At 34.7% G+C, this 72,089-nt stretch overlaps 1 long non-coding RNA gene across 1 annotated transcript; it reads left to right on the top strand.

The window, feature by feature from the left end:
* Window positions 1–26,924: 26,924 nt before the first annotated feature.
* On the top strand, window positions 26,925–27,750 carry LOC131032651 (uncharacterized). The gene is made up of 2 exons (XR_009103491.2): window positions 26,925–27,450; window positions 27,530–27,750. It is a non-coding gene; the product is annotated as an uncharacterized LOC131032651 (long non-coding RNA).
* The last annotated feature ends 44,339 nt before the right edge of the window (window positions 27,751–72,089 follow it).

The following is a 72,089-nucleotide window of genomic DNA, read 5'->3' as shown; positions in this document are numbered from 1 at the left end:
AGGGATGTGTAGCTATTTGCACGGGAGTCAGAGCTAGCGGTGGTGCTGCGGGAGAGGGATAGTGCAGTGGAGAGATTGACAGAGCTACAGGAGAGAGTCTGGGTCAGAGTAGGAGCACGAGGGCCTACAGGGGAGGTGATGAGGGAGATGCAACGAGAACAGATAGAGATAGACTACTGGCGGGGTTTATATGAGTAGGTGGTGCCAGTTAGTCAGTGAGCTCATAGCTATTCTTAGATGCGGCAGGCCAGATCAGAGCGATCGCAGAGGGTGCAGAGCAGTGGGGGTGTGATGGTTCCTCTACGGAGGGAGAGATTAGGGGATGCAGGAGTGAGTGGGGGTTCGATGAGGCCTCCATGGAGAGATGGATCAAGTGGTGCAGGCACCAGTGGTGGAGCAGGTGGCGATGGTGGTGGTGGTACAGCATCTGGCCAAAGTGGCATTTGCGAGAGCATTTTTGCATATATGTATTGTATCATTGTTTATTTGTTGGACTGTATCTTGGATGGCTCTTAGTAGCCGATTTTTGTAGACTTCATTGTACTTTGATATATGAGATGATATATATGAGGAGATCCCATATTTTGATGATATGCAGTTGATATGTATGGATGTTTATGCAGGATGATGAGTTATTGCTTAGATGGATATGTGTATATGTATGCATTTGATGAGATGTTTCTTATATGCATGTTTTTATGATGATTTATGATGTGGGATACTGACATATGAATGCAGGCTTATATATGTATGTTTTGTTTGATTTTTGATGTAATGCTTTATGTATGTAATGCCATGATGATGATGTATGCTTATGATGATGTATGCTTATGATGATTTATGAACAGGATTTTGGTGTTTCCTATGCAATGATAATTTATGGGATGATTTAATGCAATGGTTGAATGAATGATGTTATGTATGGATATGCATCTAGATGTTTTTAGATGAATGTAATATGGATAAACAAAATGTAAAGTACAAATGTTTATATGATAATGTCAAAATAAATGCCTATGTATAATGGATATTTATAAAATGGTATGAACCAATGTTTGGAAACAAAGGGATTTATGATTCGAAATGCTTAAATATGATTTAAGTAAAAAATGATAATGTGATGATACTACAACTCCCGGTTTTAATAACTGCACCTTAATGCAATTAAAAAGAGGATAATGAATGTAATGTGAAATGAATCCTAAAATGAGCCTAATAAGATACTTTAATAAATGGATGAATGAATGCATTTTTTTCACTAATGAATGGATGCAATAATAAATGATAAAGGATGATGAAATGATGATGGATAGTTTGACACTAAATGAATGTCTAAATAAATGATTTAAAACAATCAAAGATGATTTTATCCTATGAATGAATCTAATTATTTATGATTGATGCAATGATGCAAATGATTTAATGAAAACTAATGTAAAAAAAAAATGAACAATATGCAATTCTAAGTTAAAAATGACATGAATGGACTTAATGCAAGATGCAACTAAATGCGATGATGATATGACCATGAGGAATGCAAGGTTTTTTAAGACTTTGCATGATGCATTGATGATGTATCAGAGTACTCGGTCATGATTGTATCCAAGACTAGCTTAAATGGTCACTTTTGCATATAAAGCCTACATATGAATGAATGAATGGATGGGTGATATGCAACAGAATGCAATATATAAATAGATGAGATGAAATGATGATCCATAGTGCTCTATTTTCATCATTGAGCTTTAAAATGTTGGAAGAGTATATAAGCATCTTGACATAATGATTCAAGATGACCTGAGTATTCCTTACATGGATTTTATATAGCAAGTTAATACAAATGACTTGATATAAGGGTCAAGTCGACCAGAGTATTGCTTGCGGAACAGACAAGGATTATCTCTGTTCATGCATGACTTGGATCATCCTCCTTGATCTTAGGCAGATCATATCCTGAGACAAGTGCATACCGTACTAAGAAATAAAATCTTTATCCAATTTGGATGAGGAGGAACCAAAGAATGAACATTGTACCTACAAACAAACAGTATATACATAAAGAATAAAGAATAAGGATCCTTGGTAATGGTTCATGCCCATATGGTCGAGGTATACACTGTAGTCAGCAAGCCGTAATGATCTATGACTGCATTTGGCATAAGATCACGTAGCTTGGTGAACTTCCCACTTAGACACCATTAGTACATGCCCCAGAACTTCATCGAAATAATGCACCGAAGATACACAAACAATGTTGTAGGAACCTAATATAAATAACTAGCCCATAAATCAACCAAGTATTTGATAGCTTAACATAATTTTCTTGTCAAAGAAAACGTCACTTTTGTCTTTGTTTTGATAAGGAAGGATGCATCCTTGTTGAAGACAGTTTGATTGTTGATGTCGATTGTTTTGGTCAATTTTAAGTGGTCATTTTGTGGAGTATATCACAATGTTTGTTTGGTATTTGCATGGATGAGCATGTACAAGGTGTTGCCATGTTTTTGTGTGTTTTTTGATGGTTTTCAATGTTTTTGGATTTTGTGGAATAGTTTTGAATGTTTTTGGATTTTTGTGAGACGTTTTTTAATGTTTTTGGATTTTTGTGAGACATTTTTTAATGTTTTTGCCAATGAATCACCAGTAATGTAGAATCCACTTCCATCAACTAGATTTAAAGGGTACTGCCCCCAAGTGTAGACATGATTATGATAGAGTGGGATGCAAGACATATGAAGTACTATCTCTTTATTGCAGATCAAATAACAAGCCATGGTTTGGATGGAGGGATGTGTGTATGTATGAATGTGATCACAACAAGCCTAAAAGATACCGGAGCCATTGTTTTTATGAGTGGCACCTGTTTGCCAGGTTTTCATCATCGCACTTACCCAAGGTGCCATCGGAGTGGTTGTTCACCATTTGGATGCATGATTTTTCTTTACTTTTTTGAATGTTTTTGTATTTCTTCAGGACATTTTTCTGAATGATTTTGGTATTTTCTGGTATGTAGGGGAGCCTGATGCTCTATATAGTTTAGGTATAAAACCATTTGAGGTGCATGCTATTGATTGGATCTGCAAGCGGTTCTCCTTCTGATGTAGCCAACTGATATGCCCCAAACCCGAATACAGCAGTGACAACATATGGGCCCAGCTAGTTTGATTCAAACTTGCCCTGATGTTCTTTGTTTGGTTGGTTGCAAGGATTCTCTCAGAGAACAAGATCATCTACCTCAAATGTATGAGGTCTAACTCGGTGATTGTAGCTTCTGCTCATGCACCGCTGATAGGCTTTGAGGTGATTGTATGCAGCTTGTCGCTTCTCATCTAGTAACTCTAAGTCTTGAAGATGGGATACTCTGTAGGCTTCATCATCTATTAGATTATGCAAGGAAACCCATAGTGATGGTATCTCCACCTCAATAGGTAAGATAGCTTCGGCACCATAGACCAATGAATAAGGAGTTGCACCTGTAGGGGTTCGAATGCTAGTTCGATATGCCCATACCGCTGGATTTAGTTGAACATGCCAATCACGACCGGCATCATTGACTATCTTCTTTAGGATCCTCAATATGTTTTTATTGGATGCTTCAACCTGACCATTTCCTTGTGGGTAATAGGGAGTGGAAAAGCGGTGTTGGATATGAAATTTCTCACAAAGTTCACGGACATCCTGATTTTTGGAAGGAAGACTATTATCTGTGATGATGGACATGGGCACACCATACCGGTAGATGATGTAGTTGAGGATGAATGAGGCGATCTGCTTGCCGGTGACTTGGGTAAGTGGAACAGCTTCGATCCACTTTGTGAAATATTCGGTGGTGGTAATAATGAATTTATGGCCATTGGATAAAGATGGATGGATTTTACCCACAAGGTCAAGGCCCCATTGACAAAAAGGCCATGGTGTTGTGATTGGTTGTAGCTCCCATGCTGGTGCATGTATCAGGTCGCTGTGAACTTGACATTTCTTGCATTTTCTGACAAAGTAGTAGGAATCCTTTTCCATAGATGGCCAATAGTATCTGTTGTGCAGGAGTTTCTTGGCTAGTGACAGACCACTTGAGTGAGTCCCGCAAATTCCTTCATGTATCTCTTCCAAAGCCTTTGTTATCTCACCTTGTTCTAGACATCCAAGGAGAGTACCATCAAGACCACGTCGGTATAGGGTTTTGGCAATAATGGTATATCGAGCAGTTTGGCGAATAAAGGTTTTACGTTGGTTATTCGATTGGTTGGGAGGAAGGGTGTGATCGCGGAGATAGGTGTAGAACTCACCATACCATGGGGATTCAGAACCGACAAGGTGACATATCATTTCAGATTTGGGGATATCATAAGCGAGAATCCAAAGCTGTTCTACCAAGAACTCGTAGCGTGTTGAATTTTGTGGAAGATCTAGGAGAGATGCGATGGTAGCCATAGCCTCAGTAGCTTGTTTCTGATCTCTTGGTATCTTCTCAAAAGTGATAGTAGTAAATGATGTCTTTAGAGTGTCCACCATTTGCTTATATGGCATGAGTTTATCATCCTTGGTCTGATATTCATCTATTGCTTGTCGAATGACCAGTTAGGAGTCGCCATATACTTGTAGTTCTTGTAATTTCCATTGTACGGCTAACCTAAGTCCTGTGATCAAGGCCTCATACTCTGCTATGTTGTTAGTGCATGGAAATGTGAGCCTGTAAGACTTCGGGATGCTGTCACCTTGAGGTGTGATAAACAGAATGCCTACTCTCGAGCCATGCCTAGTGTATGAACCATCAAAGTATAGTTTCCATGGTTGTGTTGTTGTGATCATGAATAGCTCTTCATCTGGAAAATTGGAAATGAGAGGATGATTGCCTATGAGGGGTGCATCGGCCAATATATCTACAATAACTTGACCTTTGATAGCTTTACGATCCACATACTCGATGTCAAATTCACTTAGAATCATCACCCATTTGGCCAAGCGACCTGTCAATGCTGCTTTGCTAAGTAAATACTTGAGTGGATCAATCTTTGCAATGAGTTGTACCTTATGTGTTAATAGATAGTGCCTCAGTTTAGTGGTTGCTAAGATTACTACTAAGCAAGCTTGCTCAATAGGTGTGTAATTGAGTTCATAGCCCACCAGTGTGCGAGAGATGTAATAAACAACACACTCTTTTCCTTCTGCATTATGTTACGCCAGTAGTACACCCAATGTTGTACTTGTTGCTGAGATATAGAGTAACAATGGTCTACTTGGATCTGGTGGCATTAGCAAGGGCGGATTCATGAGATAGTCTTTAAGCATCTGAAATGCTTGCTGGCATCGAGCATCCCACTGAAAGCGGATGTTCTTGTGTAGCAGGTGTGTGAATGGATGACACTTATCAGCCAGTTGTGCAATGAATCTTCAGATGGATTGAAGCCAGCCTTGTAATGTCCTTAGCTGACTGATATTCTTTGGTGGTGGCATATCCATGATTGCTTTTACCTTTGCTAGATCGACCTCAATACCTTTGCTTGAGACAATGTATCCTAGAAGTTTCCCAGAGGTCACTCCAAAGACACATTTCTTTGGGTTGAGTCGAACATGGTATTGTTACAATCTATCAAAGATTTTATCTAAGACGTGGAGATGCCCTTCTCTGGTGAGTGATTTTGCTAGTAAGTCATCCACATAATCTTCCATCATAGTATGCATCATGTCATGGAAGATGGTGGTCATTGCTCATTGATAGGTCGCTCCTGCATTCTTTAGACTGAAAGGCATTACATTCCAGCAATATGTGCCCCATGGACATGTGAAGGTTGTCTTATGTTGATCTTCTGGTGCGATCTTTATCTGATTGTATCCTGAAAAGCCATCCATGAGTGAAAGCATGGCATGTCTTGCTGTCAGATCCACTATGATGTTGATATTTGGAAGGGGGAAGTCATCCTTAGGACATGCTTTGTTTAGATCTCTAAAGTCAGTACAAATGCGGATGCCCCCTTTTGGTTTGCCGACAGGCACAATATTGGAGATCCATTCTGCATAATCAATGGGTCTAATGAAACCAACATCTAGGAGTTTCTTGAGTTCTGTTTTGACTAGTACTGCAATTTGAGGATGCATCTTACGAAGCTTCTGCTTGACAGGTTTGGCTCCTTCTGCTATGGTGAGGTGATGCTTGACTAAATCGGGATCAAGCCCAGGCATGTCTACATATGACCATGCAAAGTTGATCTGACACTTTTGGAAGAACTCTATAAGCTTAGGCTATTCTTCTAGAGTGAGAAGAGATGTCAGATGTATGAGATGAGGATTTTCAGGAGTTCCCACATTGTATTCTTTGGTTTCCTTGATGAGAATCGTTGATCATTCCTGTTATGTACTAGTAGGGAGAATGTCAAACCCTTCATCCTCAGGAACCTTAGAGAGGTTTTCACCGTTGGATACGCTCTTTCTTTTTACTTTTGTTGGATCAAACAGTGCCACAGTGTGGTTTTTACTGGAAGATCCATGTTTTATAGTTGTATTTTTGCAGCTGAAAGGTTTGGCATCCACCCCGAAGTATGCTGCGCTATTAAGTTCGATGGTGAATCCAGCTTTGTGATCCCCGCTTGGTAGGTTATCCCTTAATTCCAAAAAGTCAATGATGACCTCATCATTTTGGAAGAGGTCAAGACATGGGGGATTGGGTTGGTTCCATTCGATGAGTTCAGGGTGGATAATGGGCATTACTTCATCGATTAGGTTAAGTGTTGTAGATGTATCAGTGAGGGTTAAGACGTTATGGTGAAGGTCATTGATGGTACTCTCCCTATCAGAATCAGGCGTAGGATGAGATGTAGGGTCTGTGGAAGATGTTTCCAGTTCAGGAACCCAAGTGGTCTTTATCTGTGCTTCTCCGTAAATAGGAATGTCTTTGCGAGGTGGAGGTAGTGATGCATCTTCCTCATCTGAAGTGTTAAGCTGTATAGAATCAAATTCCCACTCATGCGAGTCGGTGTCTGAGTCACTTTCCAGCATCCAATTACTATACCATACTGGGACGTCCTTTGAGTTAAATACTACAGGTGTGATTGGTTGATGTACCTTTGTAGTGATTGGTGCTGTAGGAAGGTTGATGGGGATCAAGGAATCTGATACGGGGAGTATCAATAATATTGACTCAGTGGCTTCTACTGGAACTGCTAGTGCCATAGATGCTACTATGGGTTCTGATACAGTTGTTGCTGCTAATGGTACTATTGATGTGATGGCTGCTGCGGATGGGATTACTGGTTCGATTGGTGGGATGATTAGCATTGGTGATGGTTGTGTTGGGGTTTTGAGCCTTGATGGGGCAGTTGGGATGGTGTTTGATGCTGCTTTGATAATAAAAGGTGGCCTTTTGGTAGTAGGCCGACAAAATGGTTTGCTAGGTTTTCCTTTAAATTTGAGTTTAGGAAAGTTCTCTTTCTCAAAGCCTAGGCCTGTATTACCTTTGGGTTTTAATTCTGGCAGCAGAGGTTCATATCGTCCTTGTTTGCAATATCCCAAAGCACTCTGACCATCATACCCCATTCTTTGCATAATGAGGAGACCTTTACCATACTGATCCGTAGGAAGTTTAACTTGCGGTATATCAGTGGTGATGGGATCTTTATAGATCCATTCCACTAAGTCCTCATCTTGGGTTTCTTCTTCTTGACTTTTTCCAAGGATGAAAGGCGTCAAAGCACATGCTGGTGTGATTAGTGGTTGCTGGAGTAACTATTGTGGTTTACCATGTGTCTGAGGAGAAATGGGCATTTGTCCCACACAAAAGAGTTGACTCAAGTTGTATTCCCCAGGACCTTCCTCTGCTACTTTCATTTTAAGCTTTTCTTGCTTTGGTATAGTGGTGTTCGAACTGGCAAGAGAGGCGGGACTTATATATGATGTGGAGGAAATGGCTTCTCTATTATTAGGAATGGTAATCTCTGGTTGATGGCTGATATTATGGAAATACACAAAGGGATTTGCATCACCCAGGATTGTGATCTCTACACCATTATGTGGGAACTTGATACATTGATGGTAGGTAGATGGAACGACTTGCATGGCACGTATCCAAGGTCTTCCTAACAGTAGATTGTATGGCAGAGGAAGGTCCAGAACCTGATAGATGATGTGTTTTACCACAGGGCCCACTCGAATTGGGAGTACCACAGCTCCTTTGGATGACCGCTCTACATTATCATAGGCTTTGATTGTGATCTTCTTACGAGGATCCACTGATTCTATCGCATATCCCAATGCTGTGACCAACTATAGTGTACAAATGTTCAAGCCTGCTCCATTATCTATCAAGACTCGCTTGATCCTATGCTGGTTAATAAATCCTTCGATGTGGAGTGAGGCGTTATGAGATTGCTGGAAGGAAGAGTTGTCACTTTCAGAAAAAGTGAGACAAGGTGATGACTTTAGACTTCCAACCATGACTTGAAATTGGTTTGTATTCAGATTTGTAGGGACTGACACCTCTTGGAGTACTTGATCCAAGATAGTTTTATGAGATGGCGATAGGCGCAATAGTTCTAGAATGGATATAAGCACAGGCGTTTTGTTTAATTGTTCCACAAGATTGTACTGCTTTGGGATGGAGGTGGTGCCTTGTGGAGCTGCCTTTATGGTGACCTTGCCACGACATGTAACAACATTGCAATTTGTGTTGGGATTTTTGAAGGTTATAGTTGCAACTTGTTCTCTGGCATCATACAGATGATTTACAGTGTAATTATACACAGCCTGTGTATAATTAGTAGTATCAGTGCCTCGCATGGAAGTGGAAGGACCCCTTTGATCTTGTGATGGAAGTGGATTTTTGAACATCAGATGATCATTATTTGTTGTTTTTGGGTCATGTCCTTCAATTTCAATTTCTCCTTGGTCAATAAGATCCTGAATAAGATCTTTCAATTGATGACAATTTTTTGTCTTGTGTCCTCTTCCTTGGTGGAAATCACAGTGTTCAGTATCTCTCCACCATGCAAGTTTGACCTGAGGTTCATAGTTTGATGTTTTAGGGAGAGTGACCAAATTTTGAGAAATGAGTTGTCACAATACTATTTCAATGGGTTCCCGTAAGGGAGTGTATGTGCGTTTCTGTTTTTGCTGACGAGCTCTTGGTTCATCGTGAGATGTGATGCGACCTTGATTCAAAGGAACATTTGTGTTGTTTTGAGGTGGAGGATTTTGTCCTGCAAATCGAACCACAGGTTGTGCATTTTGGATAGTCTGGGCATCCACAACCCCATCATTGACGATATTCTTGTTTTTGTTCCAGAAGCTTGGTTTATCACTATTGAAGTGTGGACGAGGACCATCCTTTGGTTCATTATAGATTTTGATGAGTCCTTTCTTGATGAGTGCCCGTTCACATTTCAAACCCTTGGTGATCATATCATTAAAAGTGTCTGTGTCTTTGACATCCAAGTGAAATTCCATTTCTTCGTTTAAGTTGGAAATGAATATTTCCACTAGTTCTCATTCAGGTAACTAAAGAGAACATCTGCTAGACATTTGGCACCATTGTTGCAGGAATACTGAGAATAGTTCACCTGGTTTTTGTTTGGTGTTGCACAGATCAGCCATAGTGATGTCGCGTTCAATGTTATGAGAGTAATGAGCTAGGAACTTCTAGATGAGTTCTTCAAATGTTCTAATGCCACCTGATAGTCGGGAAAACCATGATGTGGTTGTCCCTCCCAAGCTTTGGGGAAAAAGGTACATTAGGTAGGTGTCTTCATATGCCACTTCAAGACAAGCGGAATGAAATTCTCGGACATGATCACAGGGGTCTCCCTTTCCTCTATATTTTTCAAATTTGGGTGTTTTGAATCCTCATGGAAAGGGTGGCATATAAATATTTCTATCAAAAGGATAGGGACAAATGTCATTGAGTGAGAATTGGTTAGTCTTGACACCACTATGAAGTTGTTGGGCGAGATTCTCGACTTGTTGCCGCAACATCTCCATTTCATTTGGAGGAGGAGGTGGTGGGTTACCTCGAGGAATGTTATATCTGATGGGATCTCTACCTCTTTCCTCTTCATGGTGACTTTGTCTTTCTGATGCTTGTCTTAATTAGGCAAGATCAAAGTCAAAGGGGAGTTTTTCTCCTTCTTGAGCGAGTTTTAAGAAGTGAGCATCCGCATTGCTCCTGAGTATTTCATCAAAAAGTCTGTTAAAGAGAGGGTTATGCTGGGCCCTTTCTATTGTTGCAGGAGTAGGAGTACTTGGGTTTTCATCATTTGCATTTGAACCTCCAAGTGCTTCTTGAAATTCATTGAGATTTTCCTCTTCTTCTTCTTCCATTTCTATTTCTCGTTGCCTTGATTGTGATCGGGTTTGGGCCATTTTGTTTACAAGCTTTTGTTGAAGTTGTGTGAAAATGATGATGAGTTTTAGATGAAATGAGAGATTGATGGTTGGTGAATTGTGTTGCATGTAGATCTCTAGCACTTTTAAGGTAGATGTAACCGAAATTTCTTCTTTGAATTGCTTGTTTGTTTGATAAGTTTTGATGTGATAAGGTGTAGAGAAATCTGAGATGTGTTACAGATTTAACTACCTAGTAATGAGAGGATTCACTCATGAACTAGTTTTAACCTGCGTAGATGTGTCTCTTAGGATGAGCTTATCCTAGATGTAGAAACAATCTAAAAAGTGATGTGATGTGTTTGATTCAAGCAATATCTAAAAAAGAACTTTGGGACAAGAACCTTTTAATGTTTTGAGAGTTGGAATGGATTGATGATGAAGTGAAGATGGATGAATAAGATGATGGATGAAATGTTTTCAACTTCAATAAAAACTTTGTCTCACAAATGGGACAAACTCTACCTCTTCTCTTTCGGGTGTTGGTGGTATTTCTCGAGCTGTGTTGTACGTGATACAGACGTTTGGGAAAAAGTTGGGATTAATCTTACCTCCTTGGTTTTTGTGATAATTCAAAGCTCTCTATATTGCATAAAAGCTCTGCGGTTCAATGATTCTGAATCAAATTCATTTGTTTTGCCTTGAAGGTATAGACGCATGTGACGCAGAAAAACTCTATGGGAGACAAAGATTTGTCTATTTATATAGAAGAATTTCCTCTTTTTGATCAAAGTCTTTGAGCTTAATGGTCTTCTTTTCAAGTTGATATTCTGATGACGCTTCTTCTTTCGCAAGATGTGAAGAATGGTCATAAAATTTGACTCCTTGTTGTTTGCACTTTCTTTTTTATGTGTTTGGTTGTTTTGAGAAATGTTTGGTTGGATGAATACTTTATTTTTGGAAGTGATTTTTCTGATTATTCTTTGACAAGAAAGCAAAGCAAGCACACAAAACACAAGAATGTTGCCTCAAAGGCACAAATGAGTATGGGTCAAGATCAACCCAATCCTTGGACTTGTATATGACCCTTCCTTTAGATGTCTTTTAAGGTGTATTTCCAAAGCCTGAAGTCGGCTCAATTTGCACTTGGTCTTTAAAATGAACACACTTCAAACACTTTTTTATCCCTAAGGTCAAATGGCCAGTTGTGATAAATTTAGCCCACATCTTGATATTTTTTCGACTTTGGTACTACACACCTTATGAATCCCACCATGGCAGGTAAGGATGTGATATACTAAGTCTTGCACGAGCATAACAAATAGATGATCCCTATGATGGGGGAGTCACCACTTTTATCAAGCCACAAGTGACTTTTCAAAAAGCTATGTTTCTACTCAAGGAAATATGTATGGTGAGTATCTTGGGAGCAAAACCATCTATGCTCTTGCACTAAATTATAAAGCAAATATCCTCAATCAATAGAATGGGTGGGCTACTACTTAAAGGTGTTTAGTCATGTTCGATGTTTTTGGACATAAGTTCATTCCGCAGTGACTCACTTAAGAGCCTTGTAACTGGTGGTGGGGCCCATTTGTCCTTTTGGCCAGTTACACTGTAGGAACAGCTATACCCAAGGCTACAGCTTTTGCTCTCACTTGATTTCTATAGTGGCTCGAAGGATTTACCGCACGAGGTTGTTCCCAAGAGTGATGTGTCTCTTGGCAGGCCTCTCTTATAAAGATAAAAATTTTGAGTGTTACTAACACTTTTCTCTTGCACCTAGGACCACAAAAGCCAAGGGAGAGGATAGTGTGTGTTAGAAGTGGGACCACTCAACTGACTTTTTGCACAAGTGTGCCGAGCATGAAAAACACTTGTTCCTTTTAACCCATCATCGCAATGTGGTCTAACTATTTGGAGATGTTGCTCCAACAATCATGATGTTCTTTTTAACTTCAAAGGCAATATGTTTAAGTAACTAGGAAAATAAACTCTTGGTCAACTTAATAGAAAGCATGTTTGCATGAAGTAAATCGCTTGCAAGAATTGGAACAAGTGGATTGTAAGTTTTAATTGCACCAAAATTTGAAATGTGGCTTGTAAATTCTTTTGTTTGATACAAGAAAATGGAATTGTTGATTTTAAGCCCCAAATGAAGTGTGTTTCCTAACTTGCAAGAAAACAAATGTTGTTTTGTTCAGTTTTAATGCACCAAAGACAAGTGACCCTAACTTAGAAAGCACAGAAATTTTTGTTTGTTTAAGTTTTTAAAGCACTAAAAGGAAAGTTTGTGATTTTTTTTTTTTTTTAATGGTGAGTTTTAAACCTGCACAAACAACAAATGGTTAGTAAAATCTATGTCCAATGGGGGGGCTTCCACAAGCCTAAAATTTTCACTTTTTTGGTTACAAGATGTTTTGTACAACGTTCTGTTATAATAGCACTAGTCTGCATTTGAACAGAGGCGCTATTTAACACAAACGCGCTAAAAGAAAGGGAAAGACAGAGAGGCAAAAGCACTGAAACATGGTGAATAGCGCCGAAACAATGTCAAAAGCGCCAAAACAGTTCCAAAAGTGTTGAACATGATACAATAGCGCTATTGTAAGCACAATAGCACTATAACAACAAGTATCGATAGCGCTAGAACGAGTTCAATAGCGCTAAAGCGCAACCTATGTGACATTTTCAACATTCAAACATGTTATTGGTTTAAAAAAATTGATCTTTTTGGTGTTTGGATTCATGTCGGGTTCACCAAATGATGCTCTGCAAAATGGACAAGGTTAGCAAATGACAAACAACACAAGAGACACAAGAAAATCGTTAGTGTTAGTCAATCAAAAACTAATCTAAATAGGCATATCAAAAGAGACACTAAAATCATGTTAATATATCTAACAAATGAAACGAAGATAATGAGGCATCTCCAAATGCCTCTTAGCATGCTCTTAGCTTCTTCTCCCTTGTTCCTCTCCTCTCCAAGTTCCAAAATAGTGTAGCTCTCAACAACTTTTTGCACTATGGATGCTTATGGAGGTTTGATATTGAAATATTGCTCTAAATGTAAATAAAGAAGCTAATATTAAGCTATTGATACTAAAATGATTTATTTTAACCAAAATGACAATATAGGAGTTTGCTATGATAAATGCTCTCTAAAATGCCTATAGGTTAAATGCATACAAGTTTTCAGGATTTGGATTATGAAGAAATGGGCTCTATTTATAGGAAAAATGGAGCAATGGATGGTTGAGATTGAGTAATCTCAACAAGGGTCAGGATTGAATGATTTCAAATCCATGTGAGGGCTTTCAACCCAATCCCAGGATGACAAGTGTCAATGTGAGATAGGTTGAGAGGGGAGGGAATAAGCATTAAATGTTTGATATGACCTTGGAAGTTAAAGTCAAGGTTAGTTGAATGAATAAACTCTTTATCCAAAGAATAAAGCTTTTATCCAATGGATAAACTCTTGTGCAAATGTGAAAATGATAAATATGGTCAAAACAATAAATGTTTTGGGGGACAAGTTTGAAATAACCATAAATGGTCATGTAAGAGCCATAAATGGTCATCTAAGAGCCATTAGTGGTCTTGGAAGACTTTGGGGGTTAATTTGTTGAACACACAAAGCATTAAATGCTTTTCAAAAACTTTTGAGTCTTTGAGAAGTGACTTCATTTTGCTTAGGAATGTGAAAATAATTAGGGGATGGATTAGGCTAATTAGGAAGGGGTTAGAAGAATCTAGAAGGGGATTAGATTTTGCAAGTGGATTTGGTGGGTGAGGGAAAATGGGATTTTATTAAAATAAAAATTTATTTATTTCAATAAATGTGTGCGAGTTGCATTTGTAAGAAAATGCAAGTGGGGGGGGGGGATAATGATTTAAATAAATGTTTTTATTTAATTTATTCAAAAGAGGAATAGGGGGATTTAATTAAATAAATAGATTTTATTTATTTAATTGATTGTGAATTTGGTTTAATGAATTAATTAAAATAAATTGAATAATTTATTTAATTAATAGGAGAATGTTTGGAGATGAATTAATTAAATATTTATTTAATTAACTGATGGCTAGTGGATTTTTAATCAAATAAATAGCGAATATTTATTTAATTAAGCTGGACAGATTTGTGTGACTACACTATGATACTTGATAGAGGCCCTCTTCTCCACCTCTATGATGAAGATAATCTCTTGATATAAGTGTTGAACAATACATGTAAATAAGGAGCTCCAACATAAAATATTGTTGGTAATTCTTAATGCTCTTTAAAATAGCTATTACAACCATCCGATTTTCTTAATCCAACATTTCTTCACACCTTTTTACCTAATGAAGTCGAGCTACCCAGTGTGAATGAAGATTCAATGACAGAAATGACCAAACAAATTGAAGTGGTAACTAGAAGGCAACTCATTATCAACAATCAACTCTCAACACAACAGGAGCAATCATTGAGAGAATTGTTGCAAGAAAAGAAATTTGCATTTGCTTGGGACTACACTGATATGGTAGTCTTATATCGTAAGCTATGTACTCACAGAATTTATACTCATGAGAACACTAAACCAATCAGACAACCTCAGAGAGGAGTTAATCCATCCCTTAGAGAAATTGTCAAGACATAAATACAAAAGCAATTGGATGTTGGATTCATCTACCTTATCTTAGACAATCAATGGGTCTCACCATTGGTAATTGTTCCTAAAATTAATGGAAAATGAAGAGTATGTTTTGATTACAGAGAATTGAACAAAGCTACAAAAAAAATCACTTTCCACTATCTTTCATTGATCAAGTACTCGACTCTCTGGCAAGTAAGAAATATTTCTCATTTATTGATGGGTTTAGTGGTTATAATCAAATTCAAATTGCACCAGAGGACTAGGAAGAGACAACTTCCACTTGTCCTTGGGGAGCCAATGCTTACTATGTTCTCCCATTTGGGCTATGTAATGCTCCAACAACATTTCAAAGAGCAGTTCTAAGGATTTTTGCAGACATCTCACACAATTGTATGGAGATTTATATGGATGATATCACCACATATGGTGATGAATTTCAAGAAGCACTTCATAATATATCTAAGGTTCTACAAAGATGCAAAGACCATAATCTATCCCTCAATAGTGAGAAATGCTTTCTTATGATGCAAGGAGGAATAGTTTTGGGACATTACACTTCAACCAAAGGAATTCAAGTGGACCCTGCTAAAATTGAGGTAATCCAAACTCTTCCAGACCCTACCAAGCAAAAATATGTACATATTTTCTTAGGGAATGCTAGTTACTATAAGATATTTATAAAAAAATTGAGTACCATTGCAAGCCCTTTGTATGAACTTTTGTTAAAAGATGTCGACTTTCAATGGGCACGATTGTGTGACAAAGCATTTCAAGAACTCAAAACAATACTCACACAAGAACTAGTCCTACAAGGACCTAAATGGAACCTAGCTTTCTATATATACATTGATGCCTTTGACCATGCAGTAGGAGTAGTTCTTGCTCAAAAAGAAGGAGCAATAGAAAATTGTATTTCATCAGCAAAAATCTGGAGGGAGCTTAACTTAATTATACTATAACAAAAAAAGAGATGTTAGCAGCCATATATGCTCTCAATATGTTTAGACATTACATTATAGGATACCAAGTCTTTGTTTATACTGACCACACAATAATAAGACACCTTATGAACAAACCAGTTATTTCAGGAAGGCTAACAAGATGGCTCCTCTTGATGCAAGAGTTTGATGTTACCATTGATAAGCCAGGAAAGGCAAATGTTGTTGCTGATTTCTTATCCAGACTTACACACCAGCCTGATGAGCCTATGATAGATGAATCTTTTCCGTATGAGCATTTATTTTCTATCACAATGCACATACCATGGTATGGAGATATAGATAATTATTTAGTTACGAGTAAGGTGCCTAACTTCTTCTCCCCAAAGGATAAGATAATTCTGATTGAAAAGAGATTTCCATACACATGGGTAAATGGATGTTTGTTCTATATTGGACCAGACAATGTTATGAGAAGATGCATTAGAGAAGATAAAATATTTGACATCCTCCATGCATGTCATGATGAAACTTGTGGCGGTCATTTTGCAGCCAAAAGAACAACAATCAATATACTTAATACAGGGTATTATTGGCCTACCCTATATAAGGATGCAACTAACTATACTAGGAAATGTGATAGATGCCAGAGGATGGGAAACCCAAAAAAGTTAGATGAGATGCCCCTGCATCCATAGGTAGTTGTTACCCCATTTGATAAATGGGGTATGGACTTCATTGGTCCAATTGATCCTCCATCTAATGGAGAATACTACATCCTAGTCTATACCGACTACTTAACCAAATGGGTTGAAGTCAAAGCAGTGAAACATTATAGACACAACAAGTTGCAAAGTTCCTATATGAGGATATATTTACCAGATATGGAGTACCTAGAGAACTTTTCATAGATCAAGGTGCACAATTCACATATAACCCGATCGCTACTATGATAGAGGAGTATAATATTAGACATAAAATATCTTCACCATATCATCCTCAAGCTGATAGTCAAGCTAAAGTGACTAGCAGATAAATTGAGGCCATCCTCACAAAAATAGTTGCACTTCATAAGAGAGATTGGGCAAATCGCCTTCCGGAAGAATTTTGGGCCTACCAGACATCCTAAAAAACAACAAGAGGGTTTACACCCTTTGAGCTAGTTTATGGTAAACATGTTGTAATTCCTATTGAATTTGAGCATAAAACTCTGCATATAGCATTAGAATTGGGTATGCATTTATCAGAGGTACAACAAGAAAGAATACTACATCTCAATCAATTGGATGAATTGAAGAAATCGACATTATAGAATACACTTTTAGTCCAACAACACCGCATGAAGTGACACGACAAATATATCAAATCTAAAACTTTTTATGCTTGGGATTAGGCTTTATTGTATGATTCTAGGTTTAAATATTATCTAGGAAAATTACAAACAAAGTAGATAGGTCCTTATGAAATTAAACAAGTGTTTGATAATGGTGCAATCAAGCTGGCAACTATTGATAATGCCAGGTTCAAACTACTTGTCAATGGCCATAGACTTCACTTGTATCACAAAGAAAGCAACAAGGAGGAGTTTCTTAAATAGTTTCAACCACTTCTGACTCTTCCTGAAACCACTAAAGGTGATCCTCTGGGTCCACCATCTACTTAATGCCACTTGTCACAAATAATAATAAAACTCCATGTCTACCTGGAGTTTCTTTCTCCATTTCATTCCACACCATCTCCATATAATTCCACTTTCATCTTTCATTTTAATTCCACCACCATAATTATTATTTAAATATTTCAAAAATAATTTTCTCTTCCATCACACATGCCAACGGTCATCATAATTCACCACAATCACATTTCAATGCACATAAGTATATTTTCACTCTCATGATTAAATATTTTTGTTCACATTTTTACTAATTTAATTCAATTGTAAATAATTATGATTGTATTCTTATTTCCTACCCTTACACATGTGTGAACACTAGTTGGGGGGGATATATGTTTTGAGATAAGATATTGCCATTATTAGGTCTGTACAAATTTGAACAAGAATGTTAACTCATGTCAACAGAATGGATTAGTTTTTAAACCATTGCTAAAGTCCAGTTTATTCATCATTTAGCAAAATTTTAAATTTTTCCTTTTAAGACGAGTCTATGCAAAACCTTGTGTTGTTTGAAAGCTTGTCTAGTACACACCGTTTCCTCTTGTTGTTTGAAAGCAGAAAGCTTCATATTTCAAGTTACATAGAAGATATTTTCTTGAAGACAATAACAACTGTAGTAATGGGAGTTTCTCCTACTAAAAGAGAGCTTACATACTACAATTTGATATTAAATGATCAAGATTGTGAACCTCTATATAGAGGATGTGGGTGGTTAGATTATTTCCTAAAATTACACACTTATGATGATGATGTAGCCCTCGAATTTGTACAATCTTTGAAGAATGATATGGGTGTGGTGAATGGATTGAGGATTCCTGTTACAAAGGAGCACATTGCTCAAGTTTCTAGTTTTCCTAGGGATGGTGAACCATTTTTAGAATGTAAATATACTAGGTCGGCTAGAGTACAATTTACAAAGCATGGTGACCCTTCCTTGGAGGTCACTAAGAAAGCAACTAACAAGTTATCTCTTCCACCTCTTTAGGCTCATAGGGTAACCTATATTATTAAGTACATTACTTGCGAGGGATGAAAATCTCAATTGCACTTTGCTCATTTCAAATTGTTATGTCATTTAAGGCATGGTAGGCAGATGAATGTTCTGAATTTTCTTTATAATATACTTAAGCAAATGGAAGCTCAGGTACAAAAGGCGACCTTGACTTTGTGTCCCACCATTGCTTAATTCAGTGGTTGGTTGAGAAAAACCTAGTAGAAAACAACCCTGGGATGCAGTGGGTGGATTTCCTGGCCATAAGTGGAGCTCTTCCACTAAGGCAAATTCCCAGCTCTAGAAAAGCTACAAGAGCTTCATCCTCTAGACCTACTGAAATTCGTAGTAAAAATTCTTCTAGTGAGGATGCAGATGTCATTCCAAAAGTTGCTTAGAAAATTCTTAAAGAGTAGAAACACTCATCCAAGAGTAAGAAAAATGAAAAATCAGTTAAGGGGACTATGATTCAAAAGAAGAAAAAGGAAAAATCTCCTAAGAAGCAAAAAGGAAAGGAATCTTATATATCTACAAAAAATTAGAAAATAGAAGACCCTACAACAAAATATGGTTCATCTAGATGGAAATGGAAAGAAATGGAGAGACCTTTTGTAGGAGAGAAGCCTACAAGAACTAGTCATAAGATGAAAAATAAATTTAAAGGAAAAGCAACTATAGGAGAAAGAATTGAAATTCCAAGCTCAAATTTTGATAAGGAGGAACCTCCTTGGAAATACTTTCCTAAGGAACTACTTGAATCTTTTTCTTCTAGTGAAGAACAAGAGAAAGAATATGAAATGTCTCATTCAGAAGAGTTCTCAGAAGAAGAGGTGAATAAGGATATAGGAGAAGATGAAGAATTGGAAGGAGAAACATTGAATGAAACAAAGCATGTAATTGAAAACATGGTTCAAACTAATACATCGAAAGAACAAAAAGAAGAAAAAGAGGAGCAAGACAAAACAAAAGAAGAACAAAAAGAAACAATAGAAGAATAAAAAGAAGCAGAAGAAGAAGAAGAAGACAAGGTATTGATACATTTTGGAGAAGTCAATCTAAACATTGGTGATGATAATTCTAGACTTCAACAATCCAATCGAGATAAGTGTAATAATGAAAGAACTATTGCATCTAGGCTAGCAAATCTAGCTGAGGTTGCTGAGAAAGTGGATCAAGAAGAACAACAAACAAAGGTTATGGTAAGTGTGCATGTTCCACCTTCTTTTTCTTGGGGATCAATTGCTCTTGAATTATTGTAGTTATTAGAAAATAAGGAGGAGGAATGGAAAAGAGAAAAAAAGGTCTTAGAAAGAAAATTGTAGGAGAAAGATGTAGAAACAAACAAGCTAGAGGATAGATTAGATAACTTGGCTACTCTATTACCTTAGGTAATATAATGTAGGCCTCATCCAAGAGTATATTCTCTTTATTTGAAGGAGTTACATCTTTCTTACAAGATAGGTAGGGAGTTTTCTAGATTGAATTCATCATTAGTGACTCCCAATGAGTTTGTCAATGCCAATAATACCTCTCCCCTTGAGAAAAAGAACTTACTTTGTGAATTATATCTTCACAATTATCCTATTCCATACACTCCTTAGTGAAATCCACTCCTTTCTATTGGGGATGTTCATCTTAGTGCATTTATGTCCTATAATTAGAATCAGAATGTTAGGGCTAAATAGGCTAGAGAAAATATGGATATGGAACAAATTATTCCATTACCATTGAGGTCTGAAGTAGGGGACCCATATGAAATATATTATAGATGGAACTAGCTTAGTTCTGATCCAGGAGTGAAAAGAAGGATTCTATCACTAAGAGAAGAAGTTCACACTAAATATGAACAAATGGTATAAACATCTACACAAACAGTGTATGGACATCTGGCTCAAAGATGGAATGGGTTCCTTGAGGACCTAAAGAGAGTAGAGCCACATTCTTTAAGAAACTATCATGCAACACTCAAGCAAGCAACCACCTATATACACTTGGGCCAGACATATTATGAAAAATGGATTCCCTTGATCTTTCAACCACCTATGTTATGGTGGCGTATTCCTCACTGGGAGGAATTGTAGTATTATGATGTGCAACAGGGGTAGGATAGATGGGAGAATCTCTTAAAGGACCAATGGTTCTATAGGAGACCTATTAATAAGACACAAGGGGAGACTTATGTTGCTAACTTCAGGCTACTGACCTAGAAAGAAAACTAAAAGACCTCTGTTGATGGAACATTTGTTGGTGGACCAACAAAACCTTCAGTTGGGGGGTGTTATGAGTTATAGTTTTACGTTTCTTTTATAGACAGGTTGCCATCTTTAAGGTTTTTTATATTTGTTGATGGACTTTATGAACATACTTTAACCAACCTTATATGTTTATTTTGATAAGTCTTATTACCTATAGTTAAAACCTTTATTTTGATAGAACCATGAACTTTATAAATTCAATTATAAGTATTTACTATTTTTATGGGTGACTAGTGAATGTGTTCAAAATAAATGATCATGATGTGTGGATAGAATTCTTTCTCTAACCTTTATGTGGCAGCTGCATGGAACAATCTTTATGAAGGAATGGGGTCTTTTATAGCAAGAGGGTAACGTGGATAAAGGATGGACATCAAGGCAAGAAGAGTTCAAAGATTTGTTGTGGACTTGGTCACTACTGTCCCTTATCATTAAGGAGCCTATAGACTAATCCTGATCCATTAATAAATATTGTTAGTTGTCATGAAGGATGTTAGAGAGGATATAGAAAAAATCTACAAATATTTATAGAAGGACAAGAGTCTTGATTATCTTAGCTTTCCTAGATTTTATAAGTTTTAAATAAAGCTTCCACCCAAATAGTGGGAAGTGGAGAGAATGTTATGGGATTTGTTGTTAGGGATTAATGTTATAAATCCTTTACGCATTCCTATGTTAGTTAGTTCATGATCTTGTACTGAGTAATGTTATGCTATTTGGTTGAATTTTGAATAAAGAAAGTATCTATTTTCTAAGTCAATATAGCAATTTGATATGGTTGTGGGCTTAATCAGTTAATTTATGTTGTAGTTCTTATCTCGTGAGAATCATCCAAGGGGGCCCACTTGGTGAAGATTCTGTATGGTTGTCTTTTATGCACTTTATTTTTCAAGTTACTTAATTTTGTTCCATTCACTTGTTCATTGTCTATTCTTGCAACCACAGTTTGTAACTGTTCCTGTGGCCACAATGGGGGAGAATAGTTATTTCTGTACAAGTTCAAGAATTGGTATTTTCTTATAAGAAATTAATACTATCTTTAAAGTTGTGATTCCAAGCAATTTACTTTTCTATAAACAGTTGTTTAATCACTTTCAATTGCCTAAAACTAGCATAGACTTGTTCCTGGATATTCTTAGTGCATATACTTTGTAGTGCCATTTCAAGTTACATGTTCTTAGATTGATAGATAAATGAGTCAAAAGAATGGAATTCAGATAGCTACTCAATAGAAACTCGTGTCTCTAGCTTGAGTACCTAGATATGTGTGATAACCATTGTTTTGCACCCACACCCACCTTGACATTTTTTTAATAAGCTTGAATCTCATCCAGAGTATTAAGAGAATTTATTGGTAGAAAATACTTGGTCTCCACAACCTTTCAAGTATTGTAACCTAGAGAAATCGAATATCCCCTCATCTTCACTTTCTAGAAGTTATAATCATATCCTTCAAAGATAGGAATTGATAACTTGTGTGCCCATTGAGTTAGGATCTACCTGAAGCGGTTAAGCTTTATGTCAAGGAGCCATAGCTCTGATACTAATTGTTATATATCCAAGCAACTGAAAGGGGGGAGTGAATTATTTGACTATGAAATTTTTCTTTTAACCTTAATGTGTAGATCCAGAATAATAAACAAAATTAACAGAACTTGAAAGCACATTCAAGAATCCGAATAGACACAAGAAACACCCAATTTTATGTGGAAACCCCAAGAACAAAAAAACCATAGAGAATTATAATTCTCAATATATAAACAATAGTTAAGGTGACATCGATTAAGGTGATTTTTAAAAAGGGTAGCTAACTGCCAAGGTTCTCACTACCCTGAAAGGCTCACTGCCAAAGAAGAAAGAAAGATGAAGAGAATCCACCACAAAAACACAGTTTGCACTACCAAAATTGCTTCTGGTAACAATCTGCATCACTATACACACACAACTACTGGATTCTTTTAATCTCACATGTTTTCAAAACAAAAATCTATTGGCATGTGTGCAGAGTTTGATGACATGATGATAATGTATGTTGTCATTGATGTCAATATGATGAAGTGTGAACCAGTATGTGTGAACTGGTATGCTGAAGTAAGTAAATTGGCAAGTGATTCGGTATATACAGTAAACTGGCAAGTGAACCGGTATATGCAAAATTTGTATCGGGGTTTCACTTGATATGACTACCGGTTGGTAGTCTCAACTTCAGGGTTTCTGGTTGATGCATTCCAAGTCTATGCGATTCAACCGACGACATCCTATGATGAGTTAGCATTGAAATAAAGATTTGAATCGTGTTGCCACGTCAGCCTTGTGCGTGTGAAGGATTTCCTTGAGGATCTTGCATGAGAAGATTGATTCTATCTACCTCGGGAATGTGCAAAATCTTAGTAAATGGTGGAGAGCGTGTGATGGGTTATCAGCTTCTAGAAGCGGTGAAGAACAAACGATGAAGAACATCTTGAGATTTGTGCAAGATTATTTTACCATATTTAATGTGATAAAATAGCCAGGATTAGACTGACTGTATTGTTAACCTAGATGCTTAGGGTTTTAGGTTTTGGCCACCGACCTAATTGTTGTCTATAAGGTCAATGATGATTTTCATTTGAAGTTGTTGGCAAATGAATGTATGTGAGGTGATCCTTGCTAGACTGAAGAAGTGAGTAGAGATTTGCAGAGTGTGATTGCAGATGTAAAGGAACTAAAGCGAATCTGCCTTGGCATTGAGTGATGTTATCAGATCAATGTATTACCTGATGACTTCTAACCACTTTAGCAGTTGGAAAATCCCTTTACCAGGTAGCTTTAACAGGATTTTTGTAAATCCTTTAACAAGGTGACTCAAAATCATTGAGTTCTTCAAATCCTCTTACGAGGTAACCTTTAACAGGGTTTTAACTTCTAACTGGGTATTTAGTCATCCCTTAACCGGGTGATACCCTAGCAGGATTGGTTCCTAGTAGAACCTATTGTAAAGTCTTTAACCAGACTAGGCTCTTAATAGAGCGAACTTCAGAAGAGTTCAAGAGCAACTTGTGGATATTCATCCCCACCACGGTTTTTCCCAGTTGGGTTTCCACGTGAAAAACCAGTGTGTTATGTGTGATGCTTTTTCATGTGATGTTTTAGTGTTTTCTGTTAAGCAGTAATGCAAGCTGATCTTATGGTCATTGTATTTCTGATGTATTACTTGCTTAAGCATATGGGTGAAGTTGAGATGAGATATTAGGTTTTGAGAAGATCTAAGTGTTACCGGTTTAAGTCTTTTACAGTCCTACTGTGTTTTACCAGTAATGTCTTGGTTTAGGTTGGTGATGTTGTTTGCCAGTTAGTGTAGTCTTTGCAGTTTAAGTTGTCAGAGAAATGTTTGTCTGTACTGATTCACCCCCCCCCCCCCCCCCTCTTAGTACCTATTGGGTATTTACTGTTCATCATTACTCATCAAAATCCATATATCAATTTATCAAATTAAACTTCTATATATACTGCCTTCGAAAATCATACTTCTCAATATTGGCTAAGACAGAGATCTAAAAAAGGTCTCCACTAAACATTTTGGTGGTGGTAAGGAATGAGAAGTGGACAATATCACACTATTCCTCATTGAACATACATTACCAAAGTGGGACTCAAAATGCATTGGCATGTTATACAACCTTAATGTCTAGTCCAAGGCCTCGAGCTCTGGAATAATCCCGACCCAAAGATAATGCTAAGAAATAACTTCCGAGATACCAAACTCATCCGGTGAAACTAAGAAACCTCCAAGTGCACCATACACCTAAGTCAAACATTCCTACTCATCATACCACATCCGATCTTAATCCAGACCAAAATATTTGACATCAAGGAGAACACATAATTTAATGCTAACACTTATGATCAAAATATTATTTTTAAAAAATATTTCTTTTATTTAGCCATTTTTTGTTACTATATCAATCATAGTACACACATAGAACAATATGTAGAGAGGTTTTGTGTGCAAGGTTTTCCATCTCTTTAAACTAGATACTTAAATATTACATAGTTCAATAACACTTTTATACTTCATTCCGAACAAAAAGGTAGTAATTAATGAAATACATTTCCTTCCTAAGTATTGAATGAACTACTATTCACTAGAAAATCTCAAATTATTGAAAAATGTAAATGTGTAGATTCATTAATGGATCTTGAAGTGTCTTATATCATCATGTGCACGATATATATACACTTTCTAATAAGGATTGTATTGTTGTCCTACTTTGTGATATATATATATATATATATATATACATTTTGTGATAAGTATTGTATTTTTGTCCTACTTTGTGATTGATACATAATGAGAATACTGCATATAGAGATATTTTCTACCACTAAGTCACTTGCCCTTTCATGATACAAAACTTTCAAATTCCATCAAGAAGTATATTTCAATACCAACATACTCTCTAAGACACATTATGTTGAGATCGCCTATAATACTAAAGTCCAAATTTTAAACATGATATATTTTTATTTTAAAATATCTTTAAACAATATAATGAATAACTATGTATATTTGTATCATTTTTAAAGTATTTAAAAATTTGATTATGATAAATCCTCTACTTTAAAAGAAAGTATTAGCCTTCCTATTGAACCAAAGAAATCAACTGCTAATTCATATATCCCCAATAACTAGAAAGAGACTTCATCCTCATCACCAATGACATCATTGGTGAAGTGTATCGATATTTCCAAGAGAAGTGACCTTTAGAGGAAGTTATATAATTGTGAAAAATAGGAATACATTTAGCATAAAGTATTTGACATCCTCCTTGACATAGTCATTTGCTATTTAATGAACATGAAGATTTAAATTATAAGGGAAATCAAGACAGGGGTTTCCACTTTGTCCACATTTTCTATGAAGAAAATCAATATAATATAAAAGCAAGAAGGAAATGATTTAATCAACTCAATACACTAAATTAATTATATATATTTTATATATTTTTTAAATAATTTAAATTTTGTTTATGAAAAAATCATCTTTAAGAAACTATTAATCTTCCCATTGAACTAATGGATTCAATTGATAGTTCATATGTCCTAATAATTAGGAGGAGACTTTATCTTCATCACCTGTTACATCATTGATGTGTATCAATATTTCGAATAGACATGACCTTTAAAGAAAGATTCTAAAATTGTAAAAAAAATGGAAAAACTAGCATACAAGTATTGGGCATCCTCCTTGGCATACACTCATTTGTTACTTAGGGAACATCAAAACAAAAAAATGGGAGTAAAGTCTTCAGTAGGTGAAAGAAGTGACGAAATCAAGCTAAGTCTTTTGTCTAGAAAAGCTTGAAAGTCAAGCATGTGAAAGGAGGAAGGAAAATCAAGACAAGGTAAAGCTAGACAGAGCTGATTTAGTCAAGCCAATTAATGGCGATATTGATTATGTATACCGAACACATCTTGTCTCAATTCATCGTTATATCCAAATCCAAAGATATTTTAACTGTTAGAGCTGATTTAGTCAAGTTCATTAATGGCGATATTGATTATGTATACCCCACACATCTTATTTCATTTGACCGTTTATATCCAGATCCACATTTATCCAAATCCAAAGCTGCTTTAACTCTTATTCTCTGCATTGTGCTTATCATCTCCCTTTCCCTTGCCGTCCCAGGACATGGTATTATTATCTAGAACACCTGATTATTTATACTGTATTGCTATCTAAACCGGCTGTTTATGCATATTTTATTGTTATGAAGACAATGTCAAGCCAGACAGAAATGTTTTAATATAGAAAACGTAAGAGAATGGGTGTATATATACCCAACACACCTTATTGCATTTCATCTATCTTGCTTGGCATACAGTCATTTGTTACTTAATGAACATCAAAACAAAAAAATGGGAGTAAAGTCTTCAGTAGGTGAAAGAAGTGAGGAAATCAAGCTAAGTCTTTTGTCTAGAAAACCTTGAAAGTCAAGCATGTGAAAGGAGGGAGGAAAATCAAGACAAGGTAAAGCTAGACAGAGCTGATTTAGTCAAGCCAATTAATGGCAATATTGATTATGTATACCCAACACATCTTGTTTCATTTCATCGTTTATATCCAAATCCAAAGATATTTTAACTGTTAGAGGTGATTTAGTCAAGTTCGTTAATGGCGATATTGATTATGTATACCCCACACATCTTATTTCATTTGACCGTTTATATCCAAATCCACATTTATCCAAATCCAAAGCTGCTTTAACTCTTATTCTCTGCATTGTGCTTATCATCTCCCTTTCCCTTGCCGTCCCAGGACATGGTATTATTATCTAGAACACCTGATTATTTATACTGTATTGCTATCTAAACCGGCTGTTTATGCATATTTTATTGTTATGAAGACAATGTCAAGCCAGACAGAAATGTTTTAATATAGAAAACGTAAGAGATTGGGTGTATATATACCCAACACACCTTATTGCATTTCATCTATCTTGCTTGCAGATATATACCCAACGCAGCATATTTCATTTCATTGCAGTTATTTCCAAATCCAAAGCCATGGTTTCTTCTTCATCCAAATCGAAAGCTGTTTCAACTTTTATTCTCTGCATTCTTCTTATCATGGCTCTTTCCTTTCCTCTGTCAGCGCAAGGTATTATTATCTAAAACAGTTGTTTAGTTATATTTTATTGTTATTCCAGTATTCAAAGAAATTAGCTGTGGATATGCAGGAAAATTTGTACGAGGATTACTTGGGCGAGGAGGGTATAACCAGGAAGAGTCCAGTGCTGACACACCATAAGACTTATTACCTACTCAGCTTACTACTTAAATAAAATGGATTAAGCACTGCTTAGTCATCAGCTGGGATAATAATGGGACTGTTTCTCTAAACTGGACATGGATGCTTATTTACTTTATAATATGATGGAATTTTATTATTAAATTTTTATTGCCTGGTTTTTTCTATAGATTTGTTAATAGTTTTTAAGGTTGGATTTTTTTGAATGTATCATATAGAATGTTTTTTATTTCCATTTAAGAAAAATTCCAAAGATAGAATGTTGAAGATACAAACTGATATATCAAGAAACACATTCCATCAATTTTGTGGCTGTCAAAAGATTATGATTCTATATACAATACAAGTTCAACTCAAATGAAACAATTTTTGTTTTTGTTTTTATTTTAAAAAGTTTTCTAAATATTATTTAGAAAAAGAGGTCTATCTAATTCTCTACTCTTCTACTCTTTGTATGATAAAAAAGATTGGTACTAATCAAATTTTACTAAGTTAGATCTAGAGACTACTTGCCCCTATTATAATGGACTTGAAAAATTAATGTTTTGATCAATATATTTTATAGTTTTACAATAATATGTTAAAATTAATTTAACACATAACATGACAATTATAAAAAATAAGATTTTTTTATGTTAAAAATGAATAGGTTTATATTTATACAGTTCCTTTATTTGTTGTAGTTTATAAAAATGAATGACTTGTAGTTACTTAAATGTTTTGTTTCTTAAATCACTAACTTGTTTAGAATTTTGACTAGACTATTTAATATATGATTTTTATGATTATTGAGTTTCATGAATTATAAAGTGATGTGATTAAATGTGGAAAAATAATATGCATTTTATATTAAATAGATATATTATAAAAATTATTTTATTCCAGTATGTTTACCTAGATATTTGCAATCACAACTTGTTTCATGAAATCTTAAATCAAGATAGCAAAATAATTTATAAAGTGACTCATCTTCAAATGTATCTAAAGACACAAAGGTTATCATTGAAAAAAATTAATTGTAACATATTTTCATTACAGATGATGAATACTCTATAAGAACCATTCAATTTTGTGTTTTTAAGCATTCTTATTCTTAGTAGAAAATTATGTGAGGCTTTACAATTTTATTGCATGCATAGAAGGGAACATGGGAATATTCAAGAAATATGTTTGAGCATATGCTACCACACAATGACATGATATAATTCCATATGGAAATTCAAATGAGAAATAAGCTAAGATTTTTTTTCAAGCCTCACCATTTGTTCATGTCATCATGTTGGTAGATCTTTTGTATATTAGAAATGTGGCCAATGATAGGGATCACCTAATACATTTTTGTGCTCCCTATTTGGTATATTTCCTACCAATAACTAGGTGGCATATACATAAAGATTGAAGAGAAAATGGATTGTATATCTCCTCCCACGAACTAGTTATTTGTTGAGTATAAATTGGAGGGAAATGATCTCCCAATAGCTACATAATTCTTCTCTATATTATGACTGGCATACTATTTCTAAATCTAGAACTTTTCTTTTTCATATTTGAGCTATTAAACATGATGTATGAAACTTTCTACTCATATATTTGAAATGGTTTATATATGTTTGTATACAACATTAAGATATATTGCACCACCTTTAATTATGAACTATATCTAATGAATTAATATATTAGGTTCCTACTATTGATTTCTAAATCATTTTTATGTCTACAAAATCTTGTGATGGACAAATATGATGATTTCTTAAATTTCTATAGGCTATAATATCATGAGTTGAAATGTTCTATTAGGATGTATAGAAAATTTAGTTAATTTATAATCATTTAGTTTTAGCACTTCTTCCTTTCTATGTTTATTCAAATTAGTTACATGGTAGATTGATAAAAAATAATGTTCTAGATATTTTGGCTAGAATGGGTTAGATTTAACAGAAATAATGTACAAGATATTTTGGCTAGAACAAGTTTTCTATGGTTAGATTGATGTCATTTTAATGGAGGCAATCCTTATTTTTCTAACATAAATTAATCTGTGCTAGTTTTGAATACCAACATATGCAGACCCACCAATCATCTTTTATGAATTACTTAGATGTTATATTCTTTAAGAATTCATTGGTCATTGGAATATCTCAAGGAAAAATAATTGGACTTGCCTAAATTATATTATTCCCTACTAATACCTATTGGGATTAAGGTGTCTCAATCTTTTCATGTACTAACATAGGTATTTGGATTTATTTAGTTAATATTTGGTTTAACTTGTGAGCCTACAAGGACTATTTTTCTTGCACATTCTATTTCATCATCTTATTGGGAGTTTGCATGTTGACTTATCATCTTATTGGGAAGGTGACATGCAGAATTTTGTTCTCACATGGAACTAGGTGTCTTACTTAGACGAACTTGGATAGTTGTGGGTTTGTGTGACAAGTGTCATGTAATGACAAAAATATGACAAGGCTGTATGACTCACCTACCTATGATAATTTATGACAACTTATGACAACTTTATGATATATTCTATGTAATGCCTCCCGCTATCATTATTTTGATCATTTGTTGATACTGTATATGGTGGTAGTGGATTGTGTGTAATATTATTCTTTTGTATAGGCATCCCCATGGTGCCTCCTTGGTACAGTTATATTATTTTGATCATGTGGTTACCACATATTTATCTTTGTAGTGCCTTATACATGTAGACTCAATGATATGTGTGTGTGTGTATCTTGTGTCACATTATGATGTATTATTTCTATATGATGATTTGATAAATTATTATGTTACTAACCATGATATTATGCGGCCTCGATCGGGAATGATTATATATGTGTTGTTTCTATATTATACATGTATGGGTATATTGTGTTGTTTGTTGAATGATGTAGGTACCAGGTATAAACTACACCTGTCTCAACCAGCAAGATGATTTCTAAAATTGAGCCTTATTCCAAAAAGAAGAAGTTGGTTGCTAAAGACTATGCTCCCAAGACCTTGGACCAGGAAATCAAATTGGACATTCCTCTTAATGTCCTGAAGGAGAAGTTTGGGACTCTGCCTAAAGATGTGGATAGTGTTTTACAAAAGGAAAGTTCTCTGATGAATTTGGTGATGGAAGAGGCTAGAAGCCAGGAGAACTACTAGAAGTGGGTGGGGAAGGAGATTGATACCCTCAAAGAGGGGATTAAGGATATAATTGATATCTTCACTGATTCTCCTAAGCCTAGCAAAATAGAGAAGCTCATGATCATGACCTAGAAGCTTTCCCATGATGTCGAGGTTATGAAATGTAAACATGAGCAAATAATTGAGAATGTTGAGCAGTTTATGGAGGAGATCAAGAATAACCTTAAGAATTTGGTTGACATAAGAAGAGAGGCCATGAATAATAGTATGGAGGGGCTAGAAAAGATCAATTCCATAGTGGCGGAGTACAGATCCAATCCTATTGACAATGATCCTGATGATAGTAACAGAAAGAAAAAATTGGGCGGTGAAGAGTTTGCTGTTGGTGGCAATAAAACTATGGGCCCTAGTTCCAGGACCAGAAGAAGGAGTAGCAATAAGGGTACCTCTAGGTTCATTATGGAGGAATTGGAGGAAATCAACAAGGTTACCATCCAGAAGAACAAGGAGCTGGTGCACTCGCTTAATTGAGTGTTTGTCTATGTTTTGTTTTGTTGCTTGTTGTTTCTTTTTGCTTTTGTGTTTAGTCTAGGGTGTTTCCCTATTTTGCTGTTAGTTTATGTTTGGTTGGCTAATGGCCAGGTTCTGTAAAACTCTTGGTTTCGGGTCCATGTAAAACCCGTTTATCTTTATCAAAAACTACACCTTTCTCCACAAGTCTAAGTGTACCATCTCAAATGGTGGTTAATAGGAGATATCACATCGGCCAAAATTCTACTTTACCTTACCTATCATACTCAATGTGAGTATGTTTCCCTAGAATGTTTTAGCAATAAGGTTTTGTAATCGATAACATGCCAGAAAAATATCCCTTATGTGAAGGACTAGTAAAGAGTGTTTGGATGTTTGTGAATAAATACTATGTTGTCCTAAAATTATATGTGAAATTTGTTCCATTATTTTTATAATGTGAAGGAATGCTTTAAATGAAAATTATTATTTTGAAGATGCTATTAATTATATGTTTTGCAAATTTAAAAGTGATATATGTGCATTGGAAATTAAAAGAAATCAAAAGAAAATTATTTAGTTACATTATTTCCAAAAAGTGAAAATGGGTATGGGTAAATAGGCAAAAAGAGTTCATTTTGCATTATGTGCTTTTTAAGAGAAACATTTGGAGAAGAGGAAGAAACCCTACAACTAGAAATTAAATTTACCTTTCATATATTTACTAAATCATGAACATTCCTTTTCAACATTGCTACAAGAGTGAGAATAAAAAAATTATTTTCATAAATTACTTTTTAAAATAGACTCCCTTTAATTTTGATGTGAACTTCCAAATAATTATTGAAACTTTACTTAATTGACTATCATTATAATAGTCATTTTCATTGAATCCTTTAATGATATCCCACTACATATTGATGCAAGAGCATCCCTTTTTATCAAGAAATCCCAAATCAACCAAAAATATTTTATTTTATTGCATTTTAGTTTGTAGCTATCTCAACACTTTCTTATGCATTTCACCATATTTTTATCTTCATACCTTGTAGATGTGGATTTACACTCAAAATGATATCATCTAAATCTTATCCAAAAATATTATGATTTGCATTTTTTGTCGCTAAGTTATCTCTCCTTGAAGTTCAATCATTTTCTCTATCAAAGAATCCCATACTAGTTGAGGCATCCTACTTACAGATCATTCCTAGTATGTGCAGATTTAATGGGAACATCATTCATGGCATTTTGGGTCCTAGGAGAATTTCCCATGGTGCACACCATGTTATCATCTTCTGCAAATTATCTACCTATATTTTGAGGCCGACCTACATGTTTCATCATTGTTTGGGTTTTGAGACCCTTGATGCTAACACATATCTTTGCTAGAGCTCAAGAAACATATATAATCTTCATTTTGTGACCATTCAAAATCAATTAGGTAGTTAGATAGTAATTTTGATCATTAGAATCAACTTCTTCAATCCACCATTCAGAGGGACTGTGATAAGCCAACGCACCCAGTATATAGCTTATGATGTCGATAGGCTTGTGAGCCCATTGTTATTCCACATATGAAGGAATAGTATGAAAATGTAACTCTTTATTGGTGTCGAGACCCTTGTTCCCAACCGTTAGTTGCTCCAATCAAAAGCCTTACTTTTAAAAAAGTGCATGTGTTTTTTTGGTTTTTCATTGTCTCAATACTTGCAAGATCCTTCCATTCTTCTTGATATGGTATTATGTAAATTTTCAGGGACCTAGGTGTGTGCAAGAAGTTGAGTCCACTTTTTGGCCAACTAGTGAGTGTTTTCTCCGATTTTCTAATTTTGTCACAATTGACCTAAAAATTTGAAGCTCTTAAAGATTGAATCTTGAAACAAGTTAGTAATATGAAACATAGTCTTTGAAATCTATTTTCCAACTATGTAATTTAATATAATACCCAGATCATAATTGTATTGAGTTTTAACAGGTGTTTCTAAAAGCTACTATTTAAAAGTTAATTTTTTAAGGATCATACCATGCCCATCTATGGTGAACAGAATTTCACCTAAATCAAAGTATTTATCTAAATCCTTTTGTGAAATTTTTTTTAACATACTCAAGATTGTTAAGGATATATTTTTGTAATTTTTTGTATGAATATTTTTCATTAATGATTTATTGTGCATAATTGTTGTCTTGAAAACTATAAGAATTCGCTATGAAGGTAGCCACCCAAGATCTAGAGGCCTAATGGAAAACACAACAACAAGAGAGAAATAATGTGACAAGAATAAATTGTTTTCCTATGAATGATGCAATACAATATGATCAACTAAATTATTATTACATAGGAGACCCCTTGGTTATATAGCTAAGGTGAGAAAATAGAAGTGTGTTAGATTGTGACAAGTGTAATAATCTTATGACATGAGAAAAAAAGTGACAACTTATCATCCCACCTAAAGTGGAAAATTGATCACATGATAACACCACTAAAGGTGGATCACTTACCAAATGTTGAAAAGTGCAACCACAAAAGGTGGATATGATAATGTAATAAAAGCACTAAAGGTGGAGACATCACATAAAGTAGAAAAGATAATATGATAATGCCACTTAAAGTGGAGATGCTCCAACAACCTATATGTAGTTCCCTAAGTAAGTTTAAGTGATGTGTAATTGGGACATAATTGAGAAATAACCAATGTAAAATGTGTTAATTATATTAAGACCCTGCTTGAGTATAATGTAGGGAGAATGTACATAAAAGTTAGCAATGCAATGTGTCCTGAAAACTAGGACATTTTAGGTAACCATGAACAAATGCAATGCAATCTCTCACAAATAGAGAAAGGGGGAAACCTAGTGGGATAGAACTCCCCTCCCCAAAAGAGAGATGAAAACACATGATAGCTCTCAAAGAAGAATGAGAAAGACAAAACGCCATGTGAGGAAAAAGTGCCCCATATAAGAGAGAAGAATAGAGACTATGTAGCGAACTGTTAATGTAGAATATACACCAATGGTAGGTGCTCCAAGTTGGATATAGAATTTTCTTCATGATCGTCAAACAATGTTCCTCCCCTTATGAAGAAACAAAGCCAAAGGTGTATGTATGAAGTCTCCCAAATCTTGACAATAATATTTAGGAAGAAAACTCAAAATGTATGAAGCCTCTAAGAGTTTCTTAAGTGTCCCCATAACAATGCTAAAATTTGCCCCTTCAAATAAAGTGTGCTAGGCCACACTACTGAAAAAGACAATATGAGATCTAGTGGAGATGAATGTAGAATATGACCCAAAGAGTTAAGTGTCTCCTCTAATGATAAAGAAACATCTTCCAAATGTTATGTATAAGTATCCACCATCATGTCAAAGTTGAAAGAATGATCTTGTAGAGAATGAACAAGAGGGTCAGAGTGCTCCCTCACAACAAATAGAGGAGGATTATCTCCATCAAAGAGAAGATGAATATCAGTAATGATGTCTCCCAAATTTTCAATGTAGGACTCAGCAAGCAAACCAGCATTGTCTGGCAAGTAATCATTCCAACTAACCGTATATGGAAAACAAGGTATATCTTGTTGCACTAAATCACAAGAAGCCAAAACTATAGCAACACAAGCATCATGAAGAGAAAAAAATGGTGTGATATCAATAGGAAGAGATGAAATGAAAAGCTCAAGAACTATATTGCATGCAAGGACACCCAAGTTCAAGTAACCAAAGTTTTCCTCAATATTGGAATCTATACTAGAAGTGTGATCATCATCGAAAGAGACAAAGTAATCAATATAAATAAATTATAAAAAGGAGTACAACTGAGATGTATGATCCACCACCCCAGTAGCAATGATAGATCTACTTTCCAAGTCTCTAATGATAACTGAATAAGAAGTGAAGTCCACAGTCTTCCTTGATGCACCATGAGTGATTTGATAGATGAAAAGAAGATTGTTTATCAAGTGAGGTACACACAACACATCATTGAAGGTGTCATCCCCAATATCAACAAATCACTTCCCAATTACATTCATATATGTATGATTTCCCATCAAAATCGATGGCATGTTGCAAGGCTTAAGTGAAGAGAATATAACATGGGGAGATGCCATATAATGAGAAGCTCTTGAATCTAGAAGCCATCTCCCTAAATAATGACTTGTATTAGCACAAAGAGCTTGTCCTTTACTTGTACCAAAAGTCTGACTCTTTTCCTTACCAAATTCTTTTTCTTTGGAGGAAAAAGATAGAGTAGACATTCTAGAAGCCAAATCAAAACTATTCTTTTCAACAAGATGCTTCAATTCATCAATATCTTTCTTGTAAAAATGGTCATGTTCTTTGTGTCCTAACTTCTTGAAATATGCACAAGGAAGATTCTCCTTCTTAGATGATTCCCCTTTCAGAGAGGATGTAGAGTCTCTTTATTGAGGAGAGGAAAATTGTGCTTTATCCTTTTGTCCAACTTTGGCTTTCGGTTTGCTTGATTTTTCTTCTTGTTGGATCCTTAGATGATTTGAGAATACCAATTGTGTTTATCCTTCCTTGTTCAAGCATTAACATCTCAATTAATGAATCAAAGGATGTTGTAGTATAGGCATTCCCTATTATCAATCAATTAGTGTAGAAACTAGAAACAAAAGTTGCATAGTCTAAAGAATTTTGTTAGATGTTGTAGTTATGACTACTCTGATGGACATGTATGAAAAATATGGAAACATAGACAGGGCACATGAAATTTTTGACAAAATGACTCAGAAGAATGGTGTCTCATTGACTACGATGATTTCAAGATATGCACAAAATGGATTTTTTGGAAAAGGCTTTAGACACTCTCAAGAAAAGAAATTGGCATGCATAAAGCCTAATTCTACAACCTTGCCAAACTTCCTCACAACGTGTTAAAGTCCTAAACAAGGTACGGTTAATCATGGAAACTCAAATTAAAATGTCTTTAAGTGCCTTGGTAGACAATTACATAAAATGTAGGAGTATATCCAAAGCCATGAGATATTTTGTCCCAATGAAATATGATTACATGATCTGAAAGAAACAAATTTGCAATGGACATTTAAAATCATTTGAAACCAATTTAGCTTCCAATCAAATGGTATATGATTGGGAATAATATGAGGACAAGTAAATTAAATAAAGTTTTTCTCTGTGATAGAGTGCATGAGGCAGGCATAAGATTGAATTATTATAAGTGAAAGAGAGCTGAGTAAAGAAAGGAAAATAATTGGTGAGTGAAGAAGCACACGAGTTATTGAGAAGAGAACAGAGCATAGAAAAGAGCACAAATACTGACAGATATAGAGCTAAGGCCAATGTGAAGGCCATTTTTTTAAAAGTTATTATAGTGTATTTTTCTTTTGAAATTAAAAAAAAATAATGATAGTATTTCATTTATGTTCAAATCTTATGCTGTGATTGTGAAATTCAAATTGGAAGCAGAGTATCTACCTGTGAGAGTTTTTGTTTATGAGTTTTTATCTGGAGAGGAGTACCCTCTTGCATCAACTCCTTAAAAAATAGTCTTAAATCTTTCAAAATTTAAAAGATACTTCATGAGGAAAATAATAATAAACTCTAAAAGTTTCGCATCTACAAGGCTACATTCTTCTCTATTCTAATCTAAGGCTAATCGAAACAATAAAATAAAATAACAAAAATTATAGGTCAATGAAAAAATATGATAAACTATATACTAAAGTAGAGATAATACCATAAACAATGTAATGAACTTCCTTTCAACACCAAGAAGTTGAGAGCTTGCTAGGATGAGAGAAAAGCCCTTTGCACTAATTAAACTTTGTTGTGCATGATAGTGGTAGTCGAATGGTGGTAAAGAATGTAAAAGATTAAAATTATTGAAAAATGTAAATGTGTAGGTTCATTATAAGGAACTTCAAATGTATGTACATCATCATGTGCACTACTTATTTCAATCAATTTAGACAATTTTACTTACATTTTAATTTCAATTATTTTTATCCTACTTTTTAAAAATAATTCTATTATTTCTACAAGAAATTATAGTTTTTGATTAAGATAAAATAGGTTTTTAAGGAGCCCCAAAACCCTTACAATTAGGGAGCTGGCATCGAATAATGGACTAGACTACTTGGCAGTGAACAACACATTTTAGAAAGGACCTAAAATCTTCTAGACTTACGGGCGTCCAGACCCCAAAACCCAGAGGCTGCCAAAAACATAAACAGAAAATCAAAATAGCCACAACCAACCAAACACTAGCCAAACATCAAGAGTAAAACATTACAAACTAGGCTAGCCAAAGTGGAGGATCTAAGTCAACAAACAATAGACCTCAAAAAACAAAGAATGGGGGTTTTATCAACAACCCTTAGCCAATATGAAGGTTTTTCCTAGGCTCCCATAACCTATAATAGAATCTTCAAGCCACAAAAAACAACAAAGCCTGAACCTAACAAAAAACAATCACTAGCCAAACTAGACCCTTGAAAGCTACTAGCATCTAGCCTGTCTGTGAGAGGAACAAAAAACATAGGATTTTTCCAAGCACCCTCAACATTGAGAGGGATTTTTATAAGGCTCCCACAACCTATGAGAGTGGGTTTTATAAGGCTCCCACAACCAGTCAAGGCCTAGACAACAAATTGTCCTGAAGGTACAATCTAGGACATAGGGTTTTGACAAGGCACCCAAAACCTTCTACAAAAATATTCATGAGGGTTTTGACAAGCTCCCTCAATGAGCAACAGGAATAGAAAAAACCTAAAAAATCTCTCACACCATCTCTCCACCTTAATAGGACAAGAAGGAGAGCAAACTGACTGCCCAGACAACCCTCTCTCAACCTAAAACCCATGCAGCCTCTCCACATCCATAGGAGAGAAAAACACCTCATGAGAATGACCAAGAGAAGAAGAAGAATCTATCACCAAGGAACAAGAAAGGAGAGAATAGAGGGTCCACACAAAAGAAATGATCCCCTCACAAGAGAAAACCATGTCCACCTCCAAAGACTCAACCCCCACCTCAATAGGGGGATAAAACAAAGGATCAAGCTGAAGGAGAAGACAAACCATATGCAACCCAACTCCAGAGCGGTCGCTACCTAGAAACAAAGCCTCAGAATAAGAGCAACCATCTCTTCCCACAAAGGATGTCTCCACTTCAATAGGAGACTCTTCCATCTTGACAACCATAGTGAAAAAGGAAGGATGTCGCAAAGTCATGCAAACCCTGGAATTTTGTGCCACAATCCATTCCACCTCGATAGGAAGGGACACCAATTCCATAGGAGTAGAAAAGGGAAAATCCAAGGGAGAGACAACAAAAGCGCACACTGAAAACATGCTACCCATAGATCCATGTGCTCCCAAGAAACGAATGTGGCAAAACAATAAATTAAAATCAAAGAAATACATTACCACAGAAAAAGATCTGAAGAGAAAATCCACCCACAAAGAAAGAGGGAAAAACTCTAACCATCAAGGAAGAGAAAACCCCATCACTTTGGAGGAGGGAACAAGAATCCCTTTAAGAGAAAAACTAAGAAACTCTTGACCTTCACACCACCCAATTTTGCAATAAAAAACCCAGTGAAGACCCTTCCACACATCCCGACCCCTCTCCAATAGTAGAGGAGATATGGAATGAGAAAGTATCAAAAACCTTAACCAGGGTATCCAAACAAAAGGCCCAAATCCTTGAGTAGAGGCCAACCACTTACCACAGGGTACCATAGCCGCCCCACCAAACAGAACCCATCCCCAAACAAAGAAGGACAACTCCATTGCACGAGCCAGAAGAACCACACCCTGCACGACCTCCACCCCAATCTCCCATCTTTCCCTATTATCCTCTTCTCCATTGTCTGGGTCATCTACATTTTTAGAATCTTCCCCCTCACCTGAAACCCTCCCTGTGCACCCACTTCCACTCTCTATTTACTAAAAAAATTATAGTTACATAATGAGATTTTCCACCAATAAATCAATTGTCCTTTCAAGATGAAATCTTTTCAATTCAATCAAAAAGTATATTTCAATTCCAACACACCTTTTAAAATATAATTCTATTGAGAATACTTATAATACTAAAGTCAAAATTTTAAACATGATATATTAATATATTTTAATTCTAAAATGTCTTTGAACAATATAAAATATTAATTAAGTACGATTGGCATGCAGTCATTTGTTAGTATTCATCAAAACAATGGGAATAAAATTAGCATACAGGTATTGGGCATCCTCTTTGGCATGCAGTCATTTGTTTGTTAGTAAAAAATAGTGGGAGTAAAGTCTTAAGTAGGTGAAAGGATGAAGAGAAATCAAAACAAGTGTTCCCACTTTGCCCAAGTTTTCCATAAAAGCTCTAAAGTCAAGCACGTAACACAAATATTCAGTCAAGTCAATGAATGGTGAGATTGTAATAAGGTAGCAAGTTTTAATTGAAAAACTCTTAAGAGAATTCATCTACAACAGCCTGTAATAGAGAAAACGTAAGAGAACAGGCCTGTAATATATGGACTATATATACCCAGCACACCTTATTTCATTTCATCTTTCAATCTTATATCTTATTTCTTGGTTGCAGATATATCCAAAGCCATGGCTTCTTATTCATCCAAATCCAAAGTTGTTTTAACTTTTATTCTCGGCCTTCTTCTTATCATCACTCTCTCCTTTCCCCAGCCAGCACAAGGTATTTTTATCTAAAACAACTTACTTAATGTTATTTTATTTTACTGTTATTCTAGTATTCAAAGAAATCAATTGTGTATGTGCATGGAAATTTTTACGAGGATTACTTGGGTGAGGAGGGTATAACGGGGAAGATTCCAGTGCTGATGCACCATAATAATTATTATCTACTTAGTTTAGTAATTAAATAAAATGGATTAAGGACTGCTTAGTCATCTGCTGTTATAATAATGGGATTGTTCCCTTGAACTGGACATGGATGCTTATTTTTATTTTTATAAAAGTGGATAAAACCATTGAATTATATTAATAAAATTATTTCTTACATGTGTCTAGTTCAAAGAGCACTAAAGGGAAAGAATGAGTAATAAAACCCTTCAGTATTTCTGAGATAACACAAGCCTATCTACCCATTACAAAAATTCCATAGGCCCAATCCACCCAAAAATCCTTCCCAATTACATAACAACCCTCATTAGATATAAAGGAAGCTGCCAGAAGAGGCATACAATAGAAAACTGTGAGAATGAAACACCAGGCAGAAGTGTACCCACCCAAAACCCAGAAAAAGCATCAAAGCTGGGTCACTCTTGTCTAAGAAGCACAACCCTCCAAACCACTGATTAGTATGAAACCAATAACCAAAAGAGAACTTATTATAAGAGAACCTGCCAAAACAAATATTGTGAGAAAACATAATATAATCCAGATAAGGAGAAGGGAATGATGTTGAAGACCCTGAGGAACTAGAATAAGACCAAGCCACAGGATAGCCCACAACATCAACTAAAAAAAGAGAAGAAGGATGGGAGACCATCTCAAATACCAGCGGGTGAACTCACAATACTGGTTCCCACTTTTTGACCAACTTTGACACTTAGATGAATATTTTGAAAAAAAACTTCACTTTCTAACACCTATAACTTTTAAATCGTTAAGAATTTGAAGATGATATAAACTAGTGATTTTTAACATCTTGTTTGTAGATTCTAAATATATTTTTTGTAAATTTGTTTGAATAAAATTTTATTGTTTTTTCCATCTCCCTCAAAAAGTAGTTGTTTACAGCAAACAACATTTTTTAAGAGTGATGTGTATCCCGAAACGCATAATTTTTTTTCTATAAATGATAAAAACTTAATTCTTTTGAATTTTGGTTTGTAGCATCAATACCCAGGGCATGCACTTGGTTTGATAGTGATATGTTGAATATTTTTTATTTTATTAAGTTTTGAAGTTCGACTAATTATAATTTGGATATAGGTGTACGTTTGAACACATAACTTGTTCTATATATATCAAAATTAAATTTTCTTTTTTTTGTTAGAAAGAAAACACCAATACCTAGTGCATAGATATTTTTCAGAATTTTTTTGAATTAGTTTACTATTTTTCCCAATGCATTGAACAAAGAAGTTCATGTTCAGTGAAAAACCTTCATTCATAAGAAATAAAATAAAAATATATTAATGAAATTAAATATATTAAAAGTTATACTATTTGGAAAGCTTATAATAAGGACTAAATACTTTTTAAAAAAACTTTTAAATGAATCAATTTGACCCGCCAAAAGCTAATGTAAAATTGGTTTTTTATTAGCATTTGATAGATGGAAAGGAGACTCCATTGCAAGTATGATTTAGAAGTAGAGAGGTTCTATCCAAGAAATTTTGATCTAAGAGCCTCTAATTTAACTCTCTTCAATTAATTACTTCAAATGGGACCTCTTAAAGCTTAAATCGTTATATTTTTTAAAAAATGTATGATTTCAGCAAAAACCAGGACGTACCAAAAAGTGGGAACCAACTTTGTGAGTTCACCCCAACCCATCTACTTTTTCCAATTTCTCAAGGACAACCACTATCCTCCGGTTTTAATAAAACCTCTCCAAATAAAACAAAGCATCTTTCCCAATGAATATCAACACCAAAGAAGTAATGGACATAAGAAAACCATCGGCCAACCCCAGATATAAACAAAACCAGCAGAGGGATCATTATGAAACAACCAACCCCAAAACACGAAGCCTCATCGAATGAATAATAACCAACACCCTACCATAATAAGCAAGTAGCACACAAGAGGAGTGAGCAAACCATGATGAACATATGACAAGAAGAAATCAAGAAGGCTGAAGGAAGGTAATCAAACAATGATGAAGCAAAGGCATTTTACAGAAACTCATCCCCCACTAATTGCCAAATCATCAAACGAGGACACTACCAACTCATCATTACACAACGTGCAATTTAACGGAAATCTAAAGTGAAGCCGTGCAATTATACAGAAGCCTTCCAACTCTTAAACATGATTGCCAATCACACCACCAACCTGCAAGAAGTGTAATGATAACAATATGCACAAAAACCACCCGCCAACCTGCATGAACTTGAAATAATAAATTTATGCCCAGTTAGAACCATAGTCATGCAAAAAAGAGCACCAATTAATATTCCCAAACAATGAATGATTCGAGCCGAGATACTCATGCAGCAAGCATATTCACTTAATCACCCCACACGGGACCAAATTCACCCTAACCTATCAAATAATGATACACCAAATACAAAGCCAATGCAAAAAAGGAAGGATACGGGTCAAGCAAGAGCAGCCTCCACATCCTCCTTGCTCCTTGAGGAGATACTTACAAAGATGTTGCCATAAGGCAAGACAACATCCTCCTTGCTGACATATGAGAAAGAAAAACCACACCCAGCAAGGAGTATGATGAAAGCTACAAAGCAAGACGAAGCACCCTTTAAAGATGAGTACTAATGCAAGAAGCGGGGATGTCCCAAGGAAGAACCTCTAAGTACTGAGCACCTTCAACAACAGCCCTATTGGCCAAGTAATCCGCAATAACATTTATCTCCCTATAACAATGGGATATAGTAAAGGTAGAGAAACACTTCAACTGTGCAAGAATACACTCTAACAAGTACTGTAGATTCCAAGAGATACATTTCTTAGCAAAGACTGCCTGAAAAACCAATATTGAGTCCCCTTCAATGACAATGTCTTTAATGTCCAAAAATATGGCTAGATCAAGACCAAAAGATAATGCCTAAAATTCTGCTACATTATTGGAGCCTACACCAATATATTTTCCCATAACTTTAATAATCTTAGAATTATGATCAAAGATGACCACCCCAATTCCTGATTTCCCCGGATTACCCTTAGAAGCCCCATCAAAATTTAACTTGAAGGAGAATTGGGGGGGAGGCATCCATTTGGCCATCCTACGTTTGATAAGTGAAGACAATCCAGTTGTTAAAGCCTTGTGGGAAGCCATAACATGAAGTGTACACCACTTCCAAGTTACCCAATTAATCCAATGAGAAAAGAACCTCAGATGTTCCAAATTTTTGTAGATGTAAGAAAGCACCACCTCAGAAATGGAGGATAGGATCTTGTCAAGAACGTCTTCTAGTGAAGTTGATTTATGTTTAAAAGTCCTAGAGTTCCTTTCCAGCCAGATGTTCCAAACCATAATATAAGGTGCCACTATCCAAAGAGATGAATAAAAAGAGGATGAATACAACAAGGGCCAAGCCATGAAATGCGACACTAAATTAGGACTAATAGCAAAAGACCAACCAAGAATTCCAAATAGCTAGTACCAACAATCCAGAGCAAATGGACAAAGAAAAAAAACATGATCCATGGTTTTCATACAATATCCACAAAATACACAACGAAAAACCGCAGTAATCCCAAGCCTATCCAATCTCATCCCGGTGAGAACTCTATCCTGAACTGCCAACCAAGCAAAAGACCCGGCTTTCGGAAGACAATCTGAGTGCTAAAAAATCTTAGTATGCCAAGAGGAGGAAGAAGAGGAGGTCTGAGACAAAGATTTATACCCCTCATTTACTAAATAAGAGCTTGAGGCACTCCTAGTCCAAACCAAGATATCCTCTTTATCTTGAGACACAAGGGATCTTTTCTGGAGCTCCGCCTCAAAAGAAACTCTAAGGTCATTATCAATGGGTAGAAAAGGAATAGCCTTCCATCTAGCTACTAAGTAGGGACCTAAAGAATCAATATCAACATAATCTGCAACAAAAACTCCCCAAAGATTGGAAAGAATATCAGATAAAGAAGACCAGTCCCGAATGGAAGATAATGCAAGATGCCCATTCCAAACTTCATCCCAAAACCGGGCCTTCTTCTCATTATGGACAACCCAAGAAATATGCGGTAGGATAACCGATCTACAAGTAACCAAGAAGTTCCAAAAAGTTGAACCTTTCGGAAGAGATGAGGCTGTGAAAATCCTTTCTCTAGGGCCCCCCCTTAAGTACTTAGCAAGCATAATGAAAGCCCATTTACTCGAAGGGTCCACGTATAGTTTCCACACAAGTTTAGCCCCCAATGCTTTATTCTGAGCTACTAAATATTGGATACTCGCTCCTCCCAGCTCTTTAGGACGGCAAACTTTATCCCATGCTAGAAGAGGAAGCTTCTTCTTGCCCCCAAAGTTATCATTCTAAAGAAAGGACCTTAAGGATACCTTAAGATCCTAGACAAATTTGGGGGGAGTCTTCAAAATAAACATCAATTGTGTAGGAATGGCATTAAGAACTAATTTAATTAAAAGAATCTTACTAGCCAATGTGAGCCATTTATGATTTCAGGAATAAATTTTGGACAATATCACATGAACTACTTTATCCCAAAAGAAGGCCTTGTTTGAGCCAACAAAAAAGGAATGCCTAGGTACTTGAAAGGAAGGACCCCACTTGGAAACCCCAAAAATGAGTGAGTCTATTCATAACTAGGGGGGACACATTTAAAAAGAAAACCTTAGACTTCGGCTCATTAACTTTCTGACCAGAAAAAGAAGAGTATTCAAAAATAATTTTCTTGGTAACTCTGGCCTCTATCAAGGAGGCAGAACCAAACTGTTAAGATATAGCCCTCATGAATCTAACTGATGGTGAATCGGTTATTATCTGGAGATTGATATATTAACAGAGCATACAATTTGGAAATTAAACATAAACAAACTAATTGTTATGAACGGTTGCCTCTGTAGGGGCATGTCCATACATGGCAACTGCCACGTATGGACATGTCCCTACGTAGGCAACCTTTCCTCTTGTATTTCAACTGAATTAAATGATGGAGACAATCAATAACTCATGGCAATCAGTCTTCCAAAATTGCTGTCATTATTCTTCGATCCATATTTCACAACATGGTATTAGAGCCAAGTTATTAAGAGAATAAATTAGACAAACATATTACTCATAAGCATTTATTGGAAGTAAATAACAAATCGACGTAGAGGCTATATACACAGAGGATATATCTAACTAAGAAAATATTCAAAATGTCAAGTAATATGAGAGTGGAAGATAGACTCGAAGGAGCCTCCAACTTCGTTTCCTAGAAGATACGAATCATTGCCATTCTTGAAGAACTAGAATTAGAGTCTTACATAGAAGAAAATCTAGACATGCCAAATGATGAACCAGAGAAATCTACCTAGAAAAGGCATAATAATAAAGCAAAGAAAATAATTATTGACTCAGTCAAAGATCATATTCTTCCATCTATAGCCAGACTGCCTAAAGCATATGAAGTATTTAAAACCATTAAAAATACATATGAAGTTAACAATGCGAGCATAATGTTAACCTTGAAACAACAACTTTTAAACATAAAGATGAATAAAGATGATACAATATCTACATACTTTTCAAGGATATATGAAGTAAAAGACCAATTACAAACTATTGGAAATGAGGTAGATGATCAAGAAATCTCTCTCATAGCCCTAAGAGGATTACCAATTTCTTGGGAATCCTACATTCAATGTATTAGCAGAACACCCCCCTTACCCAAATTTGAACAACTTAAGAATGAGTGCATTCAAGAGGAATCTCGACTAATCTCAAGAGGATTAGGGCCAAATAAAGAAGGAGAAATCCAAGCACTTAATACAAATACCTTCAACAAAAAGAAAAAGTTCTCCAAATGGAAGAGAGGAAATAAAAACCATTAGAAAAGAGATATGTCTAAATTTCAATGTTACAAATGCGACAAATATGGGCACACTCACAGGAATTGTCCAGAAAGGAAGAAAACATCAGCTACCCTAGCCGAAGTCAAAGGAGAAAACTCACTTTTCTTCTTAGCCCTATCAAGCAAAATAAATACAAATAAAAACACTTGGATCGTAGATAGTGGAGCATCAAGGAATATAACTGGATTCAGAAATCAATTTGAAACACTTAATGGGCACTCAAGTGAAGAGGTTACTATTGGAGATAACTCCACATATCCTGTGAAAGGAATTGGGACCTGTACTATCAAACTAAGAAATGGAGTATCTCTACAATTAAAGGACGTTTTGTTTGTACTTGGAATAAAAAGAAATCTAGTCTCAATCTCAGGCCTAGTTGATCAAGGATATCGGGTTACCTTCAATGAAGATAAAGTTCTACTCTGGCCTAAACATACAAATATAAAAAATGCCATAATAGTAAGTTCAAGAGATGGTAGCCTATACAAACTATGCAGTGATCAAAAGGAAGCACTAAATCTTGAAGTTTCAAATAATAATGAATTATGGCACAAAAGATTAGGACACCTAAGATATAGTGCTCTATCCAACATAAAGAAGATTACTTCAGGACTGCCCCAACTAAAATCTGAACACACAAGCATTTGCAAAGGATGTGCCTTGGGAAAGAATGTGAAAGTTTCTTTTCCCTCAAGCGAGCACAAATCAAAAGTTATTTTAGAACTAATTCACTCAGACCTATGCGGTCCCATGTCAACACCATCCCTAACTGGATCCTTATACTACATAAGCTTTGTTGACGACTACTCTCGAAAAACATGGATATATTTTCTAAAGTGCAAAGACTCAAATGAAGTACTATCTAAGTTTAAAGAATTCAAGGCACTAGTAGAAAACCAATTAGGGAAGAAAATTAAGGTGTTAAGATTTGACAATGGGGGAGAATATACATCTGACAACTTCAAAGACTTTTGTAATTCTATTGGGATTCAGAGGGAGTATACTATACCATATAATCCACAACAGAATGGAGTAGCAGAAAGAAAGAACAGAACCATAATTGAAGCAGCAAAAGCCATGATGCATGACCAAAACTTACACTCTTCATTCTGGGTAGAAGCTTCAAATACAACAGTCTACATTCAAAACAGATGTCCGTACTTAGTTCTAGAAAACATAACTCCTGAAGAAGCTTTTACAGGGAACAAACCAGACTTAAGTCATTTAAGGATATTTGGTTGTCCCATATATATACATGTTCCTAAAGAAAAGAGGACAAAACTAGAACCATCTGGAAAAATAGGTATCTTCATTGGCTATAGTGAAAATACTAAAGGATATCGCATTTACATTCCAGGGAAAAAAACTGTTGAGATAAGTAGAGATGTAAAGTTTGAAGAAAACACTACACTCAAAGAACCTGAGGATGATAACATTACTAAAGAAGAAGAAGATCACATAACTGAGATTGAGAGGGAGAATATCATAGAAAATTTTGAACCTCCAGACACTGAGAGGGAGGACATCATAAGAGCTTCTGAACCTCTTGTTGATGAAAATATTGAAACACTCAATAACAAGAAAAGACCTCTATGGGAAAGGAAAATGATTGAAGAGAATAAAGTAGAACCAAATGAAATTTCCAAAGAAAATAAGAGAACAAGAACTCTAAAATGTTATACTACACTTCTAACCAAACTCACAAATTCTGAACCAACAAATGTCAAAGAAGCCTTATCAAAACAGGCTTGGAAAGATGCTATGGTTGAAGAATATCAATCTATACTAAAGAATGATGTTTGAGATATAGTGCCTAGACCAAAAGACAAATCAGTTGTCTCATCCAAGTGGTTATTCAAGATTAAATATGCATCTGATGGCAGCATTGAAAAATATAAAGCTCACTTTGTGGTCAAGGGATTCTCTCAGAAAAAAAGAATTGATTATGAATAGACATTTGCCCCAGTTGCCCGGTATACATCAGTAAGAACAATCATTGCAATTGCAGCATCCAAAGGATGGAAAATTCACCAAATGGACGTAAAGACTGCCTTCCTAAATGGTTCAATTGTAGAAGAAGTATATATAGAACAACCAAAAGGATTCACCATACATGATAAAAATTGCTATGTTTGTAAACTAAAGAAAGCTCTCTATTGGTTAAAACAAGCACCTAGGGCCTGGTATGCAAGGATAGACAACTATCTCTCCAAACTAGGGTACTCCAAGAACCTAGTAGATCGCAACATCTACTTCAAGGCTTCAAATGGCAATATGATTATATTGGTCCTTTACGTTGATGATCTTTTGATAACAGGAGAGGATAATCTCATTGAGAAATGTAAGCAAGATCTGGCAGCAGAATTCAATATGAAGGATCTAGGGCTTCTACATTATTTTCTGGGATTAGAAGTATGGCAGAAGAAAAACTACATCTTCCTAAATCAAGGAAAGTACACCACTAATATTCTAACTAGATTTGGGATGATGGAGTGTAAGCCATTAGCTACACCAATGGAAACTAATTTGCACAAGCTGAAAATTGAGGCAGAAGATTTAGAACCTACAAATCCCACACTCTACAGATAAATTGTCGGTTCACTCATGTATTTGGTAAGTACTCATACTGATATCTGCTATGCTACAAATGTATTAAGTCACTTCATGTGTGAACCTAAGAAGATACATCTAATGGTTGCTAAACACATTCTAAGATATTTACGAAGCACAATCGGACTTGGCTTAAAGTATGAAAATGTTGAGATTCAACTTGAAGGATATTCTAATACTGATTGGGTCAAAAGTACCACTGACCATAAAAGTACTACAGGGTGTTGCTTCAGTCTTGGTTCTGCTATGATATCTTGGTTCTGCAGAAAATAGTCAGCAGTTGCACAAAGCTCCACTGAAGAAAAATATATGGCAGCCTCCATGGGAGCTCGTGAAGTAGTATGGCTAAGAAAGTTATTATTTGGATTATTTGGAAAAACTCTAAATTCAACAATAATTCACTGTGATAATCAGCGCTGTATCAAACTCTTAGTAAATCCATTTTTTCACAATCGATCCAAACATATTGAGATCCCTTATCACTACATAAGAGATATGGTAGATCAAAATGTCATAAAACTAGTGTACATCAGTACTGAAGAACAAAATGTTGATATCTTCACCAAGCCACTTGCAAGATTGAAGATAGAATACTTCGGAAGTAAACTTGGTATGACTAGATTATAATTGAGATTATTAGGATGAAATTCCTACCATGTGTAATTTGTTCATGAATAAATACATAAAATGTGTATTGTAATATTCTAACTGTGTTCAAGAAGATGACGATCTTCTTATGTTTAAGGTTACTATTTCAAGGTGACGATCTTGACAATAGTTGACCAAGTGTCAAGATTGACTACATTAAGTTGTTGTCTCGGACTATGCCGGATATCTTGATCCTAAAGTATGTGATCATCTCATGATTGACTTCTTAAGTGATTGTCTTGGACCAAGCCGGATATCATGATATTGAGTTTATTGTCATGACAAGACTATATTAAATGTTGTCCCGAATTATGTCAGAAGTCATGACAGAATATGCTCCCAAGAAAATTACTTAGATCCACTCCTGCTAAGAGGGAGTGTTAAGATATAGCCCTTGTGAATCTAACTGATGGTAAATCGGTTATTATCTAGAGAGTGATATATTAACAGAGCATATAGTTCGGAAATTAAACATAAACAAACTAATTGTTATGAACGGTTGCCTCCGTAGGGGCATGTCCATACGTGGAAACTACCACATATGGACATGTTCCTACGTAGGAAACCTTTCCTCTTGTATTTAAACTAGACTCAATGATGGAGACAATCAATAACTCATGGAAATCAGTCTTCCAGAATCGCTGTCATTATTCTTTGATCCATATTTCACAACACAAACAAAAGGGTATCATCCGTGAAAAGACAATGGGATTGTGAAGAAGTATACCCATCTATTTTAATGCTAGTCCATAGGCCAGATGCTCTAGCATCATAAATGACCCTAGTTAAAGCCTCTGCCGAAAGGATAAACAAAAAAGGAGAAAGATGATCTCCTTGCGTAACCCCCTGAGAGGAAGAAAAAAACCCCGAAGGAGAACCATTAATCAAAACTGAGAAATGAGCATAAGATATGCAAGAAAATATCTATTTAACCCAACTATGTGCAAACCTGAAGCGATTCAAAATTGCAACAAGGGACTGCCAGTTGACTCGATCATAAGCTTTAAGCATATCTAGTTTAAGGATCATAGCCGAAGTCTTTTATCACAAAATGGAGTGCAGAATATCATGAGCTAAAATCGCACCCTCCAAGATTTCCCTGCCAAGCACAAAGCCACCTTGCTCAGTGGAAACTATCCTGGGAAGGAGCCTAGCTAGCCTAACTAAAATTGCCTTGGTAATAATCTTATATAAAGTAGTACAAAGGGAAATAGGGAAAAAATCAAAAAAGGAGCTAGGATTATCCACTTTAAGAATAATGGCAATAAGAGCAGTATTACATTCTTTCAAGATCATTTTGTTCCTCCTAGACTCTTCCAAGGCTAACAGGAAATCATTCCCCACAAAATCCCAACACTTTTGAAAGAATAAAGTCATAAAATCATCCGGACCCGGAGCCATTTCTAGATGCATGGAAAAGACCACATCTCTTAGCTCATCGAAAGAGAAGGGAGCCATAAGCATCTTATTATCCTCCTGACTCACTAGAGGGGGGACCGAATTAACAAAAGTATTATCTAAGGAAACAGGCTTAGTCGAGAGAAAAGACTTAAAAAAGCTAACTGCTTTAGAAGCAATAGAATCCTCATCTAGAAAACTCCTCCCATTAGAATCAATAATACACAAAATTCTATTGTGTTGCCTCCTAAGCTTAGTAGAAGAATGAAATAATTTGGTATTCCTATCACCCTCTGATAACCAAAGATCCCTAGATTTCTACCTCCAATAAGATTCTTCCCTTGCCAAAACTTCTTCCAGTTGAGCGTTCAAAAATTTAAGCCTATCAAAGGTCACAGAAGTCATACCTGACCTGGGAATAATCTTATTAATCTGTTCTATTTCTTCTTGTATCCTAGCCTTTTCCCCAAAAATATTCTTGAAGTGTAAAGAATTCCAAACTCTAATCTTATTTTTTAAATAAGCCAATTTCTTAACGATCTGATACATCCTTGATCCATAAACATGTGGAGTGGACAGCCACCATTGTTTTAACAAAGGCAAAAAAGGTTGGTCCCTAAACCACATCGGTTCAAACTTGAAAGGAAGTTTCCTAGGAGCCCTATCCTCAAGTATAGAAAGCATTATAGGAAAATGATCTGAACCAGTGAAAGGGAGAACTGAGGAAACAAAATCCTGACCTGAATTATACCAATTTTCATATACAAAAAACTGATCTAGTCTTTCAGCAATTTGACAAAAATCTTTTCACATATTGGTCCATCTGAAAGGACCATTGAGAGGTTTACAAACAACTAAATTCAAGTTACTGATAAAGTGGCAAAAATCTATAATAATATGCTTATTAGGAATGATCCCCAGTCTCTTCTAGACAAGAAATGGCATTAAAATCATCCCCAAAAATCAAGAAGGCATCCAGCAAAGGAGAAGCAACCAAGGCTAAATTCTCCTAGAGTTTCCTTTTTTCCATCACTCCGATAGAACCATAGACATTAAAAATCTAGAATTTAGTATCTAATAACCTACTCTTAACTAGTCCAAGCATCCAATTGGATGAGGAGGCAACCAAAGAGAAATCCACATTAGAATCTTTCCAAAGAAAAGCAAGTCCACCTGAAGCCCCTAACGAAGAAGATGCACAAAATTTCCAAGATTTCCAGGAGAAGAATAACAAATCTGCGAAAGATAAATTTAACTTAGTTTCTTGCACCGTCACAATATCACACTTCATTAAGTCCAATTGGGACTTAATAAAGCATCTTTTGTTAGGGGCATTTAAGCCCCTAACATTCCAAGATATAATCTTCATTGGCCCGGAGGGGAGGCATCAGCTCCCCTCTTTTCACAATAATAATTCTGAGAGACATTTCCCTCAATAAAATCCTTATGAAGACTCCTTTTAGAAGCCAAGGCTCTTGTAACCGACGAGCTAAAAGGCTTTTTGGACCGCTTATTTTTGGAAGACTCCAAAGAAGAAAGAAGGGTTGATTGGATACCACCATCAACTTCCAGCCGATTCTTGGCATGCTTAGGCTTCTGGCCCCTCTTAACAGGAGTATTAAAAGGAGAAGTGGGAGAGAGTGGGGACTGAATCAAGGGTAAACCATTGAACCCAAGAGGTGTAGGATCAACAGATTCCTTATCCTTGCCTTGATCCAAACCACCAAGCTCAATGGAATCTATAGGAACCCCAAGAACCGATGAAACCATTTCCCTCTCCCAATTAAGTAATTCAAAAGAGTTATTTGTAGGGAAAGCAGCTAAGTCATTATCCAATTTGCCTAAATCAGCTGAAATCGAGGTAATAATTCTATCAGCTAAATCAGATTTTAGAACAATGTTACTATTGTTAACAATATTTTACACCTAAGCAATAAGATGATCATCTGGAACAATAATAGGATTATCAACCTCCTGAGGGAGCTCATTGTTCTTCTTAACCAAAATAGCAGGACTAACAGACAAAGGAGTACCCTTAGCAACCCTCTTATCTTTCTCCAAACCCCCAGAATTCAAAGATAAATTACTAGCATTAGACAAGCAATTAACATTATCCACGCAGGAAACCTTATCAAAGCCCATGACAGGAGAAGGAACAGAGCAATTAGCTAAATCTGGATTAAGCCCAGTTGAAACATTTTTATCCAAAGGGGGAATAACAGATGCAATATATGAATCCTTAATAGCAGTTTGCACCTTATTACAAGAGAAAAAATTGATATTTTTATCAACTGAAAAATCAAGGGTTCTTGAAGCAAATTAAATCTTCTTCATATCAAAAAACAAAGGTGAATCCATAACAACAGAAGTACGAACAAATACCACTGAATCCCTAACAAGGCCTTGACGCCATATACCAAGAGGATCGAATATTACAAGTTCTAGGAGGAGAGTCATTCGCAGCAACTAAGACACAAATTTTGACCACAAAATAGCCATCCTCAAAAATAGAATGTGACAATAAACACTTGCCAAAAGAATCCCCAATTTTCCTTAAAATATCAGATTCAACAAAGTTAGAGGGAAACATAGGGAGTTTAAACCAGGAAGGAACCCATTTAGTGGAAACCCAAGAGGGCTCAAAGAAGGGCTTCCAAATTTCCACAAAAATCAAATTTTGACCCAGCCAAAAAAACAGAATATCCAAAGCCTTATCCCTAGCTTCAGCAGAATCAAACACAATAATAAAAGAATTTGCGGATAAAACTGGAAAATACAGGGTACCATACCAGTGCGAATGGATCTTACACTGGAGATTTGAAAGAGGAATGGTGTCACTCCAAACCTGAATAATGACTACTAGATCCTGAAGATCACGAGCCTTCTTTCCCAGAACAATATCAAAGGCATCAATCAGGGGAACCGGAATCCATACAGAGTGCGACTTCAAAGACATTTCAGGATTCAGTAGAGGGTGACAAGCTTCCCCCAAAATTACCTTTGGCGAAGGAGCACCGAACGTCTGCTTTGCCCTAGGTTCCTTATTCACCGTTCCCTGTCGTGCCTTATTTTTAGCTTGGGAATCCCTAACATTTGCAACCCGTTTGCCAAATTGCTGAACACCAAAAGCCTTGGTCCCCATTTGTTGACCCCAATCCCCACTCTGACAAAAAAAAACCCGAAAATAATCAAAGGATGGGAAATCACAAAAATCTCGCCTGAAATTTTTATGCCAAGACAAACCCTCATTACCATTGCAAGCACCAGGGCGAGGAAGACGAGAGGAAGTTGTTTGTTGGACTACCATATCCACCCATTGCCTACCTTGAAATACCCATTGAGGCACATGGTCTATGTTAAGGCCAAATGGATCCTTGGGGTGAAGCGGGTTTGCTACTGCTTCATCACCCCAACCAAACTTCAAGACATTCTCCTACATGGTGCGCTCTGAAACCCTAATTTCACTCCTCCAAAAGGTCGCTCCTCGACCGTATTCCCCACCTTTTGAACATGGATGCTTATTTACTTTATAGTATAATGGAAATTTATTATTAAATTTTTATGGTCTGGTTTTTTTATATAGATTTCTAATTTTAGATATATTATATAAATTGATATAGACAGTTTTTTATATAGTTATGTAGTAAGTTTTTAAGCAGCATTAAAAATATTTAGAAGAGGTAACGTTGATACAAAACTGATATATCCAGAAATATGCTCTATCAATTTTATGGGGTGTAAAAATATTATTATTATATATAATACAAGCTAATCTAAATGAAATAATCTTAGTTTTAGAAAAATTGTCATTTGGATAATTGATTTTTTTTTTTCATTTTGATAAGTGGAGTAATATTATTTGGGAAAAGTGGTTTATTTAGCTCTCTACTATTCTAGTTAGTTACTATCTTAAAGAGTGTGATGGAAATGTTGATATTAATTTTTTTTATACATAGATCTAGAGACTATTTGTACCTATAAAATTTTTACATAGTTAGATCTAGAGACTACTTGTAGTTATAAAATTCTTACATAGTTCAATCTAGAAATTATTTGTATCTATTATTACGAACCATGAAAATTAAATATTTTTAATCTGTGTATTTTACAGTTTTAGAAAAAAACCGTAAAAATTAATTTAATACATAACATAAGAATTATGAAAATAAAATCACCTTTTAACTTTTATGTTTTATTCTTATTTGTTTTTTGTTAGGATAAACAAGTTTTGAGGGGACCCGAATAAGATAAAACAATGAAACCTAGCTGAAAAGGAAGAAGGTCAAAGCCTCTCACAAGCACAAGGGTTTTTTACAAGGCTTCCTTAACCTTAAATAGATTCCAAGGGTTTTTTTTTAGGCACCCATAACCTAATTAATGAGTTTTACGAGGCCCCTACAACCTGATAACAAAAGCTCTCGGTCACACAAGACCACACAACCAATTCCTTAAAAAAAGAAATGGCCAAATTGGTCCCTTGAAAACTTCTAGCAACCAACCAATCCTAGAAAGAAACTAAAAACATAGGGTTTTTCTAGGCTCCCTCAACTTTGATGAACCCTGTCAGAAGCAACATAGATGGAACAACATTCACTTCACCAACTCCCTCACAACTAAACATCAGGGCTTCCACAGCATTCCAACCACAGTTCTAGGAAAAACAAGTAGTAGGAAAACTACTAACAACCAGAAGTGTCGTAGAAAGCTACACGAAATAGGGTTTTTCCAAGATCCCTCAACCTGAAGGGTGGGTTTAACAAGGGTCCCATAAACCATAGCAATGGGATTTTGAAAGGCACCCATAACCTTGGCCTTGAGAGAAGACAGAATGGATCAAATATTTCCCTCCAAAATCACCACTTCATAGATGATAAAGGAGTGAAGCTAAGAAAAAGAACAACCTTTGTTCCCACATATTCCAATAGTAGGGTACCAACAGTCTCCCACCAACAAAACCAAGCCTTCACCACCAAGACAAACTCCACCTCAATAGGAGAAAGGTTAAATCCAACAATATCCATCTTAACCTCAAAAGAAGATAGAGCCACCTCAATAAGGCAATCCAGAAAAAACCAAAGCTATAGGGAGAAGGCCAATTGAAAAATAGAACAAGCATAGCCATAGCTGGAGCTAAGATGGGAACCTATCAACGAATCAACATCATAGACCAAAAGATACATAAGACTCTATCTAAGACCATAAAAGATCAGCGAAAAAAAAAAAAATCCGACTGAACAAACAACAGAGCCTCCAAGAGAAGAACAATCCCCAACATAGCCTCTCAATAAATAGGCCATCAAGCACAGATTAATGGAGAAAATAACAGAAACCTTTGCCTCAAAATAAATAAAGAACTTCGAAAAGATGGGGAAATAGGGAGCATAGAACACCCAAACCACACCCATCAACAGATCCAAGGGTCGGGTTCCAAAAGAAAGCACAATTGCATCAAAGGAGAACAAATCCGCTGCAGCAACACTAGACCAAGTTTTATTCTTATTTGTTGTCATTTTTTAAAAATTTGAATATTGAGCATCTACATCCAATCTATGTTAAAATGAACTGATTTATATCTATATAGTTCCTTTTTATTTATTGTAGTTTGTACAAACAAGTGACTTGTAGTCAATTAAAGTTTTGTTTCTTAAATCTCTAGTTTCTTTAGAATTTTTATTTCTTTAAAATTTTGATTAGACTGATGTATATAGGTTTTTTTATTATTATTCAATTTCATGAGTTACAAAATAATTGTGATTAAATGTAATGTGGAAAACTAATATGCATGTCACATTAAATAGATATATTATGAAACTTATTTTACTCTAATATTTTTATGTAGATATTTGCAGTCGTAATTTGTTTCATGAATTTATTTATTTTCGAATCCGTACGTTTCATGAAATTTTAAGTCAACATAATAATACAAATTATAATGTGAGCTATTTGTTAATTTTCAATTCACTATGATTCATCTTCAAGTATATCTATAGAATCAAATAATATCAAAAAAAAATATTGTAGTTTATTTTCACTATATATGGAGATTGTGTAGAAGCATCATTCAATTTTGTATTCTTAAGAATTCTTCATCTTAGAAGAAAAATTAAGCGAAGCCTTATAATTTTATTATATCCAAAGAAGAGAATATGAAAATGATTGAAATATGTTTGAGCATATGTTACTACACAACCACATGATCTAATTTTATATGGGGCTTTAAATGTAAATCAGGTCAATTTTTTGAGTCTTCCCAAACTAGGAAAAAATTGCAGCATATGATCTCTAAACTTTAATTTATTAATTTTCATATACAAACAAATTTACAAACTAAGGAAATTCATATTGTAATTAAGATGCCTCAATATTAGATTAAAAATTAAATAACTAAAGAGATGGGTTACTTGAGCCTTCACAAAGTTATTATCACAGTCTTACAAGAAAAAAAGAAAAAAAAAAATTCATGATATTTTGAATGAATGCATAAAGACTATAATTTCGATAAAACCTTATGATAAATTCTGTGAGCCAATTTTCCTACAGTCCTCAAAATTACTTCTTGAGTGGCAGGTAATTTTCTAAGATCTATACATGTGATAAATCACATGGACCCAAGATCACAATCCAATTCATTGTGATGTTATATTGGAGGCCAAGATATGTAAGTGCCAATATTTTGGGCCTTCAATTGCACCTGTAAAGAGGATTTGTTATCTTCGTAAGTGAACACTATATATCTTAATGTTTTTTTTATATACTAATAGAAAAATAAGTGTATGATTTTCAGCATAAACTTAAAAAACCAACAATACATTTTATTTATGCAAAATGTTATTTATACATTTTAATCACTCTAATATATCATTTACACTTATATACAGATTTAAAAGTATTGGTTAGGATTTTATTTTCACTCGGCCTACATGATCCTTCTCATGTCATCCTCTTGTCCTAGTCACTCTTATTTTAAACTATAATTTAGTGAAACAATTTATATGCTTATTATAGTTTTAATTTTGTATAATTCCCTACCACTACATATTAAGAGTTAGTTAGCTCCAACTAGGTCCTCATAGGTTCCATATTGAGGTGGTACATAACTTGAAGTTTGTTAATCCCACTATCAAAAATTACCTTTGGTATATCAACACTTCTTAATCAGTTTTCTCTCCTAGGACTTGAGACTTTGTTATATCTAGAGAATTATTATTTTGAATCCCTATTTGTATTGAACTTCATGATTCCTTTACCATTGCATCCTTTTAGAAGTTGTATGAATGAAAAAAACAATTGTAACCATAATAAACTATTTCCACATCACCCAAGATAGATAAAAATATAACATCAAGATACCCAAGATGTAGCCTAGAAAATTTCTCCTAAACAAACATTATATTACACTTGTACAATATCCATGCAAGGATTATAAATGGTCAAGCTCCCTAATTGTACTCCATGAGAGAAATCAAATGTCAATTGAAAACCACACATCCAGACACACAATTTATATCTTCAAGTATGCAATCTACACGAGAATCTCAATTAAACTTATCATAAAAGGTAAAGTATATGATGGCCTCCCTAAAATTATCATCCATAGGTTGGGTTCATGGTTACATAAAGGTCCCATTATATATAATATATAAATGAGGAAGGCTTAATGTGCCAATAGAAAAAAATTCTAAGCCTGGAATTGGAAAGCATGACAAGCTATAGAGAATAATTGTACATCCTTTGGGAGGTATTATTTGCCTCCAAATTATGATGAATAATTCATTGGTTAGTGGACGATCTAGGCAATATATTTTCTCTAGAATTGTTGTGGTTATTACATATTGTTATTGGTAGGTAATATTCAATATAGCGAGCACAAAAAAGTACTTGTGGGACTTCTATTAGCAACATTATCAGTTTATATAATATAAACCAGCTAGATAACCTAGACTAAATGCAAATATAGATACAAAAGATTAAGTTATTTCACATCAAAAGCTTAAATTGAATGCGGTCGATGCAAAATGAACCATTTATAGTAGACATTCGCTACAATGCTATCTTTGTTGATGTTAAAATTTATATATTGAGATATTTTTTAATTAAATTATGGTAATTTAGATAATAAACAACAAACATTTAAAACTAAAATAACAACTTAAAAAAATAAAGATACAAAATGAGATAAAATATAAAAGAGAATTAATTTTGATGACTATTTTCATCTAAATAAATTTTGAAACATTATAAGATATTAATTCATCTCTTTCTTTGTATTTGTGATTAAAATTGTAAAATTTTCTTCCTTGTCTTGATTTAAGATTCCATGAGACAAGTTTTGATTGCATATATTCACACTAATAATCTCAACTCAATTACTCTTTATAACTATAATTATAAATAAACCTAAAAGTCATTCAATTTTAGATATATTGAAAATAATATTAAAATTCAATACTACAACATAATTATATTATAGAGTAAATAAATGATCATCCATATCTAGTTTATAGGAACAATCCCATTATCACAACATAAAATGACTAAGCTAAAAATGTGCCTAATCCATTTTATTTAAACATTAAGCTGGAAGATAAAAGTGTTTATGAGGTCTTGGGTGTATACATAACATAGAAAGATACACAAAATAGGGTTTTTCCAAGATCCGTCAACCTGAAGGGTGGGTTTAACAAGGGTCCTACAACCCGTAGAAATCATATTTTGAAAGGAACCCATAACTTTGGACTTGAGAGAAGACATAATAGAGAAAATATTTCCCTCCAAAATCACCACCTTAATAGATGTTAGGGGAGTGAAGCTCAGAAAAAGAGCAACCTTTGTTCCCACATATTCCAACAGCAAGGTACCAACAGTCTCCCACCAGCAAAACCAAACCTTCACCACTGAGCCAAACTCCACCTCAATAGCAGAAAGGTTAAATACAACAATATCCATCTTCACCTCAAAAGAAGATAGAGCCACCTCAATAAGACAATCTAGAAAAAACTAAAGTTGTAGGGAGAAGGCCAACCGAAAAATAGAACAAGCATAACCATAGATGGAGCTAAGATGGGAACCTATCAATGAATCGACAACACATACCAAGAGATAGAGAAGGATCTCTCTAAGACCATAAAAGGTCAGCAAAAAAATAAATCCGACTGAACCAATAACAGAGCCTCTAAGAGAAGAACAATCCCTACCACATCCTCTCAAGAAATAGGCCATAAAGCACAAACTGGGGGAAAAAAACAAAAACCTCTTCCTCAAAAGAAATAGAGAACTTCAAGAAGATGGTAAAATAGGGAGCATAGAACACCCAAACCACACCCATCAATAGATCCAAGGGTCGGGATCCAAAAGAAATCACCATTGCACCAAAGGAGAACAGATCCGTTTTAGCAACACTAGACCAATTTTTATTCTTATTTGTTGTCATTTTTAAATCTTTTGAATATTGAGCATCTACATCCAATCTATGTTAAAATGAACTGATTTATATCTATATAGTTCCTTTTTTTTTATTTTAGTTTGTACAAACAAGTGACTTGTAGTTACTTATAGTTACTTATAGTTTTGTTTCTTAAATCTTTGGTTTCTTGAGAATTTTTATCTCTTTAAAATTTTGATTAGACTGATGTATATAGGGTTTTTTATGATTATTGAATTTCATGAGTTACAAAATAACTGTGATTAAATATAATGTGGAAAATTAATATGCATGTCATATTAAATAGATATATTATGAAACTTATCTTACTCTAATATGTTTATGTAGATATTTGCAATCATAATTTATTTCGTGAAAAAGAAAAATTCGAATCAGTTAGTTTCATGAAATTTTAAGTCAACATAATATTACAAATTATAATGTGAGATATTTGTTAATTTTTCAATTCAATGTGATTCATCTTCAAATATATCTATAGAATCAAATAATATCAAAAAAATATTATTGTAGTTTATTTTCACTATATAGGGAGATTGTATAGAAGCATCAATCAATTTTGTATTCTTAAGAATTCTTCATCTTAGAAGAAAAATTAAGCAAAGCCTTATAATTTTATTATATGAATAGAAGAATGAAAATGATTGAAATATGTTTGAGCATATGTTACTACACAACCACATGATCTAATTTTATATGGGGTTTTCAATGTAAATCAGGTCAATTTTTTGAGTCTTCCCAAACTAGGAAAAAATTGCAGCATATGATCTATAAACTTTAATTTATTATTTTTTATATACAAACAAATTTACAAACTAAGGTAAATTCGTATTGGGATTAAGATGTCTCAATCCTAGATTAAAAATTAAATAACTAAAAAGATGGGTTACTTGAGCCTTCACAAAGTTATTATCATAGTCGTACAAGCAAAAACAAAAAACAAATCATTATATTTCAAATGAATGTATAAAGAATATAATTTCAATAAAACCATATGATAAATTGTGTTAGCCAATTTTCCTAGAGTCCTCAAAATTACTTCTTGAGTGGCAAGTAATTTCCTAAGATCTATACATCTGATAAATCACATGGACCCAAGATCACAATCCAATTGATTTTGATGTTATATTGGAGGCCAGGATATGTAAGTGCCAATATTTTAGGCCTCCAATTGCACCTATAAAGAAGGTTTGTTATCTTTGTAAGTGACAACTATATATCTTAATGTGTTTTTATATACTAATAGAAAAATAAGTGCATAATTTTGAGCATAAACTTAAAAAACCAATAACACTTTTTATTTGTGCAAAATGTTATTTATACATTTTAATCACACACATCATTTACATTTTCTATCTAATATGTCGTTTACACTTATATATGGATTTAGAAGTATTGGTTAGGATTTATTTTCACTCGAAGTGCATGATCCTTCTCATGTCATTCTCTTGTCCTAGTCACTCTTATTTTAAACTAGCCACTCTTAATTTAAACTATAATTTAGTGAAATAATTTATATGCTTATTATAGTTTTAATTTTGTATAATTCCCTACCACTGCATATTAAAAGTTGGTTAGTTTCACCTAGGTCCTCATAGGTTCCATATTGAGGTGATACATAGCTTAAAGTTATTAATCCCATTATCAAAAATTACCTTTTGTATATCAACACTTATTTATCAATTTTCTCTCCTAGGACTTGAGACTTTGTTATATCTCGAGAATGCTTATTTTGAGTCTCTATTTGTATTGAACTCCATGCTTCCTTTACCATTGCATCCTTTTAGAAGTTGTATGAATGAAAAAAAAAATGTAACCATAATAATTTATTTCCACATAACCCAAGCTAGACAGAAATATAACATTAAGATGCACAAGATGTAGCCTAGAAAATTTCTCCTAAACAAACATTATATTACACTTGTACAATATCCATGTAAGGATTATAAAACATCAAGCTCTGTAATTGTACTCCATTAGAGAAATCAAATGTCAATAAAAAACCACACATCCAAACACACAACTTATATCTTCAAGTATGCAATCTACAAGAGAAACTCAATCAAACTTATCAGAAAAGGTAAAGTATATGATGACCGACCTAAAATTGTCATCCATAGGTTGGGTTCATGGTTACATATGGTACAACATAGCTTAATGTTGGACACAAACATAAAGGTCCCATTATATATAATCTATCAATGAGGAAGACTTAATGGGCCATATAGAAAAAAGTTCTAAGCCTACAAATGGAAAGCATGACAAGATATATAGAAGAATTGTACATCCTTTGGGAGGTATTATTTCCCTCCAAATTATGATCAATAATTCATTGGTTAGTGGACGATCTAGGTAATATATTTTCTCTATAATTGTAGTGGTTATTACATATTGTTATTGGTAGGTATTCTTCAATATAGGGAGCACAAAAAAGTACTTGTGTGCCTGCTATTGGCATTATTATCGGTTTATATAATATAAATTGGCTAGATAACCTAGACTAAATGCAAATATTGATACAAAAGCTTAAGTTATTTCACATCAAAATCTTAAATTGAATGAGGTTGATACAAAAAGAACCATTTATAGTAGAAATTTGGTACAATGCTATCTTTGTTAATGTGAAAATTTATGTCTTAAGATATTTTTTAATTAAATTATGGTAAGTTGGATAATAAACAACAAACATTTAAAACTAAAATAATAACTTAATGAAATAAAGATACAAAATGAGATAAAATGTAAAAGAGAAATAATTTTGATGACTATTTCATCTAAAGAAATTTTGAAACATCATAAGATATTTATTCATCAGTTTCTTTTTATTTGTGATTAAATTTGCAAGATTTTCTTCCTTGTCTTGTGAGACAAGTTTTGATTGCATATATCTGTTGGGATCCAAGAACACTGAAAGAAGGAGGGGCGAGGGGGGGAGCGCGGGGGGGGTGGGTGAATTAGTGTTCTACCAAAGTGGAGAAATTTAACCTTATTAATTTCATAAACCAAAGCATACCGGAGTATACCGGATCATAATGATCTTACCAAAAGGATACCGGTAAACAACCAAAGCAGCTAGCAGCCGTGTTGCCATCAATGACAAACATCAATTCAACACATAATCAATTCCTTCAAATTGCCAACAATATCCACATTAATAATCTCAAATCAATTACTTTTTATAACTATAATTATAAATAAACCTAAAAGTCATTCAATTTAAGATATATTGATAATAATGTTAAAATATAATACTACAACATCGTTATATTATAGAGTAAATAAATGAGCATCCATATCCAGTTTACAGAACAATCCCATTATCACAACAACAAATGACTAAGCAACAAATGTGCCTAATCCATTTTGTTTAAATATTAAGCTGGGCAGATAAAGTGTTTATGAGGTCTTGGGTGTATACATTGGGCTTCCTCGAAAATTTAGTCCTGCACAGAATAAACACACTTAATTTCACTGAATACACAGTTAACAACAACAGTAAAATAAAAATACATAGCTGTTTTAGAAAACAATACCTTGCGCTGACAGGTAAAAGAAAGAAGTGACGATAATAAGAATGAAAAGAACAAATGTTAAAACGACTTTCGATTTGGATGAAGAAGAAGAAGCCATGGCTTTGGATATAACTGCAATGAAATGAAATAAGCTGCTTTAGATAGATGAAACATTAAGAGGTCTGTTGGGTGTATATATAGATCCATTCTCTAAACAGTTTTTGAATTAAAAACTTTTGTCTATTGACTTGACTAGCTTAAAAATAATAAGCTTTAATAAATCATGAAGTATATGGACTGTAAGTGTGGCTAGTAGCATATCAGATCTGCATAGTCCACTCTTTTTTAATGTGTAAACATAGCAATGTCGACAATCTTATAAAACTGCTAGCAGAAAGGAAGAACACATATTAAAATTATGAATTCAAATTTTTGCGTTGTTTGGGTGATATATTTGTGGTGTGTGGTGTTAAATTTTATGGTAAGGAAGTATGCAAAATTTAAGTCATTTGGACTATTAGTGATTCCCAGTTACTCATGTGTATTGATTATTTTCATAATGAATTAAAAAATATATTTCCCTTATAGAATGATGTTTGAATTTTTTATTTAAAAAAAAAAGGATAAACCCCATAATGAATTGATGGAAAAATTGTAAAATTTTCTGCACAGCAGAAGAATCTAGCTAGAAAAGAAAAGAAACAAAACCTGCATATTGAAATCTGAAGAAAACAAATTAATGTAATCAAATCATTTACATTAGCATATTTAAAACTTGAATGAATTACAATTGGTTTATAGATCAGAAGCAGAAATTATGCATTAGATGCATGGAATTTCTGGAGATCAACAACTGTTTGCATGAAAAAACACTGGAAGATGAAGAGGGAGTTAAAAACAAGAATGAGCTCCTTAGTCAGCCTTACATGCACAACGCATACGCACCATCTCTTGTCTGTAAAATACTGTGCAGGACTAAACGTGAAGTGCGCCAACACTCCCCCTTAAGTCTAACTAAGGAGAGAAATGGGTCCTGACAACAAAGCTTGATTAGGAACCCAATTACAAAGAAGAAAGGAGAAAATCCAACTGAGAAAAACTCCTGACCATTATTTGAACTATAGAAGAAAGCTACAATTATCGATGAAGAAGAACTGCAAATGAATCCACAATGCAACAGGACTGTATCAAAATCATAGAAACCACTGCATGAGTACCTCTGGGATACTTTGAAAATGCAGTTGTACATATTTTGTATTGTGAACAGGTCTCTGAATACATAAACTGACAATCTGAAGACAAGAAGATATGAATCTGCAGAAATGTGTTTCAAGCTAAAGAACTGCAAAGATGACCTCTGGTTGGGATGATGCCATTGTATATCCATTGCTCAATAATCTCCCACTAGAAAGAAACTATGGAAGCACTCGAGGATGCGACTCTAGAATCTCATGTAGTCAGAAACCCTGCTAGAAAGAGAAGAATCTTTAGGAGCAAACAAAGTTGCAACATTGGAATCTCATGTAGATAAGAATTTAGAACAAAAGAACATTTTTGGCTATCAATTGGAAGAAGAGTGCATAGCAACTTTAATCTTCTATTTTATTTAGGAAACTTATTGAAAAAAACCTATACTAAATGCATTAAGCAAAAATCCCATACAAACTTTCTGAAAGTTTAATTTTTACAAAGCCCCAAATTTTCCAGATCTTTGTCATGTAGTGCTTGCAAAGCGCATACAATTTTAGAGAATCATGAAAAACAAACAAACAAGGAGCATGCAAAAATGAGGGAAAGAATAAGCATGCATCTAGTTTCAGAGGTCTACATCAGCTTCCATGGTAATGCTAATCTTCATAAATCTGCCTACAAATAATCGTGTTTAGCTTCTTCTTCCTAGCAATCTGGTTCTGATACCATGTAAAATTTTCTGCACAGCAGAAGAATCTAGCTAGAAAAGAAAAGAAACAAAACTTGCATATTGAAATCTGAAGAAAAAGAATTAATGTAATTAAATCATTTACATTACCATAATTAAAACTTGAATAAATTACAATTGGTTTATAGATCACAAGAGCAGAAATTATGCATTAGATGCATGGAATTTCTAGAGATCAACAACTATTTGCATGAAACAAAACTGAAAGATGAAGAGAGAATTAAAAACAAGAATGAGCTCCTTAATGAGCCTTACATGCACAACGCATATGCACCGTCTCTTGTCCGTAAAATACAGGGCAGGACTAAACGTTAAGTGCGCTAACAAAAATCAAGCATTACACGAAGTATTCAGATCTTGTTCAGAACATAACCTGACTGGTTATAGAGAATGGCAGAAAAGCAAACGAAAAATTCCTATACAAGTATGGAGCCAGCAAAAGAAACAATATAGAGCTCCAATAAGGAGAAAACAGCGTGAATTTTTTTTGCTAAGATAAAGAACCAAATGACAAGACTATTCTGGAGTTCATAAAAAAGAGCAGAGCATGCAGAATACTCAACTGTGAGGGAGCCATAGTAGACATGAAAAAACAGGCCTCTAGCTCAAACCACCTCATAGTGATCAAAATCAGTAAATGAGATATTTTCATTTATTGCCCTGTTAGCAAGTTTCTCAGCCAAAACAGAGAGAAATTTTGAATTTATCCAGACATTTAAAGCAAAGAAAGACATTGGTTCAAGATGTATTTGAGCTTCCATAAGGGGGTATCCGAGTGAGAAAGAGCCTAAAAGACAATCATAGAGTCTCCTTCAATGCAGATTTGTTTAACTTTATTTTTTATGGCCAATGAAAGGCCCATGAGGAGGGCCAGAAACTCAGTTGTGTTGTTGGTTCCCTGAGGTAAGATTTTGCATCCAGCTTTAAGGATATTCGTATTGTGATCTCAAAGGACTGCTCCTGCTCTAGAGGACCCAAGATTTTCCCTTGAGGCACCGTCAATTAAGAGGTTGTTGATGGTATATTTAAGAAGAGGATTTTAACTAAAGGTGATAATTATGTTGAGAGACATTTTTATACAGTGTCAGTACATTCGTGAAAGAAAAACAAAATTGTTGATAGTTACAATCACATAGGATATTGATTTTAAAAAGTATTTAATTGGAATGCTACAGCTCACATCTTCATGGAATGTGAATCGTGGTGGAAGACCAGCGGTTTCTTCTAGGCTTTTTCTTTAAAATACATTATGGCTTTTATTTCAAACTCACGATACTTGTTATTCTAATAGCTGTTATATTGTGTTGGTGTTGGAAATAAGCCACATCCAGACACCGACGATGGACTGGTCCAAGAGGGGTCAGTAGCTCAATGGTAGAGCACTCCAGCAGCGTATGGAAGATCCTAGGTTTGAATCCTAGCTGGTCCATGTCTCAACATGGTATCAGAACTGGGTCCAAGCTAGGAGCCCCAAGCACACGAGAGGTGTGGTTTAAGGGGGGGTGTTGGTGTTGGAAATAAGCCACACCCGGACTGATGATTGACTGGTCCAAGAGGGGCCAGTAGCTCAATGGTAGAGCACTCCAGCAGCGTATCGAAGGTCCTAGGTTTGAGTCCTAGCTGATCCATGTCTCAACATATTGGACGTCCTAAAGTCACAAATGTAAATTTTTTTCGGTTTTATTCTAATGGCCGTTTTTTTTAATTGTAACTTTGTTTTCATTTTTGGGACACCTAATCCTATCAAGCATTGCCCATTATTGTCCATTTTTTGTGTACGTGATGTTGATTTGTCTTTTTGTTTTTGCACAAATCTTCGATTTGGTGGGGAATTTGAATAGTTATTATCCCATTTTTAGGATACCATTATCCCAGCTTCTCACAAATTCTTCAGTGGCACTTGGTGAAATCCCCTTCGACCTTTTCATAGTCCGAAATCTCATTCGAAACCTCAGTATTCCTTTTCCAGTTTTCAAAAAAGTAGGTTCCATCCTATACTTATCACCCCCATGAAATGCACAATTCTGAAAGTGCAAGATAACACACCCAAAACACACAGCAGCAAACCTGACAAAAAAACAAGCAAAGCCTCTAGAATAGCTAGAATTGGGAGGCGTGAAAAACTTCCACCAAGAGATATCATCCCAATGGCTTTCTGTCATTATGAATTGGTAATGAGTGGCTTTCTATCAGCTCACACAAGTTTCTCTGGAAACTTTCCATTTTCGTCCACCATTTAACCTCCACATAATCCACCCCAAGATTTGCCATATAATCAGTTGGGGCATTTCTTTCCCGATATGTGTGAGAAGCTTTAAAATCATTTAGATTGGCAATCATAAGATAACAATCTTCAATCTTCTATCAAATGTTTGATTGTCCAACTTGGCTCCTGGTGTCTATTAATGCATTTGATTATGTTCATCAAATCACTCTCCAACCAAACAAGGTTGATCCCTTCTCTAACTGCCATTCGCAAACCAATGTAAACCGCATAAACCTGAGTAGTGGTTTGTCTTGGTGCCCAATGGGAAAAGATTAGCTTCATTGTTTTCTTAACTGGGATAAATATTTTCTCATGAACTTGTGACTACTTCACCATATGGCATTTCGTGCTCAACAACACCAACTACAGTGGTTGACAGTTATTGCCAAGAAACTCAGCCAAAGTTTCCGTGTTGGACTATTTTAGAGATTTGTAATTTGGTTATCAGAAGCTTTACCTCTCCATAACAAACCACTCCAACACATTTATGTATCTCTTATCAAATCACTTTTGATCACATTTTGATTACTAAATTATATAAGGGACAGTTTCAGAAAATTGATTTCACTCACATATTAACTCTCTTCTATATTTTTGAGTTGAATATTTAATATTTTTTCTTGTATGATATTTAATTTTGTATTTTGATTTGAGGAACCTTGATGTAGAACTGATTTCTACTTATCTGACACTGTCCTTTGTTGCTATTAGTAAATGTTTCAACAATTTTTGCATATCATTTTTTCATTTGTCAGTTTATTTCTTTTAGAAAAAAGAGAATCTATCGCATACCGTTGCACTAAAAATGTGGACAACTCATAATATTAAAATATAATCTAGAACATCATTATATTATAGAGTAAATGAGAATCCATGTCCATTTATAGGAACAATCCATTTATTGTAAAAGCAAATGACTAAGCAAGAGAGGTGCCTAATCCATTTTATTTAAATATGAAGTTGAGTAGGTTAAATGTGTTTATGGGGTTTCGGTTACATTTATTGGGCTTCCTCTGGCTACCTTTAATCCTCACAAAAATCCTCCTGCAGATAATAAACACAGATAATTTCAATGAATACACAAGTTAATAACAACAACAAAATATAAATGAACACAGTTAATTTTTGTGAATAATACCTTGCGCTGGCAGGGGAAAGGAGAGAGCAATGATAAGAAAAATGCAGAGAATAAAAGCTAAAATGGCTTTGGATTTGGATATAACTACACTGAAATGAAATGAAATAAGGAGTGTTGAGTATATATAGCCCATATATTCCAGGGTGGTGCATATATACACCCTTTGTCTAGCAGTTTTTCTATATTAAAAACTTGAGTTTTACCAAGATCGCCGTCTATTGACTTGACTATTATTAAAAATCGTTTCCTTGTGGCTTGATATTGTCTTGATTTATCTTCATTCTTTCACGTGGATGCAAAAATGGATTTTCAAGCTCTTCTAGAAAAAGTGGGCAGACGGCCAGAGTTTTCTAAAATTCGGAATAACTTAGAAGTCAATTTTGTGTTAAAAAAATGAAGGCATAATAGAAAAGTGGTGTAGAGACATGTGAGGATAAGTATATAAAATGGGAGTGTGAATGGATCTATGAAGTTCATTAATATTATAAACATTACAGATGACAACCATCATGTAGTTTCATATAATCTAATATACATGGAAAAAAAATACTAATATTATAAACATTACACATGACCACCATCATGTAATTTCATATAATCTAATATACATGAAAAAAAAAGAGTATGAAATAAGAAATAATGATTAGGATGGAAATGTGATATTTTAGTGAAAATGGTGTGAATGTTGTATATTTTGTATCATCCTTCAAGGTGCATGAAGAGGTAATATACATAGTGTTGACAAAAGTAAAAATACACTTGAGATTATATAATATAAAGAGAAAATTGGATACAACAATATTAAATATTTAGTTCAACATGAATAATATATGAATATCTTGATGTCTTGTATAAGCACCAAAAGATTAAATATTTAGTTCAACATGAATAATATATGAATATCTTGATGTCTTGTATAAGCACCAAAAGATTTAGCTAGATGAAAAAGGAGTACAACTTTGGTGGGAAAAAGTCGTGGAAGGGTAGAATGAGGAGGAATGGAATGGTCTTTAGGCTAGGTAGGTGGTGGGCAACATTTAGGTTGAGTAGGGGGTTGTGGAGGTTTAGGTTGTGAGAGGAAAGGCAATTTATTTTTCAAGTGATATCAAGGTCTAGGAGCATGTGTAGTAGTCCAAAAGTCTAGAAGGATGATAACTAAGAAAAATTATAATCATTTATATAAAATATTAGAAAATGGCTCCAAAGATTGGATATAAAATTACTCTATCCCAACACTGATATTTTGTTATGTTGTGGCTAGGGAGGATGGTAGTAAAGTTAATGGAATTCAACTTTACACCTACAATTCTATTTGTTTACAATTTTCTATCACGTGTTTTGTTTGCTTCAAAGTTTCTAAAGAATTTTAATTGTTGATCCTACCGTCACTATATTCCACAAGATCGAAATCTCTTTGAAGTCTCAAATAGCTTACACATCTTGCTTATGCCTCACTATTTTGCAAACATGTTTGCATTAATACCACTTTTAATATATCAATGCCCTTACTTCTTTAAGGAATTTGATAAAAGCATTAAAAGAATTTGATATATAACTCTCATTGGATGACATAAACATCCTATGTTCATTTGATTTTATATTTATACTCCTTTGACTATTTTGTGTCTATTGTCTATCACCATTAGTGAATAATGTATATTGCTTCTTTGTGCATTTTAAAATATGTTCAAGAAAATAATTTTTTGTTTGTGATGTTGTTCATCTCTCTTCTATTTATACTGAAGTTATATTCCTCTATACATATTATCACTGGCCACTTACAACTTTTGATGTTGATGCAAAGCATCAAGATATTTATATATTCTTCATATTGTTGTTGTATTCTGCTTCCCCAACCTCAGATATAATTTCATTATATTGCCAAAATTGTATATTGTATCTTCACATAAAGATGATGCAAAGCGTATAAAACTCACACCCTTATCATATTGACCCTAAAATATGATGCACTTCCATCCTATTCAACAACATTTCTGACTTTATACTTCCACTTTCTTCTTTATACTTCGATCTTGGTAAAAGTTAAAGTTTTTAATATAGAAAGTGTAAGAGAATGGGTCTATATATACCCAACACACCTTATTTCATTTCATTCTATCTTTGTTTCAGATATATCCAAAGCCATATATATATCCAGCGTAACTTATTTCATTTCATTGCAGTTATATCCAAATCCAAATCCATGGCTTCTTCTTCATCATTATCCAAATCCAAAGCCTTTTTAACTTTTATTCTCTGCATTCTTCTTATCATTGCTTCCTCCTTTCCCCTGCCAGCTCAAGGTATCACTATCTAAAAGTCTTAGTTTGTTGAGAAATTGACAAGAGTATTTGAATGTAAGTTTTATGATTATTGAATTTCATAAGTTGTAAACTGGTTTTGATTGATAATAAATTGAAAATATAATATTCATGTTCTATTAAATAGAAACATTATAAAACTAATATGATTATTATTATTATTATACATTTATACTATGTATGTTTATATGGAAATATGCAATTAAAACTTATTTTATGAATCTGAAGTCAAGATAAGAATGCAAAGCTTACAAATTCAATCAAGAATATAAAATAACCTATAAACATAAAAAAAAAGATTCTTATATATCAAATTCATAATTACACATTCTTAAATTTGGAACTACTTTAACATTCCTTTACATAAAATTAATTTTCCATGATGTTTTTCAATATTCATGGTTTCATATCTACCTATTAACCTATAGTATGCTACCAAATAACTAGTATTGTTATTCTATCACATCAATTAGCAATCTAGTTTTCAACTATAGTCATTTTATCCAATCATCTAGCAATCCAGTTTTCATGCACTGTTATTGTGAAATCATTTCATCATAGAATCGTACTTTCGAGTTATCCTTGCTATCAACCTTGCTTACATTCATACTTGCACTTGCACAATGAGAGGGATATCAAATTAGAGGAGAAAGAAAAAAAATTAGAGCCACATTGAAGGAATGGTGATGTCTGTTATAGCATCCTAAATTGTACTCCCTTACAATTTTGTCCTCACCTGGGCCATCACCTTAGCGTTCGTTCCCTAAGGCTTTATTGGAGCCCTGATTCTACTCAAACTATGCATTTTCACTCAAATCTTCATTTTTTGCACTTCCTTCCAAAAAATATTGGGCC

The sequence above is a fragment of the Cryptomeria japonica genome, chromosome 11 (genome assembly GCF_030272615.1).
Source record: "Cryptomeria japonica chromosome 11, Sugi_1.0, whole genome shotgun sequence".
In the NCBI taxonomy this organism is placed as follows: domain Eukaryota; kingdom Viridiplantae; phylum Streptophyta; class Pinopsida; order Cupressales; family Cupressaceae; genus Cryptomeria; species Cryptomeria japonica.
Note: the sequence above shows the minus strand (reverse complement) of the source record. Positions and strands in the feature narration are given on the sequence as shown.